This window comes from Aulostomus chinensis, chromosome 2, assembly GCF_037954235.1.
Source record: "Aulostomus chinensis isolate RoL2024-O1b breed Wild chromosome 2, RoL_Achi_v1.0, whole genome shotgun sequence".
Lineage (NCBI taxonomy): Eukaryota > Metazoa > Chordata > Actinopteri > Syngnathiformes > Aulostomidae > Aulostomus > Aulostomus chinensis.
This window is the reverse complement of record NC_141321.1, coordinates 2,142,780-2,197,975: the sequence shown is the minus strand read 5'-3', so window position 1 is coordinate 2,197,975 and position 55,196 is coordinate 2,142,780. Positions and strand designations below refer to the sequence as shown.

General features: G+C 46.3%; 5 protein-coding genes across 14 annotated transcripts; 3 read left to right on the top strand and 2 right to left on the bottom strand.

The window, feature by feature from the left end:
• Positions 1 to 3,861: 3,861 nt before the first annotated feature.
• On the top strand, positions 3,862 to 5,443 carry LOC147268776 (cilia- and flagella-associated protein 99-like). Its single transcript, XM_086192263.1, has 6 exons — positions 3,862 to 4,316; positions 4,409 to 4,550; positions 4,627 to 4,721; positions 4,910 to 5,016; positions 5,108 to 5,234; positions 5,348 to 5,443. The coding sequence occupies exons 1-6, from the start codon at positions 4,203 to 4,205 to the stop codon at positions 5,441 to 5,443; spliced, it is 681 nt and encodes a 226-aa protein (XP_086048389.1). The 5' UTR covers positions 3,862 to 4,202.
• Positions 5,444 to 5,496: 53 nt separating this feature from the next.
• LOC147268775 (uncharacterized) lies at positions 5,497 to 8,762 on the top strand. 4 transcript variants are annotated; one of them, XR_015119072.1, is made up of 8 exons: positions 5,497 to 5,722; positions 5,855 to 5,938; positions 6,024 to 6,112; positions 6,366 to 6,468; positions 6,611 to 7,199; positions 7,366 to 7,483; positions 7,762 to 8,153; positions 8,376 to 8,762. XR_015119072.1 is itself a non-coding variant. In XM_086222739.1 (5 exons), exons 1-5 carry the CDS (start codon positions 5,690 to 5,692, stop codon positions 7,378 to 7,380), a joined length of 324 nt encoding a protein of 107 aa, XP_086078865.1. In that variant the 5' UTR covers positions 5,497 to 5,689; the 3' UTR covers positions 7,381 to 7,600. The 4 variants fall into 4 exon arrangements, 2 of the variants coding, with proteins under 2 accessions (XP_086078865.1, XP_086078853.1); XR_015119070.1 differs by having other exon boundaries at positions 6,611 to 7,483; XM_086222739.1 differs by lacking the exons at positions 6,611 to 7,199; positions 7,762 to 8,153; positions 8,376 to 8,762 and having other exon boundaries at positions 7,366 to 7,600.
• Positions 8,511 to 20,551, bottom strand: LOC147268774 (uncharacterized). Its single transcript, XM_086192250.1, has 3 exons — positions 20,432 to 20,551; positions 18,605 to 19,657; positions 8,511 to 8,633 (listed from the first exon to the last, which is right to left on the bottom strand). Exons 1-3 carry the CDS (start codon positions 20,438 to 20,440, stop codon positions 8,511 to 8,513), a joined length of 1,185 nt encoding a protein of 394 aa, XP_086048376.1. The 5' UTR covers positions 20,441 to 20,551.
• Positions 20,552 to 25,299: 4,748 nt separating this feature from the next.
• Positions 25,300 to 45,332, bottom strand: LOC147268773 (cilia- and flagella-associated protein 70-like). Of its 7 annotated transcripts, XM_086222672.1 has the most exons (31): positions 45,271 to 45,332; positions 44,562 to 45,077; positions 44,277 to 44,485; positions 43,084 to 43,272; positions 41,882 to 42,068; positions 41,414 to 41,509; positions 40,868 to 40,953; positions 39,681 to 39,707; positions 39,418 to 39,606; positions 38,698 to 38,880; positions 38,269 to 38,363; positions 37,498 to 37,591; positions 37,315 to 37,380; positions 37,014 to 37,151; positions 36,622 to 36,759; positions 36,167 to 36,256; positions 35,927 to 36,018; positions 35,150 to 35,201; positions 34,866 to 35,042; positions 34,659 to 34,790; positions 33,986 to 34,114; positions 33,494 to 33,627; positions 32,565 to 32,680; positions 32,043 to 32,240; positions 30,494 to 30,609; positions 30,012 to 30,164; positions 29,436 to 29,597; positions 26,926 to 27,015; positions 26,696 to 26,797; positions 25,824 to 25,871; positions 25,301 to 25,441 (listed from the first exon to the last, which is right to left on the bottom strand). In XM_086222672.1, the coding sequence occupies exons 4-31, from the start codon at positions 43,147 to 43,149 to the stop codon at positions 25,316 to 25,318; spliced, it is 3,282 nt and encodes a 1,093-aa protein (XP_086078798.1). In that variant the 5' UTR covers positions 43,150 to 43,272; positions 44,277 to 44,485; positions 44,562 to 45,077; positions 45,271 to 45,332; the 3' UTR covers positions 25,301 to 25,315. The 7 variants fall into 7 exon arrangements, with proteins under 7 accessions (XP_086078806.1, XP_086078813.1, XP_086078838.1 ...); XM_086222693.1 differs by lacking the exons at positions 35,150 to 35,201; positions 35,927 to 36,018; positions 36,167 to 36,256; positions 36,622 to 36,759; XM_086222680.1 differs by lacking the exons at positions 41,414 to 41,509; positions 41,882 to 42,068; positions 43,084 to 43,272; ... (1 more) ...; positions 44,562 to 45,077; positions 45,271 to 45,332 and adding an exon at positions 40,159 to 40,339 and having other exon boundaries at positions 25,300 to 25,441; positions 40,868 to 40,952.
• A 3,262-nt stretch (positions 45,333 to 48,594) lies between these two features.
• Positions 48,595 to 52,407, top strand: LOC147268772 (lebercilin-like). Its single transcript, XM_086192879.1, has 8 exons — positions 48,595 to 48,900; positions 49,189 to 49,431; positions 49,717 to 49,854; positions 50,116 to 50,185; positions 50,278 to 50,382; positions 50,643 to 50,746; positions 50,969 to 51,270; positions 51,698 to 52,407. Exons 1-8 carry the CDS (start codon positions 48,631 to 48,633, stop codon positions 51,723 to 51,725), a joined length of 1,260 nt encoding a protein of 419 aa, XP_086049005.1. The 5' UTR covers positions 48,595 to 48,630; the 3' UTR covers positions 51,726 to 52,407.
• Positions 52,408 to 55,196: the final 2,789 nt, after the last annotated feature.

The following is a 55,196-nucleotide window of genomic DNA, read 5'->3' as shown; positions in this document are numbered from 1 at the left end:
CACTCTTCATCTATTTTTTCCTCCTCCCAATCTTCCTCCTCATCCCATTCCCCCTGCTTCCTTTCTTCCACCTCCTCCCATCTTTCCCTTTCCTCTTCTGCTCCTCTCATCTCCTCCTCTTCCCTCTCTCTCTTCTTCCCACCCTCCTGCTCAATACCTGTCCACTGCTCTCCTTCCACTTCCCCCTCCTCCCACTCTTCATTCTGTTTTTCCTCCTCCCCATTCTTCTGTCCTCATCCTCTCCCTTCTGCCCTTCTTCCACCCCCTCCTCCAGTTTATCATCCTTCTTTCTCCTCCCCATTCTTCCTCATTATATCCCTCCAACTCCCTACACTCTTCATCTATTTTTTTCCTCCTCCCATTCTTCCACCACCTACCCACTTATCCTCCTTGTTCTCCTCCCAATCTTCCTCCTCATCCCATCCCCCTGCTTCCTTTCTTCCACCTCCTCCCATCTTTCCCTTTCCTGACTCTTCTGCTCCTCTCATCTCCTCCTCTTCCTTCTCTCTCTTCTTCCCACCCTCCTGCTCAATACCTGTCCACTGCTCTCCTTCCACTTCCCCCTCCTCCCACTCTTCATTCTATTTCTCCTCCTCCTCATTCTTCTGTCTCCTCATCCTCTCCCTCCTGCCCTTCTTCCACCCCCTCCTCCAATTTATCATCCTTCTTTCTCCTCCACCCATTCTTCCTCATTATGTCCCTCCAACTGCTTACACTCATTTATTTTCTCCTCCTTCCATCCATGCATTGGGATTAAAGGAACTGCCCTAAAATGGTTTAAGTCCTACTTATCTGACAGGTTTCAGTTTGTTAATGTTAATAATGACTATTCAGAGTATAGCAGAGTTACATATGGTGTACCACAGGGTTCAGTTTTAGGACCGATTCTCTTCACTCTTTACATGCTCCCATTAGGTGACATAATCCGGAAGCACTCGATCAACTTCCACTGTTATGCAGATGACACACAACTTTACTTGTCGATGGAGCCAGACGACACAAGCCAGTTTACTCATCTGCAAGACTGCCTGAAAGACATTAAATCCTGGATGTCCTCTAACTTCTTAATGCTAAATTCAGATAAAACTGAGGTAATCATTTTTGGACCTAAACACCACAGGGATACACTCTTGAATCGGATCTCTACTCTAGATGGCGTCACCCTAACTCCGAGTACAACTGCAAGGAACCTTGGGGTCATTTTTGACCAGGACCTTTCCTTCAGCTCCCACATAAAGCATGTGACTAGGACTGCCTTCTTCGCTAAGATTAGGAATATCCTTTCCCAGAGTGATGCTGAAAAACTGGTGCATGCATTTATCACTTCTCGGCTGGACCACTGCAACTCTCTCCTGTCAGGATGTCCTAAATACTCCCTAAAGAGTCTCCAGCTGGTCCAGAACGCTGCAGCGAGGGTTTTGACGGGAGTTAAGAAGAGAGAACACATCTCTCCCACTTTAGCTTCTCTCCACTGGCTTCCTGTAGGATCTAGAATCGACTTCAAAGTCCTTCTGCTGACTTATAAGGCTCTCAATGATAAAGCTCCATCCTATTTGAAAGAGCTCATTAGTCCCTACTGTCCGACCAGAGCACTCCGCTCCCAGAATGCAGGTCTTTTAGTGATTCCCAGTATCAATAAAAACAGACTGGGAGGTAGAGCCTTTAGTTACCGGGCTCCTCTACTGTGGAACCAGCATCTCTCCATGGGTCAGAGAGGCAGACACTTTAACTACGTTTAAGTCCAGGCTTAAGATTTTCCTTTATGACAGAGCCTTCAGTTAGGACTGGTTCAGGTAGCTCTGAACCATTGATAGCTATGCTGCTACAGGCTTAGACTGCTGGGGGACACATCAGGTTACATGGAGCCATTCCCTCCTCCCCTCTCCTCTCCTCTCCTCTCCTCTCCCCCTCTCTCCTCCTCTCCTCCCTGCACATTTTTGGAACTGTCATTACCATTACTTGTTGCACTTTGTAGTTTGGCCTTGGTGTCTCGCATTCTCTCTGTGTTTCCACAGATCCACCAGAGCCCCAACCGCCGCCTGCATCGCCCCCCCCCCCCTTTATTCCCTACTGTTACACCGGCCTGCGCTCCCCTTCCATGAACCAGTCTGCCATCCAGTCCCCCATCAAGCTGGCTTGCTCTCCCTGCCTCCCCTTCCAGAAGCTTCCTTCTTCAACTGTTAACATTTCCATGTTTCATTTTGTATTGTAAACTGTTTTCTTGTCTGTAACAACATCTACTGCACGTCTGTCCGTCCTGGGTGAGGGATCCCTCCTCTGTTGCTCACCCTGAGGTTCCTCAGATTTTTCCCTGTTAAAAGGGTTTTCTATGGAGTTTTTCCTCAGTCGATGTGAGGGTCTCAGGGCAGAGGATGTTGTTATGATGCCGTGTGAAGCCTTTGAGACAAACTGTTTGGGAAAACGGGCTCTACAAATAAAATTGCCTTGCCTTGCCTTGCCTCCTCCTCTCAGCAAATCTGGCATGGACCGTTCATGCATACATGACTAATACAACTCTTAGTATTAACAGCAAAAACACTTTTCAATAAAGATGTGAAAAGACTCTGACCTGACTGGAGCCGCCTTTGCACACTCTTAAACTTCACGGAAGAACGTCATGCATTGCATATTCATGACATGCAATTTGCTGTTCAACTTGATAGTTAGTTGAAGCACACATTGTTGTGATATTACTTTGCACAACGTTCTGCTCATTTCATTTCAGTGTACACTGAAGCGTGCCTTGTCAACTAGCACTGAACTTCTCTGGGAACGGTGGAATGTTACTGCAGTTGTATCGCGGTCAGTGTAAATCCCTCCGTTCCAAAATATTTGGTTCCTATCATCAATCTTTGGTTCAGGTGTTGGTGCAACCGGGCCCTGAAGATGTAACCAAGGTCTGAGTGTGCCTACGTAGGAATTAGGAAAGTGTGTGAAACGGGAGATCAAAATGACCTTGTTTGCTCCTTTCCGCCATTTCATCTGAGTGAGCGCGAGAAAAAAATCCATGGCTTCAAATCCATCGCGTATGGAAGACGTGCACTTTTAATTGGTTGTCAGTTCCCTGTGAGTCCTGTGTATCGTAGCAACGAGCACAAGACTGCTGTGGTGAATCCAGTGGGGAAGTAGATCTCCTGTATCCTTATTGGTTATTATTTCCTGTGAGTCTGTGTGTCTCCATGTGATCCAGTTATTATTTGATGCAAATTCTAACCGGCTCAGCCAAAGCTGAAAGGCGGCTCAATTTGGCTTACAAAATTATTGGCTGGCTGCGGCTGAAATTCTTAATGGTGCAAATGGCGGCGCCTGGCGGGGTCTAACTGAAGCTGTCAGGTGAGGCTTGCTATGAGCACCAGCTGCCCGATAATGTTTTGCAGCTTTTTGGCACATCAGCTGCTTTCTCACTTCAGTCAGCTCCCTCAGTTGCTGAACCTGCCATTGACAGCCTTGACCAAAAGGATGATGACCCACTCTTTCTGTGAGCCAGCGAAGGCTGTGTGTGTGTGGATGGAGGTCTGGGAAAACAACAAAACACTGAACCTGCGTGAGGGCCAGACGAACACCACTGTCTCACATTGCCGCTGACAGCTTTTTCTTTTGTCTCTTTTTGGTCCATTTAGATTTCGATTGTACAAAATGTTTAAAATGTTAGAGTTAAAATGGTTTTACTGGGATTTGCTGTTGTTTAAAACCTCACAAAACTTTAAAAAAACAAACAAACAAACAAAACCAACCCCCATGGTTGGTAGGTGGTCAAGTTGAAGAGGTTCTCACTGGCAGTTTGTTTGTGTAAACATTGACAGTGACAAAAATGCAGCACAGGAACAGAATCTTTGGCATGGCACAGAGGTAGAGAGGCCATCTAGCAACTGAAGGGGATCAGACTTCTCATGGAGTATCAGAAAGATCACTCGTTTTACTTTGTGCTTCTTCCAAAGTTGGAAAACTGCAGTTGGAGATGTGACATGGTGGAACTTCTGAGACTCCATACAACAATTTCAGATTTTCTACAACTGACACATTCACGTTGCAGGAATATTTTGCTGGAACATCCTGCAGTTTTGTTGTGTAGCATTGATCTGAACCAGCTTTTAGCTTGGTTACATTTGTCTTTGCATCGGTGCTGGAAAGTCCGTGTCTTTCATCTGCTATGAAAAGTCTTTCTCTTCATTGATCATTCTCTCACTGCAGGTAAAAATAGAATGGCAACTATGTATGGAGCACTTGTCAAAGAGGCCATTAAGGTCTTTGATAAGTTCACCCCAGGCAAACATCAAGTGGAGAACTTCCTGAAAGATGCTTCAGAGGACCTGAAGGTACACCAGAGGGATTAAATAGCTGCTAGCAAGCTCAGATGCTGATCGTCCACCATATCAACTCAGCAATATCACGTTGGTTTTTGTTGTAGAAAAGGGGAACCCAGCAGCAGAAGTTTGTGCTTGATGTCATTTCTGGATGTATTGAGCACAAAACCCTGGTGGACCTGGTGATCGATGACTTCTATGGCCAAAATGGAAAGATACCCAAAAGTCATCGCAGCCAGCTCGCCAGTAAGTAAACGGCACTTTTTCATTTCAGTCAGAAAGAAACAAAATGGCGACTGACGTACTTCTATTGTTTTGTCAGTTATCTGTTACCTGGCCACATTTGCCTTGGATGAGATTGGACTTCGACGCTTTGACATCATTGTCAAGGCATTGGACTGCAAAAACATGCATGCTGTAAGAACATCAATTTGATCAAGAATACATTTTTCCATCAATAAGACTGTACTACTTTAATGTACAAAAACTTGGTCCTTCATCCGATAGTACCAGTGATGGTGCATTTCATGGATGAGGCACTGGAAAGAAGGAACTGTCTCGTGCTCTTTCATGGAGAATGGTTTTGTTCATGTGTTCTGTTCTAGTTCCTGAGTTTCTTTTCCTCATACCTCACCACATGCATCCAAGAGAAGTGGAGCAGTGTGAGTGATGCTGCCCATGTGGAGGAGAAGTTAATTGGTCCCCTGTTGAGGTGAACTAAACTGTCTGTGACCATTTTGAAGAAATCAGTTGTTTTAAAGGCAAGATACAGTATGAGGCAACACGTTTATTTTCTCCTTCAGATGGCGACCTGAGATTAATAAAATTGTAGTCCAGCTTGCAAAGCAGTTTCCCAAAGGGCATCAGGTCAAGAAGGTGCCAAAAAACCCCACTGAGCCCCAGGGGGTCCCTCTCACCCATCCCAAACCAGTAAGACCCATTTATTTCCTTTGAATATTTACAATTAGATGTGTACATGCATTAGATTGCATATTAATAGAGGGTGTATTGGATGTATCACTAAAATGATTGTTGTTTGCTAGATACCAAAAAGCACTTACAAGGCTCCAAAAGAGTTGAGATATTCCAGCGGATCAAGCAGCAGAACCGTAAAAAGACGGAGGTACGATGTCAGCTAATTATCATCCCCTGACAAAACTGTGATATCTGAAAGGCCTAAATGATCGTCAAGAGATTCTGTGTCACGAAGCAGCTGACACATGTACACATGGACGTGTGCTTTCATTTGGTAGTCATTGTATCAGTCCCTGTGCTTCTACCTCCAGTAGATATTCAATGATTCCTTCTTCCATGGCGCTGTATTGATATCCAATCTGTTCCTCACTAAAGGAGCTGCTGCATCAGGCAAATGTGAAACAAGTCAGATGTGCAAATCCAATCCTGTGGATCGCAAAAAGGTAGAGACGTCTAAAAACATTCCTTTACTGGCAGTTACATCCAACATATTTTCTTATACATCAAATCACCTCCAAACAGGTCACTTTACAGCTTTTATTTACATATCTGCTTCATTGTCTTTCATCCCTCAGAAAGTGGAGTCCCAGATCAAGGAAGAACTGAGTGAAGAGCAGAAATTCAAGAGATTTTATAAAGAACCTCCTCCCAGTGATAAGGTGACGTCTACGATCAGTTCTTTTTCTGTCTCCAGGATGATTTCTTTCCACGTGCATCAGTTAACAGAACTGTTGATTCTTTCAGAGAGACAGCAACACCTTTAAGCCCACCAAAGCAGGCACGCTGAGAAAAGAGGCCATGGAGGTCCGTCAGGATGAAGGGGAACTGCAGAGGTACGGCATGGTGCTTATTTTCAGCCTGTTAGAGGAGGGTTCTCAGTACGACCAGTGTCTGGAACAGGACACTGCTGGATACGACAGAACTGAAAACTGTGATTTCTCAGTGGGAATTCTTCCCGCTGGCTGGTCCAATAATACCTGGAATGGATGTGATGCTCAACACTACTGTGTGTTACTGAATGGTCTGGTTTGGTGAATTCTTTGAACCACATGAAGTGAAGAGTAATTTCTCTGTGTGTTGACCCAGAATTCAGTGCCTGTTGGAGGGGGCAGGTGATCGTAATCGAGGGCACATCACCACCAAGGAGCCAGTTAGGGACCAGAAGGCTCCTCAACTCCAGGAAAAAGAGGTGGGTAAAGACCAGTAGACAGTTGGTGAAAATGAAGGTTACACAACACAAACACAAGGAGGATTAGCCAGAACATTTCTGCTCTCTGAACACCTTTTTCAGGCAATTGAGTTTTGTGTAAAAATGTGCTCCTTGTGTTGAGAAAAGAGGGGGAAGAGGAAGAGGAGAAAAAAGAGCGTCTCAGGCAGAAGCTGCTGAAAGAGAAGCAGCAGGAGGAGGAGAGGTTGGAGAGGGAGACCCTAAAGAGGAACATGGCAAAGGCTGCTACGTATGGTGCCACAAGTGGGAGGACTGGCCATGGGGTCGCTGAGCTGTGTGGTGGAACTGGAGAGGGACAGTGTAGGATGGAGGAGGGGCATCTGTTGCGCCTGGGCGTGGTTCTCAAAGGGCAGGGTGGTGGGACTGATGGTTGTCAGCACAGTTTCTTGTGCGTCTAACCAATGTAACTCAAATGCTGATGACTTCTTAAGTGTTGTGGATTCATTTAACTTGGTTCATTTCGTCGATGGCCCAACTCATTGCCGTGTCCACACTTTGGACTTTATTGCCACAACTGGTTTGACTGTCACTTCTCTGGTCAGAGAGAGATGGGAATCTCACTTCACCTCTGTGTCCAAGTTCTTCCACCGACCTACAAACTGCTCCCAAACCTCAGTTATCTGATGAGCCCCCGGACTGATTCATTTTAGAGATGAAAAAAAATGAAGTAGATCAAAATGGCTTTGAACAAGGTAGGCATGGCTTCCATGATGTAAGCATAATTCTAAATATATTGATGGAGGAAAGGGGGGCAGCAGATGACGCATTACTGATGTTAGACACTGAAAAAGCTTGAGCTCTCGATTGTGCACTCCACGAATTCATCAATTGACCGTCAACACCACTTTGTCTGTCCAGGCTCAAGAGGAGTGAGGGTGACATCTGAAACCAGCAGCCTGCACCAGGGGCAGCTGAGGGTGCCCAGCAGCCCCTCATCAGCTGGGAACCAAGGCACCGTGTCACGGTCTACCACAAGGTTTACCGAGCACTGACCTCTCTCTCTCTATGTATATATTGTTTGTATTTATCTTTTGATAATTAAAAAAATGGCCTCCAGTCCTGTTTCATGGTTATTAGGGCCAAAGCTCAAAGTTACTTAGATTTGCTGGACACACTCAAACACTAAGAACACAAAATTGACACACAAAACAGTATCCCACACTAAAAATAAAACACATGGGGGGGAGGGGGGTCCAACCATTAAATACAAGGGGAAAAGTGACAAACTGTTTTTGCTTTGTTTTTTTTTACTAGGGCCTGAGCCTGGAGGTACTCTGGGGTGAAGACCCTATTATTGGGGCCTGAGCCTGGAGGTCCTCCGGGGCGAAAACCCTCTTATTGGGGCCTGAGCCTGGAGGTACTCTGGGGCGAAGACCCTATTATTGGGGCCTGAGCCTGGAGGTACTCCGGGGTGAAGACCCTATTATTGGGGCCTGAGCCTGGAGGTACTCTGGGGCGAAGACCCTCTAATTGGGGCCTGAGCCTGGAGGTACTCTGGGGCGAAGACCCTCTTATTGGGGCCTGAGCCTGGAGGTACTCCGGGGTGAAGACCCTATTATTGGGGCCTGAGCCTGGAGGTACTCTGGGGCGAAGACCCTCTTATTGGGGCCTGAGCCTGGAGGTACTCCGAGAACTCTGGCAAATCAGTAAGTGATTCAGATCATTGGAACACATGCATTTTTTTAGAGACGTGCATTTTTATTTTCTAAAGCTTGAAAGTTGAATCATGCTGAGTGTTTTTACAAATCTCTGTATTTTTAAATACACACATTTTGACACGTGAAGCTTGGAACATTGAAAAAAGCTGAATAGAACTCAGACATTTCTGATCTCTGATGAACCTTTTATACTTTTGTCTTGTGCTTCAGGATTCAACCGAATATCCAGAGGTCCCAGTCGAGGGAAACGACTGTCCAGACCCTGATAACCAAAGACAGAGTACAGAAAGGAGGACAGCAGACGCCTCACCAGAGACAGGTCATGAGAGCCAGACGTCCCTCTCATCATCTGGGTCTAGGGAACCACCCAGACCTGTTGAGGAACACCGGCGGCCCAGATTTAGCTGCAAGTACATCTTCAGAGATGTTGATGTTAACCTGCACTGTGGGAGACCTGCCTACTGGAACCTGGACAAGGAGACAGAGTAAAATAATCTTCATTCACATTGTAAGTTGGCAGTTTGGTATCATGACACGGTTCATGATCGCCTGGTACGGTATCAAAGAGATCATCAAGCATTGACCTCTGTCTTTGTCTCTGTCTATTTTTGTATTTTACATTTTGTTTATATTTATTTTTGATCATTAAAGATGGATCCTGTAAAATGATGGCCTCCAGTCCTGTTTCATGGTTCTGTATCAGAAGTGATTTGGGTCTTGATTGTGTTTTATTTACATTTCTAGGGGAATTATCTAAATGACTTTGGTTTTTATTGTCTTAAATACATTTCCAGGTTAATGATCTTGTTCATATTTTTACTCCATGGAACCCCCAGTCCATGGGGACTTGTTCTTCCCCTCACTAGAAGAGGTCCAGATGTATGAACATGATGATCAACAACACTGGTGATGAAGGGAACTTCAGCCAATCTCAGGTCCCACCACTGTTTTTTCATCTCCGCGGGGGTGCGACATTCTTGCACAGCAAGACATTCTTCTTCGTTGGTCTTCTGCTGAGTCCAGCCCTTCAAGGTCTTCTGGATGGCCTGTTGTTTTTCTTGTTCCCTGATTCCCATGTGATTGTCAGCCTCAGCTGGACGAGGCGAATGCAGCATTCAAAGAAATTGGAACTTTATTGAATCCAGATGTTGGACTTAAAACTGCCACTCTTGACAGTTGAGCTGAGAAAATTGTTGAGTGCTGTAAGGCAGCAGTTGCTTCTTCTAAACTGTGCAGGTACCGGTGCCAATGTACGTATCCGATACCATAATTACATAGGAGACATGTGCTCCTTTTAGTGAATTGATATGTGACTGAACTTTAAGTGGACATTTCATTGTTTTCCTCCGAGATGTGTTTAACCATGCACTCATTGTTCTGATGGTTTTGTTAGTAGTTGTGTGGATCGGACTGAGCAGAAAAAGTGGTTTGAAAACATCTCAAGAATTCTAAATGCACTGAAGCTGGAAATGTAAAGAAGTTCTGTCATATTAAGACCTCAGTGAAGAAGGGTTGAGTAGAAAGTTGTTGAAGTAAACAAAGGCTGTCCCTCCATGACAGTTCTGTTCTGTATGTTTCATGTTTTGGGGAGAAATCAAAGTTGTTCTGAACCCAACTCATGCAAGTGGTGTTGATGAACAAGACAAACATTTCCAGTGTTTTCAGTTGGGAGTCCAAAGTTGTAAGAAAATTCCATCTGGACTTGATCCTAGAAACGGTGGAACAGGAACACAAATACAGGGTGTTGATCCAACATGTTTGTCCCAAGTTGGAAGGACATTCTGCTAATATGCTACATGGAGCCTTCAAAATGGAGCTGGACGTCATCCTGGGAACTGAGGAGCAGCGACACTCATTCATCATGTTAATTCAACAGATTTACATTCAGGTCACTCCACAGAGTTGTTTCTTGTGAAATGAGATCATTTTATTGAGCTGGAAATCATTTCCAGAAGTTTATTCGTTCTGAGAACAAGTTCTTTGTTGAGTGAACAGATACAAAGTACGGTGTGTTGTTGAAGCTTCTGAGATCTCAAGAAAGGATGCGTCTTCTGAAGTCTGGCCTTCAGACGATGTGTCTTGTAGGTTGATGTGGGGAGTCCCTCCCTTTGTCTTCCAGCCTCTTTAAAAAGCAGATTCAGCCTATGAAGTCGTAGCACCTGTGCTCTTCTCAAAAGCCAGGCACCACAACGAGGTGGAGGGGGAGCTGGAGTCTATCCCCGCTACCCTCAGCAAGAGGCGGGGTTCACCCTGGATGGGTCGCCATCAATCAATTTGATTGGCTCGGCTGTTGATGACGCTGCTGTGGTTTTAACTACATCAGCTGTGCACCAATGATTTATCTTTTTTTTTTAATTAGAATTTTAATTGAGGGCGGCACGGCGACACTGGGGGCCTGAGCCCTCCCTGCCCTCGCACAGCGCGGTGGTGGGCCCTCAGCCCGGATCTCCGGACAGTGCCCCTTGGTGCTCCAATCTGACACCTGGATCAGAGAGGCTAGACTCCCTTTCAGCTGGTTGCAGTGGTGACGGGGTGGTCAGCGGGGCCAGTCTGGAAGTTGGCCCCCTGCATGTCTGGCCCATTCCTCAGCCCCTCTCATTGCCTCTCTGTCCCATCACATCACATCTTATGTGTCACTAGGCCTTGAGGGGCTGGACCCCCTCATTTTAATCACATCGTAGACATTTAGGCTTTGGGGGAGTGCATGAGGATGTACTGGGAGACTCTGCCGTCTGCAACCGGCGGGGCTCCCATGCCCTGGGTGCCTCCGCCAATTTGAACTACATTCTAGTCATCCACATCATCACATCTACATTCCCATGCACGACACGCACCCTGCACACATGTTGGGATGGGGGGTGCAGCTGGGGCAGGGAGTGGGTCCAGTGCTGCCTCCTTTGCTAACTGCACCATTGCAGGCCTGGGGGCCTGGCTGGGGCTCTTTTGGAGGGGGGGGGGGGTTGGTCCTCTTCCCGGCGTGGTGGTTGGGCTGGGGTTGGTCACGGGCCCTGCTGTTGTGCAGTGGATCGCTCGCTGGCGGTTTCACTAAGTCTGAGGTGCCCTGGACCGTATCAGTATCTATGGACTACTCAGCCCCTGTATGGAGGAAGATGAGAGTATGATTGTTTTGTCCGGGAATGGTGGTCCTGGGCGTACGTGCCTTCGACTCACCCCGGCGGGTGGGCTGGGCCTCTCAGGGGAGTGGAGGGTCCCAGCTGGGTGGCTGGTGGTGCCCTATAGCCTGAAGCCCGCCTGCTCTGGGGGGAGGGGGAGAGCAGGGGATGAGTAGAGGGGATGGGGATTGTGGGTTGGGGGGGGGGGGTAGCTCTGTTCGGGGGCGGTGGGCCGGGTCGTTGTGGTGGGCTGTGGCTGCCCCGCCTGGGTGTGGGGTGTGGGTGGGTGTAAGACTCGCCGCTGGCGGACCTCTTGGGGGGCTCTGGTCGGATCTCAGGCCAGAGGGGCCCTGTGCCCCTGGGCTCTGCTCATGCTGTGAGCATGCTGCTTTGTCTCCCCCCTCCCCCTTGTCTTCCCTATCCTGTCCTTGTTCTCTCTTCCTATCCACTCCTGAGCCTCAGTCCGGTCGCTTCATCAATGAACCAGTACCATTCCTAATAAAGTTAAACACAAATGGCAATAGGAGGAGTTTATCAGATTCCTCCTATGCAGAATAAAACTGCTTCAGTACAACAAGGCACCAGGAACATTGATGCTGCTTGCCCCAGCTGCTGAACAGGACAGGTTTAAAAAAATAAATAAATCAATAAATAATTCTGCCCTAAGGAGGGGTAGATTGTTCATGTTTGTTTCAATCCAATTAAAGACCGTCTGCCAATCACTGAAATGTCTTTTGTTGTTTACCTGGATTGCTCTGACACCTGCAACCTTGACTCTTCCCTCTGCTGCCTGTGCGTTGAAGAATCCTGACTCTATGCTGCATCACATTGTCCCACATTCACCATTGAATGCTTTTATTCTTTTTGCCACAGGATTCAGGCATTTTGTGATTAGAAAACTCTTTAATGCTTGTTTTTAATATCTGCTTCCTGCTTTTTCTCTGTACTATATAGCAAGAATGTCCTCATTTCTTTTTCCTAGATACAGCAAGGTTAACACCATCTTTTTCTGGTGTTTGTTTTTGAAGGGAGGCACCACTACGTTATTTGCCAATGCCGTTCGTATGGTTTCTTTCTTCTTCTCTTATTTTGAAAGTGTTTCTCCTGCTGTCAGAAGCAGATTCGTCTCTAAGGCGCTAACTCCTCTCCAGCTAAGATGTGTTTCTGCTGGGTGTTTGGTGATCTGATGCCTCACCTTGACATAATTCACATGGTTTACACCTTAAAGCAATGATTAACAACGGTTTCATTATTAAACGCACGGCTACAAAAACAACCTTCTCACTTCCATCCATTGTCTTCCGCTCATTCTTGTTAAGGGTCGCGGGGGGTGGAGCCTATCCCAGCGGCAACGGGTGAGAGGGAGGGTTCACCCTGGACAGGTCACCAGTCCATGGCAGGGCCAACACATAGAGACAGACAACCATTCACACCTACGGTCAATTTAGAGAATCAATCAGCCTCGTCCCCTCTTGATGTCTTTGGACTGTGGGAGGAAGCTGGAGTACCAGAGAGAACCCACACAGGAACAGGGAGAACATGGAGACTCACACAGAAAGATCCTGTGCCCAATCGGGGACTCGAACTCAGAACCTTCTTGCTGTGAGGCCACAGTGCTGACCACTGCACCACCGTGCAGCCGATCTTCTAACTTGAGAGGGAAAAATAGCTTCTCACCTTTGTCCAGGTAGTTCAAGTCAACTCTGTAAGCTAATAGTGATTCCCGCCGAGCGCAGCGATGTGCAAGAAGATGAGGCAGAACGTCTCACCAGGCACCCTGGAACCTCCTGTACTGATGGAGAAAAAAACGGGACCTTTGTAGTCGTTCAGAAGATGAGGAGATCCTGGTTCATGGAGTTGCATTGAGGTTTTAAACCTTTGGCTGCAAGAGGATGAATCAAGGATGAAGCCACCCTCATGGGTGGTGGTTTAAAATGACATTAAACTGCTCAGATAATGTTGGACATCAGTTCTGTGGTCCACATGGAAAATCCTGTGAGCCTCAAGTGTTTCTGTGTTCAGAACAAAATACCAGCCTAACACAGCAGTGGAGAGTTCAGAGAACAAATGGACTGCATTCACACTGCAGAGCTGAAAACGTATTCACTGCCAAGCATCAATGCGGTGGCAGCATTCACCCATGCAGTCACTGAATCACAAAGGTTTCTCTCTGTTTTGATCATTTAGAAATCGTCATTGTTGACGCTCCAGTTTTTGCTTCTCTAAAAGAAAAACCAGCGTCACAAATGGGATTCATGTTGTAGCCTGACTGTTGCTGTTTGCCTGAAGGTTTTCTTCTCTGCTTCCTCTTCATCAACTGTTCCTGTTTGCACATCCGTTCATTTTTCTACAAAAGGGAAACTCACCATGAAGTTCCATCCTCCTACAGGCTGCTAGCATGGATGCTGTCCACAGGAACGTCACATTTTTGCCAACAATCAGTGTTTAGTTCGTTTTGTTGTCATTAGTACATTTCTTTTCAACTGAATATACAAAACTGTGTCATTGCAGCTCCAGAAACTCCATGCTGTTGGCTACAAACCAATACGTCTTCTTGGAAAGAAGAAGAAGGAGCAAACCAAGTGTGAGATCCTGACCCCTCGCTGCAGACGTGCTGCCTTTGCCAAGACTGCCTGCAAAAAATAGGCTCATTTTATGAGTACCTTAGTGTGTATAGATGTGGTTGTGTGTGTGTGTGTGTGTGTGTATCCACAATATCCACCCATGTATGTCAGTCCCAGTTTAATAATCTCATGTCTGTGGCACCATTCACATGTAAATGATGTCTAGAATCCATTGGAGTGTCCAGTTAAAGGACTCAGCTCAGGCTTTCAGGGCAAATGTCCATTCACTCACATCAGAGACACCAGGACATGAAAGCGTCCATCACAAACCTGGGGGTAAAGATGGACCCTGACCTCAACTTGGCAGCCAGATCGCTTCTGTCATTAAATCCAGTTTCTACCACTGGAGGCAGCTAAAATAAAACCGGTTCTCTCTAGGCAGCATTTGGAGAGAACGGAAGCTCAGAGGGGATCGTGCCTTTGCTGTTGCAGCCCCAAACTCTGGAATAAGCTGACTCAGCATATCAGACAGGCCTGTTCTCTGTCTGTTCTTCAATCCCATCTAAAGACCCACCTCTTCTCCTTGGCTTTTAACACTCAGGAGGAGGTTGACTACCTTTTAGTTTATGGATTCTATTTGCTTTTATTTGATTGTACAGTGTTTTCTCTCTCTTTATTTTTATCTCATCGATTTGACTTTTTGTTTGATCTTATTTCATTCTGTTTCATCCTACTGACTTCATTGTTTTATTGTGCTTCCGTTGTGTTACTTCATGTATTTTTATCTGGCTGTACTGCACTTTGGAACCCTTGTGTTTGTTTCAGTCGTGCTGCTTCAATCAAATGGATTGGATTTGAACAGGGAAGACAACTGATTAGATGAGGAATTTCCAGCTGCTCATCATAATATGAGCCCAGCTGATGTCACATCCCATCAGCTTCCCATCTTTGCTGTCACAGCTGCTGATGTTGTCCTACATGACAACAACATTTATTACCTGGTGCTTGTTGTGAGCCCCAATTATTCCATCATTTCCTTGAACTTTGAGACGATGGAGTCCAACCCTCCTGATAAAGTCTGCTGAATATTTCATCAGGTCTTTCTCACCATCACACGTAGCATCAGAGAATGGGATTCACCAGGATGGCTGCTTGTGGATGTGGCACCTTGAGAGTTTCATCACTGGAACGACTGGTTAAGATGTAGAAATTGTTAGTTCTCACTGATCAAGTTGGAACCTGATCAAATGTGTAGATTTTGCTAAGAGTAGAAACATTAGTCAGTAACACAGGCGCGTAGCTTTCACTTGAGTATGAGGGGGAACTCAAAATGAGGCGGGGAAAATTTTGAGTTTCATACATTTAATTTCCTGCATTCTGGTGGATTCTTAGACACCCGTTTTCCCTTTTATCAGGCGCGCCGCCAGGATTCAATCCTGCCACTCCCGGTATGCGCACACAAATCTACCGTATCGTACGTGCACACTCACTGTTACCATTTGGAGGTCAATTGAAAAAAAGACAAATTGCCAGTAGGAACAGTAGCTAGACGTTAGAAGATAGCCGTCGGTGGTAAACTCAGGCAGTTACCACCAACGGCTTGTGACAAGGTAGCCCAGGCAATGCACTGACAGGGCTACCCAAAACCGGGCTAAGCTAGTTAATGTTAGTCTAGCTAGCTAACTTAGCTATGTTACTCCAACACAGAGGGGACCCAAGTCTGATCACTTTGAAGCAAAAATCCTTCCGATTTATTACATCGGATTTTGTAAACACTCAAATAAGTACCAGTGACTTTACTGTAGCAGGCTAACGTTCGGTCCATCTGTTTCAGTGAGTCAGTGAGTGTTTACAGAATTGCCATTATTAAAATTGGGTTATAACAAAAAAATGGAAGGTCTAATCCTTCCATGGATGGTTGCAAATGATTCCTGGTGCAATTTTATACAAAGGAGAGTTGGATTTATGGACTTTTTGAAGGATTTCTGAGGGAATTCAGAACTTACATCATCAGATGGGGAGCTCTGGCTCCTACTCCATAGTAGCCAGACGTGACTGCTAGCGAAAGCGAAGTGCAGGGGGAGATTGGAAAAGGCGGGCCAAGCGACAAAAATGGTTTGTTCCAAAAGAGGGGTGTATGAATTTTCTGAAAACCACTTAAGCTATATCTAACGCATAATATGACTGTTCAGAGCCTTTGTGCTATTATAAAAGCCTATTTTGGTGAAGTAGTTATCATTCATGGTATTTTGGGGGAGGGGGGGGCAAATTCACCTTTTGTAAATATTGTGGGGGACTTGTACCCTGTAACCCCCCCTGAATCTACGCCCTTGCAGTAACAGTTGTTACAATCATGAAGGAGAACTGTGCTCTTTCATGTCAATGCCAAACAGCCAGCAGGACACTGTAGGGAATCGAACCCCATCCCAGTAAACCAGGAGCACCATGACCAGTGTCTGTTTTTGCTTTTTGACACCACATGGAAGGGAAAGCAAAACCTGCAGTCGCAACAGCATCTGAGTGGTAGTGTGTTCTATTATGATGGAGGTGGAAGAAATGTTGGTCAGTGAGGATCATCTTAGAATCAGAGTTGGAGGTTGGAGTTTGGGGAGAGCAACATGTTTGATTGAAATGCTGTTGGACTGCAGGAAACGAAACCTAGAGAACAGAAATAGAGAGAGGAAAGGGAGAAGCTGCAGGAGGAGAGAGAAGGAGAAGCTGGAAGAGGGGGAGTGGGAAGAGGTGGATGAGAAGGAAGAATGGGAGGAGGAGGAGAAAGGAGATGATGAACAGGAGGAAGAATGGGAGGATTAGGAGCTGCAGGAGGAAGAAGGGGAAAAGGAAGATGGGGCGTAGTGAGGAGATGAGAGAAGGAGAGGAGCTGAAAGTGATGAAGAGGGAGGGGAAAAGGGGGGCTGAGTTGAGCAGGAGGAGGAAGAGTCAGAGGAAAGGGAGAAGGAGGAGGAAGGGGAGGAAAGAGGATGAGTTGAGCAGTGGGGAGGACAGAGGAGAATATTAGTGGAGCAGAAGAGGTAGAGAAGGAGGTCAGAGGAGGAGGAGGAAATAGGAAGCAGGGGAAGTGGGATGGGGAGGAAGATTAGGAGGAGAAAAAAGTGGAGGACAATTGGAGGAGGTGGAAGAATGGGAGGAGGATAAAATAGATGAAGAGTGTAAGGAGTTGGAGGGACATAATGAGGAAGAATGGGTGGAGGAGAAAGAAGGATGATAAACTGGAGGAGGGGGTGGAAGAAGGGCAGGAGGGAGAGGATGAGGAGACAGAAGAATGGGGAGGAGGAGAAATAGAATGAAAAGTGGGAGGAGGGGGAAGTGGAAGCAGAGCAGTGGACAGGTATTGAGCAGGAGGGTGGGAAGAAGAGAGAGAGGGAAGAGGAGGAGATGAGAGGAGCAGAAGAGTCGGGAAAGGGAAAGATGGGAGGAGGTGGAAGAAAGGAAGCAGGGGGAATGGGATGAGGAGGAAGATTGGGAGGAGAACAAGGAGGATAAGTGGGTAGGTGGTGGAAGAATGGGAGGAGGAAAAAAATAGATGAAGAGTAGGAGGAGGTGGAGGGGTAGGACGAGGGAGAACAGGTGATGGAGAAAGGATAATGAATGGGAGGTGGGGATGGAAGAATGGTAGGACGGAGATGAAGTGGATGAGTGGGAGGAGTGGAAAATAGACAAGGAGTGGGAGGAAGAATGAGTGGAGGAAAAAGAGGATGATGAATGAGAGGAGGGGGAGGAAGAAGAGGAGGATGCATGAGGGGAGAAGAAATAGTAGGATGAAGAGTGGGAGGAAGGGGAGGAGAAAGAGTGTTGAACAGGTGTTGAACAGGACGGAGATAAGAAATGAGGGGGAAGGAGGGAGGGGAGAGAAGTAGATGAGTGGAGCAGCAGAGACGGGAAAGGGAAAGGTTGGAGGAGGAGGAGGAAAGGAAGCAGGGGGATGAAGGGATGAAGAAGACTGGGAGGAGAAGGAGAAAGATAAGTAGGAGCAAGAGGATGATGAATGGGGGGAGGAGAAAAAAGATGAAGAGTGGGAGGAGGTGGAGGGGTAGAAGGAGGAAGAATGGGTGGAGGAGAAAGAGGACAATGAATGGGAGGAGGTGGAAGAATCATAGGGGGGTGAGGAAGAGGAGGAGTAAGAATGGGAGGAGGAGAAAATAGGTGAAGAGTGGGAGGACGTGGAAGAATGGGAGGAGGAGAAAATAGATGAGGAGTGGGAGGACGTGGAGGGGTAGAACGAGGAAGAATGGATGGAGGAGAAAGAGGACGATGAGGAGGTGGAAGAATTAAACAGTTGTGAGAAAGAGGAGGAGGAAGAATGGGAGGAGGAGACAATAGGTGAGAAGTGGGAGGACGTGGAAGAATGAGAGGAGGAGAAAACAAAAGATGAGTTGGAGGGGTAGAACGAGGAAGAATGGATGGAGAAGACAGAGGATGATAAATTGGACAAGGGGGTGGAAGAATGGAAGCAGGGGGAGGAGGAAGAAAAATTAGAGGAGAAGGACAAATAGGAGTGAACGGGAGGAGTGGAGCAGGAGTGATGGGAGTAACAGTGAGGGGAGGAGGGAGGGGAGAGGACCAGAGGAGTGGAGCAGAACTGAGGGGAGAAATGGCGAGGGGAGGAGGGAGGGGAGAGGACGAGAGGTGTGGAGCAGAAAGGAGGGGAGAAACGGCGAGGGGAGGAGGGAGGGGAGAGGACCAGAGGAGTGGAGCAGAACTGAGGGGAGAAATGGCGAGGGGAGGAGGGAGGGGAGAGGACGAGAGGTGTGGAGCAGAAAGGAGGGGAGAAACGGCAAGGGGAGGAGGGAGGGGAGAGGACGAGAGGTGTGGAGCAGAAAGGAGGGGAGAAACGGCGAGGGGAGGAGGGAGGGGAGAGGACGAGAGGTGTGGAACAGAAAGGAGGGGAGAAACGGCGAGGGGAGGAGGGAGGGGAGAGGACCAGAGGAGTGGAGCAGAACTGGGGGGAGAAATGGCGAGGGGAGGAGGGAGGGGAGAGGACGAGAGGTGTGGAGCAGAAAGGAGGGGAGAAACGGCGAGGGGAGGAGGGAGGGGAGAGGACGAGAGGAGTGGAGCAGAACTGAGGGGAGAAAAAGCGAGGGGAGGGGGGAGGGGAGAGGACGAGAGGTGCTGAGTGGCAGAGACGGGAAAGGGAAAGGTCGGAGGAGGAGGAAGAAAGGAAGCAGGGGGAATGGGATGAAGAAGACTGGGAGGAGAAGGAGGAGGAGAAGTAGGAGCAGGAGGATGATGAATGGGAGGTGGAGAAAAAAGATGAAGAGTGGGAGGAGGTGGAAGAATCATAGGGGGGTGAGGAAGAGGAGGAGGAAGAATGGGAGGAGGAGAAAATAGGTGAAGAGTGGGAGGACGTGGAAGAATGGGAGGAGGAGAAAATAGATGAGGAGTGGGAGGACGTGGAGGGGTAGAACGAGGAAGAATGGATGGAGGAGAAAGAGGATGATGAATTGGACAAGGGGGTGAAAGAATGGAAGCAGGGGGAGGAGGGGGAAGAATGAGAGGAGGAGGAGAAATGAGAGTGAATGGTAGGATTGGAGCAGGAGTGATGGGTGTAACAGAGAGGGGAGGAGGGAGGGGAGAGGACGAGAGGTGTGGAGCAGAAAGGAGGGGAGAAACGGCGAGGGGAGGAGGGAGGGGAGAGGACGAGAGGTGTGGAGCAGAACTGAGGGGAGAAACGGCGAGGGGAGGAGGGAGGGGAGAGGACGAGAGGTGTGGAGCAGGCTGGAGGGTCAAAGGAAGGACAGGAAGGGGGCGATCTCACCTGGGATCCTTCAGGTGCCGCCCTCCTGAGCCTCCGACGCTGTGAAGATGGAAACAAAGTGAACATCAGACTACAGCTGAACATCCAGGACACATGAAGACTATGGAGACATTTAGAGCAACAAGAGGAAGTCTGATGATGACATGAAGAACAATAATAATAATAATAAAAATCACAATCATAATCCTAATCATCATAATAATGATAAGCCGTTTCAATAAAAGTTTTAAGTTGCTGGAGTTCCTTCATTGGAGGCATTCAAAGTGGAGGTTTTGAAGATTCCAGGTTTTGTTTCTGTCCTGCGTCTGCTTGGTTTATAGATGGAGTTGAAATGACAACAGACTGAGAGCTTCTGCTCCTGTAGGTAGCAGCTGCTGAGGTTCATTGGTTTAATTTAGGCCTTTTAATGATTATGAAGGGTTTTCAATGCAGCATCAAATATTATCAGACAAACAAATCCTAAACCTTCTCAAACTGAAGCTGATTTTCTGACCAATATCAAGCCTGAGCGGATTCACTTGGACTGGTCTACCAACAAGTGAGCTGCTAGCTTGAATGAAGCACTTAACGGTAGGTTCCACTCATTCAGCAGAAACTGAACTCCTTATTTCGACAATAACTTTCACATTCAAGAATTTCATGTTTTATCAGAAAACTTGAGTTTCAAACAAAAAAAGCCTTCATATTCCAAGGAAAGCGCATCGGCGAATATGAACAATTTCGAAGCCTCGACAGTGACACAGAGAAACAAACCACAGAAACAACGAATCAACATAAAAACACAGAATTTCATCAAAACATGATCAAGCTCACCGGTGCCATGTTGGAAGCCACGAAATTCCTCTCAAAGTCGTTCTGTTCGCTTGAAAAAGTGAGGTTTGTGTAAAGATGTCTGTCAGCAGCTGAGAGCGAACTGACGCACCTGCGACTTTGCTCACGTGACGACGTTTGTTAACGGTCGTGTCGTATCGCGAATGACGCGCTTGGAGACCGAACATAGCAACCAGAGTTCGTCATCCTCTTCTTCTTCTTCTACGCATGTAAAAGTTGTAGTCTCGCGTTGACTGCGTCTGATAGGCAAATAAAGCTCAACAAATACCTGAGAATCACGGAAGAATATCTGACGTTCCTCAAGTGTTACATTTAGGATTCACTCGCTTTTCCAATCACCAGATGCTTTAAATAGCTATTTTATTGAATCACATGGAAAGTAGGAAGCTTTTTTGGGAAAGAAGCAAACACAACTTAACACAACTTGTTTCAGGTGCAAGAGGCAGCACCTGAAACAAAGTGGCTGTGCAGGGGGAGTTGTTAGGAGGAGTCAGACTGTAAGGCTCTATTTGTTTGGTGAGTGATGATGGAAATAAGAAGACAAGATTTTCAGGCTTGTTTTTAGACCCAAACTCCTTGATAACACAAAATAAATTGCTTTTATCTTCCATATTAGGAGCTGTGTTTTTACAGTGACCTTGTGACCTTTAGTGTGTCTGTTACTGGGCTCCATGTGCAGAGAGTCACTGCACTGAACTTGTGCTGGAGGTCTGAGTCCCTTTAAGTCAGGATCATAATTTCTATCTGGCCTCACAAAGTCCCTGTTACTAATGAAAACCCTTGGGTGGGAATCTTTCATCAGTTGAGGTCAATAATCTCAGCTGAACCACATCTTCCACCATCTCTCACTGTCTGTCTGATTGTGAGAGTCTGAGTGTCACGTACCACGGTTGGTGAAGCCTCCAGATATCAACCTACTGGAGTTCATTCTCTGTCTGGATTCGTCCACATGTATGACTTGATATTCAAAGCTAGCATGATCCCATGTTAATGAGCTCTGACTCAATGGAAAGGTGAAGTCTGACCTTTCCAGAGACACCAAGCTTGGTAATGTTGGACTTTCTGGGCCCAAACAGCCCTGGGAGAGTTGCCTCAGCTTTCAGCTGAATTCAGGGAGCAAAAAGCAGCAAAAACCTTCCTAAATCTGAACCTGGAGCAAACACAAGTCTCTGGTGCTTTCTCCCTGGACCAAGAGCAGAGAGGAAGTTCACAACTGAGAGATAAAACTGGAATAAATAGGAGGAGAAACTGAATGAACAATTAAGAGGGATAAAAAGGGGAGAATACGTCGTTAAATGAAGAACATTTATTTAAAGAAACATTTTGTATAAAAAACATTGATATTAAAAACATACATTAAACCATTACACTACAAATTCAACATTTTATTACCAATTAGCACTGAAAATGTTTTTATTATTTAAAACCAACAACAAAAAGCACTTTGGAATGAAAGGATAAAAAGTCAACTAATAAAACAAACAAACAACTGAAGGAACTTTCAAAATAAAAAAAAGGAAAAAAAAAACTAAATCTCAGTGAGATTCAATAAAAAAAAAACAACCAAAGAAAGTGAGTCAACTTTTCCCTTCCAGTTTGTTTTGAAATAAAGTTCATCTTAATTCTGTCTCCTCTCTTCTAATGGGGAACAAAAGGAGAACTTCAGAAAATAGACCTCTGGTTGTGGACCCTCCAGGGGCAGACCACATAGGGACAGCAGGCCAACAGAGCCACACATCAACAGTTCAAATAAGCAACTGGACTGAAAATGACATCAGACACATTAAACCACTGAATATAGAAAGCTCAGCCTAGACAGTCAGCGTGTGGTGGTCTTTAACCTCCTGGTTCAAAACCCTTGATCCTGCGTGACCATCATACACAGCTAAGAAGGACCAGTCGGTCCCACCAGGACCAGGTAGTCCCAGCATCATCTCTACCCACCATCCCTGCACAGAGCTCAGTCCATGGGGGGATCAGGTTTAGGGTGAGGGTCCATCCTGGGGTCCCGGTCCACCACCTGAAGGTCAACTTAACCCTCCGTGATCCTCTGGACCTCCCCTCCTGGGGTTGAACTGGCCCAGCTGGCTCATGTCACTGTGTATCCTGGAGAGCCGATCACACTGGCCATTCACGCCACCTTGGCCACTGGAGCAAGAGACAGGCAGCTGGGTGAGATGGGGAGGAAGTGGCTCAAACTGCCTTCTGGCCAGTTCCTGCTTGTCAGGCGTCACCATGTGGTCGCCAGCCAAGTCCACATCAAGACCTCCCCTGCAGATGATTGAGAGATCCAGATGTCATCATGGGGTAGGGTTAGGATGTTAGGAGTCCAGGGTTACAACATGGGACCCCTGCCATCTCCTCCAGTGTCCACAGCAATGTCCCTGCTCTCAGGAGAGAAAAGGCTGCATGGTCCTTCCAGCCCTGGAGCCCCAAATCCTCCCAGTCCCAAAGAGGCTGGTGAGTGTGACAGCACCTTTGTGGCTCCACAGTCCAACCATGATTCTCCACTGAAGCTTCATATTTGCTGGTCTTTTCATTTCTTTTTTAATATTTGAAGCAAACAAAACAAACTAAGGGCTCTTTCAAATGAAAGGATCAAAATGTGCAATGAAAATAACATCAGAACAAGATTCAACAAGTCAACAAAAGATGGTGCGCCAACTGAACATAAAAAGGAAAAGCAACCTTTCAACCTGAGAGGGCCAAGAAAACCTAGGAGCTGAAGGAACAGTTTATGGAGCAAATGACAACAAATAACAAGACACTGTGTTCTTGACCCAAGGGTCAACAAAGGCGGACCTATTCAAACACAGACCAGGCCTACAGTTCTCAGTGAGAGCCTTCATGCTGGTTTTAATATCCTACCTGCATGTTCCTGTCAAACCAAAAGGCTGAGCCCCATTGACAAAGGCCTGAACAGGGGGGTCTTCTTTTGCATGGAAACTATTTGGAGTTCCAGATTTCAACTTTCTTCCAATTCAAACTTTCTGCTTTCACAAAAGAGTAAAGTTTCCATTCTTCTGTCCTACCAGAGTGCACCGGCCAGCCTGTGGGGCTGTGACAGGGGAATAACCCAGGTTCAAGACTGGAAGCTGAGCTGTGGCTGAATGCATCAGTCGGTCCTGAACACTGCAGTCTGATGAAGACCATTCAGTCAGGAGCACTTCTGAGCTTCTTGGCCCTGCTGGTCCTCACTGGAAGAAAACTCCTATTAAATGTATTCGCTGATGGGTTTTGCCATTTTGACAAACGCTCAAAGGAATGTTTCCTAGCAACAATATGACAATACTATTAGTTGGCAATGCATCCTGGGAAATAGAAGTCTTTCAAACCAAAAGTGCTGAATCCCAACTTCAACCCTGTTTGTACAGGATTCCTATCACCTGGGACCTCTAGGATTGTAGTCATTGCAGGGGAGGCCTGCGATCTTCATCTGGTGCCAATGCGCCGTGTCTGGAATTTGGAAAGTAAAAATTCCAAATTCCTGCCATATTTTGCCAAACACAGACGTGCTGTGCTGATCTGCATCTCAGTGTTTGTTGTTGGAATTGCACGCCTTCTCTCTCTCTTTCCAGATGGAAACTTTGATTTGCAGTTTTGACAGCTTTTTAGGAGCAATTTGTAAATTACCAGATGTCCCCAGGTAGAGAGAGAGAGAGACAGAGAGAGAGAGAGAGAGAGAGCAGTACTTTACTGAGGCCTGGTTCAGGTTTCAAACACAGTGTTGAAGGAGGAGTTTTGGCCTCTCCTTCTGCCCAGGATGGTTCCACCTTAGTGGACAGGTTAACAAAACACTCATCAACTTAGTGTCCAGGTCGTGATGGCGACTGTCCAAAAATACTTTCAAAGGCTCAGAGCTCAGCACCGATTAATACCATCAACATCGTTCCTGCAGCTTTAAATGAGCCACATCGCTGACGTTCCTGCACTTTGATGTTTTGGAAATCTGCAAACCTCCTGAAATATTTGTTGACAGCTTCTGTGTTGTACTTCTACCTCTACAAGAGGACCTCGGAGTATCTGGGGGACCCTGGCCTCTACGAGGACTCACCGTGGCTGCGGGACATCTTCGCCCAGAGCACACAGTGATGTCACTACCACACAGAAGCATGAGTCCAATATATGTGTAGTACCACAGGCACAACAAGTACATTTGGTGAGTACATCCTAGTTTTATGGTACTGGAGATGTAGAGGGAAGTATCAATTACTACAAATTCATTCATACATTGATGTATTTGATGTTAGAAACACTGTTCGACAGAAGATACTTTCCATGTCTCAGCACGTTACAAATCCTATCAAATCAAACATGAACACAGGAAATAAGGACCCATCAAATCCACAGTAAAATCCTCCTCCCTTCTGGAGAGGATGGTGACAAATTCTGGAGAGACCTGGTCACGTACGGGGTGTTTGGTGGGAAGATGAGACCCAAGTGCAGACAGTAGGGATGGTGCAAAAAGAGGTTTATTAGGAGCCGGAGGCTTGAGGCCGGAGGCTTGACGTGAGGCAGGAGGCTTTGACGAGACGAGACAAAACTGTGACTGTGACGACGACGACAAATGATGACAAATGAAAACAGCAAACACCGACAAACGCAGACAATGACCCAACCAGGAACTAAGGAGACACACAGGTTAAATACAAGAGGGGAAACGAGACACAGGTGGTGCAATCACCCAGGTGAGACACATGAGGTAATCACAGGAGGGAGGTCAGGAAGACAGGACATGACTACAAAATAAAGCAGGAAGCACGAGACAGGGATCGTGACAGACCTTTTATCACCTCAAAGTTGGAACTTCATGATTGAAGGTTTTAGTTTGGACCCCAGAGGAAACACACCATTGATCTTTTTCAGTTATTTTTTATTCAAGCCCCTGCTGTTCTGAGCCCTGGTTCTGAGCCGAGCCCTGAGGTGACGGCGGTGGACCTGATCCTGCAGCTCTCTCACCTCCTCCACAAGTGAACTGTTCTGCAGGTTGAACTGTAAACCAAGAAAACACATCAAATGTTCCCTTCACACAGGAGCGGATGAAGAATGATGACACCTCAACAATGGGGCTCATCAGAACTCATGTTGTCCAGATGTCAGTTGTGTTTGTGTGGCTGACGAGTTTGTGGTCAGGGACGTTGGAGATGAAGGGCCAGGTAAGGCCAGCAATCTGGATCAGAACAGCTCCAAGTCAGACTGCACCTTCAACATTTCTTGAATGCAGAGCCAATGTGGTTGTTCCTGAACCAAACCTTTTGCTTCTCAAAATAATCTGATGCCTCAAGAACAGAGACACACTCTAATTATCAATGAAGGATAAAATGGTCCCTGAGCGTGCAGAGTCTGATGCAGTCATGACGTCAGGCCAACTCACCCTTTTGGCGCGTTTGAAGAACAGGTCTGCTTCTTCCTGTCTGTCAGACTGAAACATAAAAGAGCAAACAGTGTCATCATGAGCTTCTCTCTGCTCTGGGACCACTGCCACTGGACCGCTGCTGCTGGCCTCTGATCTGAGAGTTCCACTGAAGCTGGATTTCATCCAAAAACACAAAAGTCTCTGAAATCAAACGACTGGTGACTGTGGACAGATTCTGTCTCAGGTCAGGGTCCACTGAAGACCACTGACCATGCAGGACCCAGACTGCCACCGTTTAGTCACGCTTGACCTCCACCACTGGAGCCAGAGAACTACATTTAATAACTAGAAGACAACCAGACAGCACAGATTGTCCCTCCAACAAGACCAGCCAGACCCAAAGTAAATCAGGCAGTGTTGAGCAGAGCCTCACGACTCCCGTGTGGTTCCTCTGAGTGACGAGGGGCACGAGTGGGCTTGGTTTTTTCAGTCATTCCATATATTTTTAATATCTCATGCTATATCAGCTGTGACATGCAAAACAACAGGTGGGAGTGACGACTGCAGGACTAATCCTTATTTTCTGGATCACTTATGTCCATCATTTGACATCAATGTCCTTCTAGAATTGTGGACATGTTTGATGTTGTGTTTGTGTTCAGGAACGCTGGTCATTCTGAGAACTGGAGAGGACGTAGTGGGGGTCAGACATGTGAGTGCCTGCCATGTTTGTGTGACTCTGGCAGCCACAGAGGAGTGAAGACCTGAAGCTCTGTCCCCAGATTTGCTGCAAAACTGACTTTATTTGGAACATTTTGTTCTATTTTTCATTTTTTGCAGTGGAATGTTGAGGAGCTGCTCTACTGGTCTGGAAGCTCATCATCACTCACCCTGAGGCAGAGGAGAGACAAGTGAGCACAGACTTCTGCATTCTGGTTGTTCAAACGGTTGGCCTCCATCAAAGCTTCCTCAGCTACACACAGCTCCCCCAGCTACGCGCACACACACACACACACACACACACACACACACACACACCAGGTTTACCAACAAAAATCCTTCATCTCCCTGGGCACTATGGTAATCATTTCCATCGTCATGGTGCAGGAGGGGTGGTTACCCGGTAACAGGTGATGCCCAGGCCCAGCCAGGTCAGACAGGATGGAGACTGTTGACAAGCCTGCAGGTAGGTGGCAGTGGCTTGATCAGACTGAAAGTTATCAGAACAGAAAGATCCAAATGATCATATGGTTTCACTTGAAGCCTGCTGTTACACTCATCCACACAGTTACAGTGCTTCATACACACGCACAAACACACAGACACAAACACAGACACACACAGGCGCGCGCACACACACAAACACACACACATATACATATATACATACATCCACATATATACATTTTTACATCCATCCATCGTCATCTTCCGCTTATTCCTACACATTAAGGGTCGCGGGGGGGCTGGAGCCTATCCCAGCGTCAACGGGCGAGAGGCGGGGTTCACCCTGGACAGGTCGCCAGTCCATCGCAGGGCCAACATAGAGAGACGAACAATCATTCACACTCACATTCATACCTACGGTCAATTTAGAGTATTCAATCAGCCTAGTCCCCAATTGCATGTCTTTGGATGGTGGGAGGAAGCCGGAGTACCAGAGAGAACCCACACAGACATGGGGAGAACATGGAGACTCCACACAGAAAGATCCCGTGCCTGAGCTGGGACTCGAACCCGGAACCTTCTTGCTGTGAGGCCACAGTGTTAACCACTGCACCACCGTGCAGCTACATTTTTACAATTTGTTTTTATTTTTGTATGCTACTGCAAAGTTTCAGATGCTTTTTGGCATGAAAAAGCCAAAAATAACCATCACTGTGACCTGGGAGGCCAGGAAGTCCGGCCCCAAGAGGCTTCAAGTTTTCTTAGGCATGAGCAGCCAAAAGCGTCATGTAATGGCATGTTTAACACATGTATATACCAGATTTCTTTCATAAAACCTCACTTTATTGCCTCAAAATGGTGTAACAAAGACAAAGAATGTCATTTACTGTCTATTCTTTCACAAAATTCTAAAATATTCATGAAATTGTTTTTTTTTCCCACAAAAACCTCATATTTTCAAGTATTTCAAACCTAATTTGAGAGACCTGAACAAGTTTGTGATCTCTGCTTGGACAACAAGAAGGAACAGGATGCTGGCCAGGTACCATATCAGCGAGGAGTACATGGCAGCCTTTTGTGAGGACCCTCCACAGCATGCTGCTCTTCACTGGGATGGCAAGATGTTTCCAGACATCCTGGGCAGTGAGCCTGGGACTACATCAGAGACTTTTGCTGTGCTGGTTTCCGGGCCACCAGATCATATTGAAGGAAAACTACTGGGAGTGCCAATAATAGACAGCTCAAGGGGAACAGCGCAGGCAGAGGACTCCATGGACTTGCTGGAGACGTGGGGACTTACTGGAGTGACTGCTGCCCTCCTATTTGACACCACGTCCAGGAACAGTGGAGGACACCGTCGTGCTGCCAAGCTTCTGGAGGAACAACTGGACAGACAGGTGTTCTACCTGGCATGTAGGCACCACATCCTGGAAGTGCTGGTTGGTGCTGTCTGGGAGAAGCTGTTTGGTCAGGTCAAGAGCCCAGAAAACCCCTGGTTTAAGCTATTCAGGGAGGCATGGACTGGCCTGAGCACCGATTCCCCTAAAATCCTGACCATCAGAGGGAAATGGCTCAGTGACAAGAGAGTGTACTGTTTGGAGCTACAGGAGATGCTGAGATGGGAGAGGCCACCCAGAGCTGATTACCGGGAGATGGCTGAGCTGACAATGGTAGTTCTTGGGGACACACCTCCTCCTGGGATCCATGGGAGTCGGCCAGGAGCCATCCACCAGGCCAGGTGGATGGCCAGAAACATCTACTCTATGAAAATGGTGATGTTTTCTGGGCAGCTAGCATGTGATAAAGAGACTGGGACAAAGTTAGAACAGCTCATCAAATTTCTGTCATTGTTCTACACACCAATGTGGATGAACTCAACATTCACCCCTGATGCTCCGGTAGAGGATCTGCAGTTCTTCAAGGACATGCTGCACTTCAAGAAAACTGATCCTGACATTGCTCAAGCAGTCCTGGTGAAACTAGACAACCACAGGTGGTGCCTTCCTCAGGAAGAAGGTCAGCATGTTTTATTTGACCTACAACTGGATGTTTGTAAATTATTTGTATTCCTGGTTTGTGGCTCAAGAGTGATTAAAATGCTTCATATTGCTACCAAATATGTTCCTCTGTCTTGTATATCAGCAGTTATCATGAAAAATGGTCTTGAAAAAAGCTGTTTTCATGACGCTTTTGGCTGCTCATGCCTAAGAAAACTTGAAGCCTCTTGGGGCCGGACTGCCTGGCCTCCCGGGTCAAAGTGATGCTTATTTTTGACTTTTTCATGACAAAAGGAATCTGAAACTTTGCAGTCGCATACAAAAATAGAAAAAATTTAATTTTTTTGAAGAACCCTAATATACATACATATATACATACACACACATATATATATATATATATACATCCAAACACACACACACACACACACACACACACACACATATTTATGTACATCTGTCTGACCTTCCCCGCCTGGAGGCAGATGGAGCCAAGGCGGAGGAGAACAAGGTGAGAGTCTGACGGCTGCTGCTGGAAGCTCAGGCTCCTCTCGTAACTCTCCCTGGCCTCAGTGAACAGCCCGGCCAGGTAGTGGCAGTGGCCGTTCAGAGCCCACACGTCTGCATCCTGCTCACAGGTCCACACCACATGAGTTTCAGCAGGTTTGGTAGAGCCTGGTTTACCATACGGTTGCATGGCTGCTCACATTCTCAGTACCAGGACCAAAGAAACTAACAGGGTTGTGTCTCATTCATTAACGTCCACCAGGACTCACTGAGAGAACGTTTGCCTTCAAAGACACCACGTCTAAGATACAAGCAAGTTAGCATCAATAGAAACGCTCCTGCTGTCACTCAGGGACCTGGACTAACGACCTTCTTATTATTTGGAGGGTTGGGTAATTACGTCATCTAATTACAGTAAATGAGCAGGAATTATAAAAGTATGTGTTTGGTGAGCATCATTATCAATAGTCTAACAGTTCAGAGTACAAATACAGGAACAAGGAATCCTGCAGCTTGCAGTCACCACTGGGAGTACCTGGTCTTTGGAAAGCAGCGCCTCTCTGAGGCTGGCAATGGCACTGCAATAGTCAGCTTTCAGCATCTTCAGATGGGCCCGATGAAGCAGGTAGCAAACACTTGGACCACCATCTGAACTCTGCAGCTCATGGGACAAGGCCTTCTCCACCATCTGACAACACAATGGAGCAAGTTCATTACCAACCAAGACACATTGGAACTGTTTTGTTTTTGTTGGAACATGTAGATATTTATCTAAGAATGAAGAAGTTGCTGTGTTTTAAACGGTCTTGCATCTGAGAATCGTCTGTCTGCTCAGTTGGACACCAGACTTCATTGATAGGATTTTTCATTTCCATGATGAATCATTGACTGAAATGGATGTGTTTTCCTCAGTAGAAGCAACTCTTAGTCACTGAGGACTTCTGCCCTCTGGCTCACTTCATATGGGACCAGTGTGAGTCCAGCAGGTTGGTGAGCAGCTGACATGGGTTTGGTTACCTGCAGGGCGTTGTTCTGCAGCAGGAACTGGAGGGTCTCTGCATAAATAGAGGAAGTGTAGCTCTTCTGTGCTTGAGGCTCTGGGGCGTCCAGGTCTCCACCCTCTGGGTCTGGGACTGGGACACACAGACTGTAACACCAACGGCTCCAGGGACAAATTCACAGGCCTTCAGGTCGACCCTCGCAAATAACAACAACACTTCCAGATGACTTGAACAAGTCAGTTCATGTTCAGTTTGAGGAGAGTTCCCAAGTGAACTTGATGATGACAGCACACTCATTTACACTCATTTATGAGCCTCTAACTTAAACCCATCTTGTGGATGACCTCGTCCCACTTGAAAGAGATGCTTCACTCAAAATCTGTCTTTTGCATTTCATGTACATTTAGATTGAAGCCAATGGTGACGAAAGGCTAACGGCAGCAAGACGGTCCAGAAACATCAGATTACAAACTCTCCAGTGCATCGTCCAGTAGAATCCACGTCTTTATCCACCCGTCTGCTCAGTAATCCACTAACAATGAGTTGAGTGACAGTTTTACTGCTGTAGGTGTTGGTAGCAGCCAGCCGCTATCAGTTTGAAGCTAACTATACATGGCTGGCTCTTTCTGGATCCACAATGTAGAAATGCAGCTGGGGAAAAACATCTACGATGACCTCGTAACACCTACAGTATTTGTGTGTACTTGACCAGCATGGATCAGCTTTGGGGTGAAGTATTGTTGAAAAAAAAGAATACTTAATACTCCAAATGCCTATAAGGAGTGAATCAGGTCAAAGTTTTAATTTTGTAAATCAAAAGCACTGTGAGCCACTCTGGGTCCCTAAACAGAGCTCTAAACTAGGACCAAAGGGTTCGTTGGTTTGTTTGGTGAGTGAAATTTCCACAGGTTCACATGTAGTACAAGTACACAGTTGTTTGTTCTGGTGTGCCTCTTTGGTTGGTTAGCCATGAAGCTTTAGAGTACTTTTACTTGTCTGACTCAGAAACTGGGCAGCAGCCTTGAGAGAAGTCAGGGGCGACTTACTGACTGATTGAGTGACTGACTGACTGAGTGACTGATTGACTGACTGACTGACTGAGTGACTGACTGACTGACTGACTGACTCCGTCACAGGTCAGGGTCCACTGAAGACCACTGACTCCCTGTTGCTGCTAATGCTAACAACACAGCTGGTCCTGTAACACAGCAGCGTGGGAGCAGGAAAGATAAAATGGGAGGGAGGCCAGGACGTCCCATGTAACAGTGGAGACATTTCAACAATGCCTCTTGAATTGAAATGTTAACGAGGTAATTAGCTGATTCTCTACTTATTCCAGCTAATTACCTCCTAATGAGCGTATGCAGTCATTAGTAGAAGAGGAGCCCTCTCTCTTTCACTGCTGCATGTCCATTGGGACAAAGGAAAACTGGAACCAGAAAGAAAAAGATGTCTGTTTGTTTGAGGTTTTTCTGTTCCCTTGTGACCAGACTAGTAGGAGGAGCCAGAACATGTTTCTACTCTTCTTCCTCCCTTGTTCACTTTGCCTCCAGGTAAATCATCACCTTCTTCATTGGTGGGAGACCGACGTGCTGACGGGGCCAACTCCTCCCGCTCCTCCTGGTCTCTGGTCTTTTTTGTCATCCTCTTCTCCTCCTTTCTTTCCTCCTCCTTCTGTGTTTCTTCTGCCCTTCTTAGGCGTCGGGCCTCGAGGAAAGCCCTCTCAGCCAGGATGGATTCATCCTGGCTCTCATGGAACAAACCTGGAGAGCAGATGCATAAATGTACAATGAGGTATTTCCAGATTGTACTGCACTCATTTGAATGCTCACATGAATTTTTATTCATTTTAGCTTGAAAAACAAATAGAAGTTGAAGTAATTTAGACTCACGAGTTGTAAATTGACAAAAACTCTGCGATTATTACTGTTTTTGAAAGGACATTAAAAGAAAATACATCCTTAACAGTGCATCAATGAAGAAACCCCAGGAAGATGTTAACAACATGAACTGTCTGAAATCAAATTTGGATTGAAATTAAACAAAAAAAGGTGTGTTGGGGTCTGAATGGCAGACTTTCATCTCACCCAGCAATGTCCAGGCCACCACACTGGGCGGCTCTATGCTGGTGGCTCGCTCCAAGAAGGTGGCCGCCTGCTCAGAATGCTGGGACATCGCTGCCACTACCCCACACATCATCAGGCTGAAGAGACACAATCATTCAGGGGCTGAGTCTCACTTCACATTTTGCAAACTAAACATAACAAATTCCAAAGTCTCCATGATGGGTATTTAATATAAATATCCCAGTATTTAGTGGAGACAGGAAGCTGCAGCTACACTTGAGGCGGACGTGCAGCAGCACCAGCATGAAGAAGATGACACTGAAAACATTCCAGCGTGAAAGAGCATGACTATGAACAACCCATCTGCTTCACTTGAGGGAGCTTTGGAGGAATCCTGCTGCTCCTCTAGATGGTCTGCAGCGACCCCCCACAGCAGGTCTGATCAGCAGCAGCATGACTTTGACGATGACTTCAGTCTCCAAAAGGATCAAAGGGTCAGGAACTTTCCAGTGATTTCTTTATGGTGTCTTTAACAAGGACTTTGAAAGAGTAGATCAGCTGCAGTCAGTAGCTTTCACCAGCTCATGTGCACAGCAGCATCAGCAGATCCAGTAAATACAGAAGGACATTTAACCAGCAACTCTCAAACCTGTTGACATGTGAGAGGACACATGAGGAAGAAGACAGAGAGCTCAACACTGAGCTTGTGACATATTTGAAACCAGACACAAACAAGTGGTTCCTCATCAGAGAACTACCTGTCACTCCAAAATGCTGGACACGTCCCTTATATAAGGATACGCCTCCTGGAGGATGGCGCCATGTCTGATCTTCAAATGTCCTTGAAGTGATAACTGTTTGTTCTCAGATCAATAATCCTGATTCACAGCCATAATAATCATCACTTTAGACAAACTCTATTTCTAGTAAATAAACTTGTGGTGACTGACCCGGGCCGGTGCGTCTGCTGGATGGACACGGCCTCATGGAAACACTCTTTAGCCTTCATGTGGTCTCTAGTCAGCATGTAGAGGTTTCCCCTCTCAAACCTGTGGGACGCCTCATTGGGATGCCTCTCTACCAGCTGACGGACAAACATTTGACTTTTTGTTCATTTCACCATTTCTTGCATAGAGAGGATCATCATTTCTGACTTCAGAAGTGAAACATGGGAATTACTGGTTACTACAGGTTGGTTTTAATTCCACAGACACAACAAAATCAATTTAAAGAGTGCGATTTTAGACCCAGTCTATTGGTGAAGTGTCATGAGTTCACTTGTGTTGCCATTTGACGCTGTATCAATAGCTCAGACAAAACAGAAGGATTCAGAAAACACAGTCTACTTAAGGCTTCGTAAAATAAATGTCAATCTTGTCAGAACATATTCTCTCCTTTCATTTGGAGCACGGAGCAGGAATTGTACCAAGTGAGCGTTGTACCTCCTGGTAGTAGCGAGCGGCCAGCTGATAATCCCCTGTAAACTGAGCCTCTCTTGCAAAATGTCTGAGCTGTTCAGAACTCAGCTGGATCTCCTCAGGGGAATCATCCTCAACCTCATCTGAATAAACCTGAAGAGGTGGAAAAGCTCACAGTGAAAACCTCATTCTGCAGGTGTATTTCATCCATTCAAGTTTTCTTTTATCAGGATGATGTCATTAAATACAGCACCGATACAAGCATGAAACAGCAGGCTTCAAGTTCACACCTCAGATTTTCATGAGGACAAATGTGTGACTGCTGGCAATGTGCAGGCAGGTCTGACACTGGCCGGGTCACATGGGTGGAGCTAGACACTGTACTGTTACCATAACAACAACACTCAGCTGCTTCCACTGCATGAGTGACAACAGCCACAGTGAGTAACTTCCTACAGCAACAGTTGTGGGACTGATAAAACAGAGTACACAGTAAAAACACAGTAAAAAAAGAGGGGAGGAAAACATGCACTATAACACAAGTGTTGTGTAACCAGCCTCTGGAGATTTGACAGGCTGAGTCTCAGGCGGAGCCACCAGTCGGCCTGAGTTGAGCTGCCACTTCCCCTGCGAGGCGTTTAGTCTGGTCTTGAATCTTTGGTGTAAACGGCTCTTTCCATGGACAGTGTGTGCTTACCTTGTTGAGAGCAAGGTGCATCTCATCTACCAGGTAGACATAGAGCTTGCTGACAAAAGCCTGCAGGTCCCGCTGGTCAGTGAACGGCTCTGTCCGCTGCATCTTGTCCCGCACAACCCTCACCACTGCGTGCTATACATCAGAAGCAACCGTCACTGGAGGAGGCATCTAATTTCAGGGTTCTTGAGTGTCAAGAGTCTACCAGACCTTCATCTGTTCCTTGAAGGTAAAATATCTCCCAGAGATGTTGAGCGCTCCCATCAGCTGAGCCAGCATTTGCTCTCCAGTGTCAGGCAGCTGGCCTCCAGAGCCAAACAATTCCTGGTACTGCTCGGAAACATGGCTCACCACGTTACCCACCTGATTGTGGAAGTCCTGCACCGCCTACGAGAAAACACACGGGGGGAGAGAGTTCAATAGCGCGCGGTCCATCGTGATTGTGTGTTTATGTGTGTGTCACTGTTCTCAGATGCCGTCTCAGTGTGTTTTACTCTTTCTGCTCTGCTGGGACCGGCCGGTCTGATGGGGATCAATTCTTTGACCCTGCAGGAAGTAAAGACATTTTCACTCATCCTACCGCCAGGCAAAAGGACTCCCATCATGTTCCACAGTCCCAGTCAGAAACAGAACATAGAACAACAGGGGGTGAAGTACTCTGATCTACAACAGACCAGACAGCTGCGGGGTGTTAGACCTGCACCTCCAGTTGACTCATAAATCCCATCAACAGAGTCCACAAAACATTTTACTTCAGAGGCATTTCTGTTGTCATTCTCATACAGAGCACCCACAGGAATGACTTTGTGCCACAGGAATGACATCGTTTTTGTGGCCCAACCTGGAAGTCAGCGTCACATGGGTTTCTTCCATCAAAAGCCAGTGGGATGTTAGGATTGGATCATTGCTGGAAAGAAAGGCTGTGGTGAGCAAACCTTTCTGAGATGTAAGGTTTGATTTGCAAGGCAGTCTCTGCAAATGAACACCATGTTTAGGATTTTTAAAGCCTCCAGCAAATGCAGTCTTTCATGAACAATGTACAGCACAGACCCATGACTTCTTTACCCCGTATGACTTCATGATGACTCCGTGTGGGACAGCCTCTGTAGTCTCACAGCCCTCTCTTAGCAACTGGTTTTAAGACACCAAGAAGGCTTTGAAATTCAAATGTGTGTTATTTACCACCAAACCTTGAATATCTTGAGCTCCTGTTAGCCACAGGCCTTATTTCAGCCATTTACCCAGACTCAGAAGACCTGGAAACATTTTACCTCCGCGCCAGCTCCTCTGGAGAGGGTCTGGGCACCAGCGGCTTCTCCAAGGTGATTTCAATCACAATATAAGTTCTGGCGTCTGCGTACATCTGGAATTGAGGGGATACGATGAGAGCCTGCTGGGATCCATAGTGCACTATTCAGTACTGAGCTGCACTGGAGGTTGACACCCATTGTACAGTTCCTAAAGTCTGTGTTTCTTATCAACTTCAACAGGAGCAGATTTACAACACTTACATGTCCATCATTACTGTTGTGAGGCTTAGATTTGTTCACAGTGACGGCCTCACTGCCGGCTGCAGCTGTCCTGTTCTGAACGGCAGGTTGCTGACACAGCAAAGATACATCAACATTTTGAATTCATTATTGTGATTTAATATACAAGATTTTGTGTAAAAGTAGCAGCAGTAGAAAAAAGCAACCACTTCTTTCTGCTATGGCTGGTAAGGAGGTTGAAGCTCTGCTGGAAGGCCCGTCTGAGGATGCCACACAAATGCCTGGATATTTAGCAGTGGCTATCGAGTGGCTCTGAACTCACCTCCCTCTCAAGCTGCCAGACTGAGCACGGGCAACACTAATCCATCACAGAATTTATCACAGTGTTGTCATAGAAACAAAACCCTTATGTAGAGCTTCATCTAAAACTTGCCCAGCACCGTGCAGACGCTTTAAGGACAAGCAGCCTTCCAAACCTTCTTGGCCGGCTTCTTGGCTCCCTTTTTGTCTCCTTTCCAGTTCCCCCCTGCACCTCTGCCACAGCTTGCAGCCGAGACTCCACGAGCTACGATCTGGCTGGCAACAGCCTTTAACACACTGGTGCTTCGCTTGGTCTTTGAGGAGAAGATCAGTGACAAAGACAGTTGACAGAGCACCATGACAGCAACACTCCTCCACTGAGACTCTTCATCAGGTTATCACAACAGAGTTACTGAGACACGTCCAGAGACTTTGCTCCAAAGACAATATTGCTCATCCTAGGCTCTTGGTAAGACAGCTAATAAACACATTTTCAAAACTGTTCCAACATAAATCAACAAGGAAGCATTCGTGCGAGTCCGTCTTTTCAAATGTGTGTTTCTCTTACCTTATTTAATAATTCCATTTCAGAGAAGGGCTGAATGCTGTACGCTCCTCGGATGCGGGTAACTTCAGGAAGCAGCAACCGCCCCATATCCACAAATGCCACACCATGGAAGGGGATATGTGGGTCTTCCTCATCCAGCTGGACACACACACACACATACACACACACACACACACACACACACACACACACACACACCCTCATCATTTTCCCTAGCAGACATTTAGTTGGAAATGTTTTATATAAACACTGCTGCAGTGATTGGAAGCAAGGTGTGTTGGCCTTGTGATGGACTGGTGACCTGTCCAGGGTGAACCCTGCCTCTCGTCTGAAGGCTGCTGGGATAGGATCCAGCCCCCCCGCGACCCTGGATGGATGGATGGATTGTGGTGTTTCTTACATTTAACTAAATGGTAACACACACACACACACACACACACACACACACACACACACAAAAGCATTTGTCATGTGTCTGTCTCACCAGCTTGGTAGCTTTTGCAGCCTTCCTCACAGGAGCCAATGACCTCATGACCTCTAGTGGCCACAGTCGGCTCTCATTGATCTTCTGACGCAGCCTGAAATGACAGTCAGCATGAAAACCAACACTGACATACGTTTTTACACCTTACAAAAACCTTTTTTGGACCTGGATTTTACATTCTTCAGTTCCACACCTGATTGGGGGAGTCTCTAGAACTCTTTCTGATGGTTTTTTTTAATAATTTGTTGCTATTTTTAAAAATAAATGTTTATAACATTTATTTTCCATTTGGTTTTGATAAAAGTCGTCTAGAAGACTCAAAGAAATGGGTGTACAAACATATCACAGACTCAGCACCAGCTTCTAACGATCCTCATGACAGGAGGAAGCTGCATTCCTTTTATCTTGGTGTGCCTCTGAGACTACAAACACCTGAGCAGCTTCTTTGTTTGCACTGCCAACACATTCAGGCCTCCATACTTCACCTGCTAATGACACTTAAACATCTACACCCTGTTGTCCTGGAGATTCTGTCTCTTTGTCCTTTGATACAAACCCTGCTCTCCTTACAAAGCTTTTTTTGGTCCAACTTCAACAGAAACGCTGGCTTTTGGGAAATGTGCTAATTTGCGACTGCACCCAGAGCTACACAAGAGCATCCATAGATAACTGCTGGTTAGCTTAATGAGATGAATGCTAGTGGGTGGTGGTGGTGACATGAGTGACTCTTAGGATCCAACTGGGAGCATCAAGTTGGGGGGTGAAGCTGACCTGGTAGCTCCTCCTGCATCCAGGAAACAGCACATCTCTGTGTCCCAGCTCACCCTGTTCATCAAGATCTCTGCGTCACTACGAAACACGCGGTCCTGTTGGGGGGCACAGACCATTAGCTTCATTACTACTACTATTACAGTATTACTCTTCTTTATTCAGGATATCTTCCTACCAAATATTCTTTTACCACATTAAATACTCCTCTCATCTGTCTCTCGCTCAGCCTGAATGTCAACTGTCCTGATGAACTGGTGGGACTAAAATGGCATTTCTGTTTAACCTTGGCCATGTCCATGAAGTTCAAAGGAACCGGGAGGACATCTCATAAAGAATCTCTGTGGATCAACAGCTAGAGACACTGCAGCAAATCTTGGCTCAGCACCAAAACATTCTCGCTAACCCTAACCTGGTTACATTTACAGGTACCTTCAAGCTCTTTAGCTCGCCATCTTCCTCATCAATGGGCTCTCCCTGGAAAAAGGCGCCTGGCAGGAAGTGGTTCCCTGGCGCTAGCAGGGCTTGATGGGGCCTCTTCTTCTGTCGGCAAGTGTGTTCCCTCTGCCCTCCTGCCTTCAGCTGCCCCTCAGAGAACACCAGCACCTGATCCATCTGGGAGACAGCACAGCAGCTGAGTGCTCCTTTCACACTGAAGCAACGGCCCCACGACACCGTTGGTCTGATGCTTCAGAATTAATTCAGTTTCATTCAAACAGTGGACTTTGATTAGAGAGGATTTCTCTGACCGCGTTAATATACAGCAGGTCTGCATTTATGAATTTCTCATTTCTCCCCAGAGGGCTGTCGTTACATAAAAAATGACTGTTATACCGATAAAAGTGGTTCTGTTCAGCACCTGGAAGGAAATCGGGGCTGCACAATAAAATCAGCGCTTCAATATATCAGAATCAGTCTGATGGCCAGTATTTATTTCAACTCAGGTCTGTTCAAGTCTCCTCCTCTCCAGAAAAAAACAATATATGATTCAATGGCTTTTTCAGGATTACAGAAATTAAAAACATTGATACTTTATATTTCCATGTGTTTTCCAGGACATGAAAATATGAATATCATATCAATTTGTTTTTATACGTCCACATCACTAAATATCAGCTGCATCCCTCATAAAAGGTAGAGAGTATCAGGCACCTCCTCAGTGACAGGGACCTCCATTGCAGCAGTGTATGTGCATGAAGGAGCTGAGTCAGCCGGGAGAGTCCACGAGTCAGGGAGGGAGTAGGCGGTCTCCACGGTGACCTTCAGCAGGTTGGAGGTGGAGAGTTCCGCCTCTGTCAGTAAAGGTTCTGACACGCTGACAGACACGTCCAGCATCGGCTGCTGAAGGGGTCAAAAGTTCAAGTTTTCTTGTCTTAAAAGGTCAAATCAAAGCGACCAAAAATGGATTTTCCTACCTGAGTTTCTGAAAGCCTCTCCATACACTGGTGAGGAAATAATTAGAGTCATTTTAGTTCGTGACATGAGAACTGTCCACATTCATGACCACAGTCTGAGAGACACTGATTGTTTGAAGTCAGTCTCAGGCTACATACACAGTGACAGTTGACAAAGACCATGAAGAGAGTGTTGAGCTGTGGCTGGAGGTCTGAGTGTCATGGAGTGGTCGTGCTTAGTTGATCATTAACAGGTAAAAGGCTGTGCTGCAGAGCTTTCCCACAGAAGATGGTCACTGTTCCTTTGTTGGTCATCAACGCTGAGATCGTTGGGGTTGAATGGGTGTCATTACCAAGAGGTATCAGCTGAGGAGGTCATGTTTTTCAGCGTCTGATGTTTGGTTGTGAGCAGGATTACCAATAATTATGCAACTGAATTCACCGTACTTGGTCCAGGGCGTAGCAGGGGCCAGGAAAGACCAATTTAGGGGCAGATCACCTTAAGATAGCATGGGAATTGCAGCTTTTTAAGATTGGGTTTGGCTGAGTTCCCCTTGGTGGCCATAAGATTCCCACGAGGGCCTCTTCCTGCTACCACTGCAGCCTCCATGCACCATCACAACAGGCGTGTCCACAGTAAGAGCTTCATCCTCCACTCAGCCCAGAGGCAGGTGGAGCAGCTGGTCATAGACAGAGGAGAATGCTGGCTCACCCAGTGACCACAGAAAAACCAACAACCAACCTCCCAAATCTCTAATGTCTCTCTCAGCTCTCATGGCAGTGACACCCTTTATGAATCTGATCCAAGCCTGACACAGTAATTGTCTGTACCACCTTCTGTTGCTACTGAACAATAATAATAATTATAATATTAGATGGTATTATGAATAAATGGCAGTGTAGACTTTTAACTTTTAAAGTGTTTGTTCTTATTTTGTAGATGATGGTTAAGGATGAACTGTGACAGTTGGTTCAAACAAGTAAAGCTGCCTGTGAGGATGCAGGAAGTATCGTCCACATTAAGAGGGTAGAATTCTAAGAAAAATCTGACTCCACCCAAATTAAGGGCAGGTAATTAAAATGAAGTCATATTATCAGGTAAACATGTAAAGTTCTTCCCCAGGATGACAGCAAGCAAATATCAAGGACAACAACATACAAGAGCCTTCTGTCCCTGTCGTTAATATTAGAGAAATCTACTGACTGACCTTGCTGCTGAGTTCCTGGAAAGATCCCCCAACGACTGAGGTGCTGACTGGATGCAGGGGGACTGTGGACGAGAAGCTGCACTGACCTGGAGGTGGAGGAATAGACGTCAGCCCTGCAACTGACACACTGATGGTCAGGAGAGCGCCCCGGTTGGCCTAAGTAGAGGCAGCATGGCTCTCTGAGAGAAGCTCAGTCAAAGCCATTTTAAAAAAGCTCTCCTTGTACATTGTTGATTTGGTGGTTGTGGACATGTGAGACAAAACAATAATACAGACAATGTACTTCTGCACTGAGGTGAAATTCTAAAAAACTGTTGCTGCTTCACACACACACACACACACACACTCACATACACAAAATCTCTCCTTTAACAAAAGACGTAAATAATAAAAGAGTTGTCATGAAGGTACTGTAATGCTCCAAATAGTACACAGTAAAGTGTGAATCTTTGTTTTCTGGTGGGGGTGGGGTTGAGGGAGGGGGGTGGGGGCCATAGTGGTGACCATCATCTGGTAAGTCTCTGTTTTGACGAGCACTGACTGCACCTCGCATCAGGGGCAGCAGGTCCACCACAGCTTGGCCCAGCACCACCGTCTTTGGCTCAGCTTTCCTCTTCTCCATCAGCACTTGCTTCACCGTCACTGACCACAACAAAACCATTCATGTTAAACACAGTGAACTGAGATCAGTTCTTATTTCACCAAAGACACGGCCATCCTGATTGAAACTATACTGTTCACTGTCCTGATTCACTGGAATTGTTTCTGTCCTGCCAGGAATCAAAAGAGAATTCATGGCAACTAAAACTCTGACATGAGCTCTGTTCCATCATTTTAACTCAGGTAACATTTTCTTTAGCTATCATGTGAGCATAACAGGACTAAAGGCTACGTTTGACTACTGAGCCACAACAGACAATCGACTGTATGGAGGAGACCAAGTAAAGCCGCATGTTGAGAAACCTCAGACATCAAACTACAGGAGAGCGTTCTCAGCTCAGGTCACTGTGTTACCTGTCACTGGTTTGTGGCTGAGTTCTGTCAGAGCCAGCATGTCATTCTGGCAGTGCAAGATGCAGGTGAAGTTGTAGTTGGCACACAGCTCCAGGGGATCCACCAGCGTCTTGTCTGACTGGCCCAGCACCGTTCCATCTCTCTCCACCTGAAGAAAACTTTGTACGCTGTCTGGCGTTTTCTTCTGCTAGAAGAGGAGGAACTAATCAGGTGGTCATACACCTCACTATAGAAACAACTTGACTACACACAGACACCTAACAAATTGGAGGAAACCAGGAACACAGCACTGCAGCTGTTTGCCTCCAGGCTTTGTGTCTGTCACCGTGACCTTGACTTTTTGCCACCAAAATCTTATCACTTCATTCTTGAGTGATGCTTGTTGCAGATGTGAAGGAATCCCCTCAGGTGAGCAGCACTAACAAGAAAGGGACTGACGGACAACCTGAAAACCAATCGCCTCCAACTCAAGGCCGGCATTAAAAAAAAACATTAAAAGATTTAGAAAGACACGAAGCCACCATGAGCCACCAGAACAGCTTCCAGGGGCCTTGGTCATGGACTCAATGCAGTCAGTGTCTAGAACTCTACTGGAGTTGATGATGGTGGAGAAAAGTGCTGTCCAAAACCTCTGTGTTTATTAAGGGTGCCTTCAAAGACCATGGCATATAATTCATATCATGATTCTACTCATGAAACCATTGAACCCAGCAGCATCTACATGACATCTTTCTGTACACATTTATTGAGACCTTTCCTTTAATTTGTCACTGTTTATGTAACACTTGCAAACAAAGTTAGCATCACAGGACATAAACACTTTAAAATAACACGGAGAAGTTTTGAAATCCACAAATTATTCACAAAATTTAGAACAGAAAATTATTTTTTTGAATTAAAATCAAAAATAAGTGAATACAGTCTGGGCAAATTTACTGACTGACGCTCATCACCACACAGATGAATGTGAATCGCTTCCAAAGCCACAGGTGGAAGCAAACGGACAGCTAGCATGCTAAAGCTACACAGAGTTCTAAACGCCATGACGACAAAAGCTGCTGGTAGTCGGCTTCTGATATGTGATACGTCTGCCTTTTATGAAATGGCAAATAAGGCACAGAATCCAGGCTCATTTACATTCGTCCTTGGTTTCGTCAATAAAATGAGCATTTTGTTCGTTTCTAAAAGTTCAACTATCTTACCGGACTGAAGTTGGTTCCTCGAATTATTCTGATTTTGATTTCCGTTTTGTTTTTGTCTTTGTCCATGGTGATCGTAAACTCGCTACTGTTAAACACGTATTCGGGAAGAGAAGCTTCCGTTGTAGATAGCCGACGGAGTCCCGTTCCTATGGCAACGGTGACACGTTCATAGACACCGATTGGAAAAACCTGAAAAATAAAATTACAAGTTGCATGAAGATCAAACAAAATTATGTAATGGGATTCTGAGATTTCTGATACTTCTGATTTCCGATTGAGGGGTAACGCTCCCTCAAACCAAAATTTTAGAAGTTGAGAAAAACACACTGATATTCTCATAAAATTAATATATTATGAGTTGACAAAATTATCTGCAGTAGCAGAAAAATCAGCCCAAAAAGGTACGAGATACAGTCTCAGCTCTCAGCCTTCAGGTGGGACCAAGTTGGACAGGTGTCAGGGTAAACATGACCAAGTGGAATCCAATTACAAGACAAAAACAGTTATCCACAGCCCCCCCCCCCCCCCAACACCCTTTCCTGCCTCCGTTGCCATCTTGTGTCCCCTTCACATTTCTGTCTGCCCCCTTATAGATGCCTGTCTAGAACCGGCCCTGGTCCAACAATGTCTGTCGTTCTACGTACAACCAGAGCTGCGTACACCGTGCACGCTATCATTCCAGCTGTACTACGGCTGCAGCTGCACCTTGCTACACTTTTGCAATGAGGAATGTAGTTATGTCCGTACATTGGGCATAACATAGTGATGTGAAATGTTACAGATGTTGTATTGTAAGTTTCTGCTGTTCGGTGGCGCTGTGGTTGTTGTATTGCGCCTGGCTGGGAGCTCTGTCACAAATTGGTTGAACCTGTTGGGTGTGGTTGTCGCACCACAGTAAAATGTGTGTGAATGCTACAACTTTGCGTGGCGTCTTCTTCGGACCCTTTCTCAGATAGAATAGTCGTCCCTAAAGAAAATGGCTGTCTGGCAGGAATGCATGGCGGCAAAATGTTAAAAGTGCAGCTTGTTGGTGGTAAGAGATGTTTGTGCTGGTGTTGATTCCACAGCAGCACCTTCCTAGGGGTCTGCACTGACTGGGCATCAGTGTCTCATATAAACCCACATCTAAATAACTGAACGTCCCTTTAATGACCCAGATGCTAGTGTTCATGCTGCATGAAGGGTGGACTCACTGTGTGTGCTGGATCTTATGATTCGTCTGGAGCCACAAACCACCAGCAAATGAAGCTTCGATAAATCGTTGTTGCTAATTGTCAACTTGTTCAGCAACTGATGCCACTGAGTGCCATGGTTTGTGTTGGCATTGGTGGTAAGCTCCTCGTGAAGGTGGGCTGTGCTTGGCCAGGCATGGATGAAGATTGATCAGAGGCTTGGACCCTGCCTAAAGTGACAGGAACATGGATAGATGCAGATTACCTAGGCCCTAGGCCTACAATGTAGGGAAACTGGAAGCTGACCTGGGAGCAGTCTTCTTGCTTTGAGCACCACTGCATGAGCCGTGGGGTTGTGTGCAGTGGCGGGGTGGCCGTCGGGACTACCGGGAGTTTTCCCGGTGGGAATTGCTTGATATACTGCTAGCAAAGGGGCAACTGATAGTTCAGGTGGAAGAGCAGGCTCTGTTTGGTGAGCAGGTGAAGATGGCCTAGGTGATGTTTGAGACAGTACAGGGGAGCCTTATGCATGTTAGGCTGGGTTAAGTCTTTTCCACCTTGGTACCCATCCATAAACTCAGTAGAAGGAGCCTGAGCTTCATCACTGGGTTCATCGGGGCCAACAGTGAATGCCAACAGGATCTGAATCCGCCATTTTAGGTCACTGTATGGAATGTGGCTCAGTCTCCGGCTCGAAGGACTGATTTTGTTGGCTATTATGATTCGACTGGAGCCACAAACCACCAGGAAACGAAGCTTCGATAAATCGTTGTCATTTATTGTCAACTTGTTTAGCAGTTGATGCCACTGAGTGCCACGGTTCTAAAGGAAATAAAATGATAAATTATGCCTGATGCATGCAAATGAAATACAGTTTATATTCTAATATCAACATGCTAGAAACAATATCCATAAAGCAAATAAACCAAACATTACCCCTCAACTTAGGCATCTTAATGTACTAAACAACAACTTAAACATCATAATGCAGATAAAATAGTCAGGGTTTACTCACAATGAAACAAACTCAAAGTCACAAACTCAGGTGAGCACCAACACACCCAGTCTGCAGACAAAGGAAAAAGGAGGGAAGGCCTCATCCAGGCCTCTCTTTGTAAGGTGGGAGGAACAGTGGGCGGAGCTCCAGTCCTCATCCTCCTTGGTTCTGGGAGGACAGGAGGTCACAGCCTTAACAGTTTCTAACAGTGCTCCTCTATTTTGGCTTGTGTTTATTTCTGTTTTCCCTGTGGGAAGTAGAATATCAATTCAGTATTGAAAAGTAAAGTGGCAATGCTCCTCTCATCAGTAGCAATGATGTCAATATGTCATCGTTGAAATGTTGTCAGAACGTGTCACAAAACCCCTGCACAGCGTTTTTCCTCTGGCATCTTCCCAGCGCCTTGTCAGCACCTTTCTACCAGAAAAACACACTCAGGCCCTGAAAGGTCAAATATAACAAGGATCCTCTGTTTGGAATCACTGGAGAACAAATTGACGTCTCATAATTGTTGATTTAACTTGTCCAACCATAAACATCAACACTGTTCAATTCTAGGAGGCAAACAGAAGCTTGCAAATGTTAGTATTGCAAAGACATCTCTTTTAAGACTTTATTGATATTTTTCAGGATTAGCAAAGAGAAAAGATCTAACCCTATGAACCTGACCCCCAGCACCCTCTCATTCCATCCCCTTACCTCCACCAAGGGGACATGGCATCATAAGAGCTTTGGCCATTCTGGATTCATTCCAAAATCCCATCAATTGCTCCTCACCTGAGTTCTCTCCTCCTGCTTGAGACCCTCAAACAGATCAACTGGCCTCTTGCATCTTTTTGTTCATATGATGTGTCAGAAAGGTCCGCCAGTTGCTGGTTATGGACCACTTCCTGCTCCTGGTGGTACAGGTTTGAAACTGCCATCCCAACGTCTCTATTCTGTTAAAAAAAAACATCAAAATCCCCTCAAGTTTGTCCAGTATATTTGGACCTTGTGACTCTGTGGAAGGAACATCTGACATGATTAATTCTATTGAATGTTATTTTAAAAATGTATCCCTGTGATTCTGCACACTCTTTCCTGACAGGAAACTTCCCCGTCCACAGCCTCTTCTAGTAAACCTGCATCGCACTCTTCCCCCATTTTCCACTCCTTGGTCACCTCTCACTCTAAAATGATGGATCACACACAAGAACCACTTTTATAGAAAGTTTTTATGTTAAAAATGTACACTCATTACAGTTACTTTTAAAATCCTGAGAGCTAAAATACATAACTGAACAAAATAAAGAGCAAATACAGGGTGACCACAGGTCCTTAAAGTCTTAAATACAAAGCATGAGAGGTGAGTGTGGGACGACCACACGGCCCTCTGTGGACAGCGTCCACTTGTTAGCAGACCACACAGCGTCTCTGCAGTAATCACACATAAAACAACCACGGAATTACAAGGAGGTCATGTCTGACTCTGCAGACCCTCTTCACCTGTGCCCAGTGTGGCAGTGGCTGGGTGGCTAGGAGGGTGTCTGGTCATCAGAAGGTCAATGATCTGTTTTCTTATGACATCTGAAACGGTATTGGCGGTCGAGGTGGCAGCAGATGCACTGTCCATGGGCAACCTGCTTTCATTGTTGACCCACTCTTGGTGCCACTGCAGCCCAGGTTGCTGTGTCGGTGCAGAGACAGCGGCACACAGGTGGATGACCTCTCACAAGAGAGGAGACACCAGCTTGATGTCAGAGTTGGTGACCACCGTCGTGACTGAATCCATGCTTGGTCCAGAAAACTGTTGGATTTGCAAATAAAACTTTAAGATTATTAGAAATTCATTTGACCTGCAATTTTTTAAAAAAAGTGATCAGATAAAATAGCTCAGTGTCTGGGGAAGCAAACCCTTTCAAATAGCAAACTGTCTCAGATTTATGTGGGACCCAAAAGCAGCCAAGGGGAGGACAACAAAAGTCTTTAATTCAAAATGGTGAAGTAAAACACAACACTGGGAGTTCAAAGGAAGGAAAAAACAAAGTATCAAAAAAAAGGGTCAACAGGCTGAAGTCCTGGACGAGTTCAAAGGACAAACCAAACAAAGTTCTACACAGGACTGAAAACTAAGGCCTTAGGGGAGACGTGGAGAACGACCATGACGCCGACTAAGACAATGAAGCCAGCAGAGACAACAGGAAACACAGAGGTGAAATACATGAAGTAAGGACACAGGTGGTGCAATCATACAGGTGAGACAATGAGGCGGTCACAGCAGGGAGCACACAGGAAGACAAGACCTGAACTTCAGATTAAAACAGGAACTAAAGGCAGACCAAGATAAAAAGGGAACGCACGGGAAGACAGGACACAAACCACAAAATAAAACAGGAAATCAAGACACGGACCGAGACACAAACAAAACATGGTGGACTCCTGCAAAGGTTTTGAATTTGCAAACTATGTGCAAACAAACCTTTGAGATCATCACATTCCAATTTTATATGCAATAAAAACATGATTGCAGTGAGGAAAGTCTTGCCCTTCAAAGAGATTTTTCTCTTGATTTCATAACAAAGACACAAAGGACCTCATAGTTCTGTGATACAGTTGCAGAAACATGGCGCAACACAGGAGAGCCTCAACCACAGGCCAGGACTCAGCAGTCCACCTCCACCTCAAGGAGAAGGGGCACTCCTTTGAAGACCACAAGGTGTGTGTTCTAGCCAGGGAGGACAGATGGTTTGAAAGAGGGGTGAAAGAAGCCGTTCGTGTCAAACGAGAACGTCAATCTTTGAACAGAGGAGGGGGCCTCAGACACCAACCGTCACCCACCTACAATGCTGTCCTTAGATCCCTCCCCAGGAGGTGCAGCCGGAATTCACGATGGGGAGAACTTAAGAAGCTTCTTGGATGAGAGGCGAAGCGTCTTCACTTACAAGCGGTGAGTCCAGTTGCCTTTATTGATCATTTTTGGAGAGTTGCAGAAATAATTGCATTTAGCCTTTTCACACAAGCAATTTATTCAAAAATAAAAGCCAGAACTTCTTAACATATGTTGGTGCACAACAAGACCATTCAAATAACTTTAAAATAAATGAATCCTTCAAACAAACGTTCTTGTGAGAGCTTTTATTTTGAAAGACTCCAGAAATGTTGCTGACAGGATGTCAGTCCAGCTGAAAACAGGTCATTCCAGTCTGTTGAGCAGTGAAGATGAGTGACAGGTCAGGATGAGTGATGAGACTGACTGATGAAGGTGGCTCCCAGTCATCTGCTGCCCTGAATGAGATCAGTGATGAACTCACTCATATGAGGGGCGGTTGAAGAGACTCCATTCACACCACATTTGGTAGACAACAACTTGACACCTCCAGCGTTAATCACACCTCTGAAATGCAGAACTCAGAGTCCAGGCAGTCCCATCCCCCGAGACCCTGCACTGGTTTTGGGTCTCACAAAGTTCACCAAAACATGGACTGCAAGGAGCTGGGGAGTCTGGTTAGTGCACTACAGAGTAAGAACCGTGATCTGCAGAATGAAAACCATGATCTGCAGAATCAGCTCAGGGAATCCAGGAAGGAGGAGATGCTGCTGAAGAGGATTCAGCACCGCCACATGATGGCGCTGCGCAACTTCCAGGATGCAGAGGACAGCATGTCACAGGTCAGTTCCAGAGTCCCTTTGGTGTCTTGAATCTCATGAATGCAGTGCCTACTTTGAGTTCTGAGGAACAAGTCTAATTTGGAGTTTAGGCTCAGTTTGGATCTCTGACTGGACCTCAGAGTTCTCCCTTGATCTGATTTTAATCTCTGATACCCAGCAGTAATCTTGGGGTTCTGACTTTGAGCTCTAGATTCGGACTTTTTTTTTAGATAGAGATCATGAGCCCAGTTCTCAAATCATGGCTCAGTTCCAGTGACAATTTTCTAACAATGTTCTTGTTGTTCCCAGGTCCAAGCCAGGCATGACAATGAGGTCAGATCTTTAAAGAAGGAGCTGTATCAGACTCGTTCCTGCCGTAATTGTCTGGGACAGGAGCTGCAGGAAAAAGACAAGAGGTTGCTACATGCTGTTGATCGCATACAGCACCTGGAGCAGCTCAACCAGGAGAAGAGCCTGTTGGAGAGGGAGGAGCTCAGCCTCCAACTGGCCAAGGTGACACAGGAACGGGCTGAGATCACCAGGAAGTATGAGGTATGTTTGTGTTGACTGATGTGGTTCAACGTCAGATGTGAAAAGAGTGTCTAGCCTTGTTTACACCTGCACCAAAAGCCAAAGTGGGAACTCACTTGAGGAGTCCACTAGTGATCAGATCCATGAGGAGGATCTCTGTACCCGGTGGACACAGGTCTTCTGAGATGAAGGTCACCACCAACAGACCATGACTGGAGCCTGGAAATGTGGATCAGATTATAAACCCTAGGTGGGAAGATTAAGATTATAATTCTCTTTTTGTTGGCTTTCTGTCTTTTCTACTAGGACTTACAGAGAAAACAGGATTTGAGTGAGTCTGCATTCAATCGCCAAATAGCCATGGAAAAAAGAAAGGCTGCCACAGCCCAAAACACATGTTGTTCTCTACAAGAGCAGATAGAGCAGCTAAACAAGGACCTACAAGTGAGTTGGAGGAGCAGTCAATCTGACCTCACGTCGTCCCAACCTGCGTCCAGTTTCTGGGCGTTTGAGGACATAAATGATCACGTTGAATAATTAGACGTTAGCACAGGTGAGCCTTGCTGGAAGGCTGATATTAATGTTGAGTGAACCCAATATTGGAGACTGATTTTCCTCATCAGCTTTGGGTGAACAGTTGTAATGTGTGTGATGCTGGAATACGGAGGAATCCTTCAGTAACTTCATGTGTTGTTCATCAAACAGGATCGAGACAGAGAGCTGGAACGGAGGAATATTTACTTGCAGAAATTCCCCAAACCTTCCACCAACAGAGGTATCAAACATAATCTCCTGAGTGACTCAGCTGTTCTGGATCTTCTCAGTTGACACTGATGGCTCATTATCTGAGTCCTTTCTCTTTGACAGGGAGAAAAAACAAGGGGCTTCAAACAGAGGAATCACTCTTGATCCCTCTTTCACACGTTTACTCACGACAACAGGAGCCTTTGGCAAGTGGATATCCTTCTGCAGGTCAGCACACAGTTCACGTTCCCTCATTCATTCATTCATTCATTCATTCATGCACTCAAAGGTGAATCTACAGAAGGATTTGACAGTGACAGTGATGTCATCGCTGTAGTCCACCTCACCCATTCCTTCAGTGTTAATGAAGAGGATGTATCTGTCCCATGGTGCAGACTGGTTCTATACTGGGTTCTACCTCGGTCCGTGCTCCTCCCCTGCACCAGCTTCCACTGTAACACTCACTCATGGTCGTGTCTGATTCACAGGAACAGAGACCAAGATGGTTCAGACAGAAGAGGAATTCCCTTCAGCCACAGAGGCTGGTAGTCTGGTGCCACTGCTGGAGGAGCAGAGGAGCTCTGGCAAATCAGTAAGTGATTCAGATCATTGGAACACGTGCATTTTTTTAGAGACATGCATTTTTATTTTCTAAAGCTTGAACGTTGAATCATGCTGAGTGTTTTTACAAATCTCTGTGTTTTTAAATACACGCATTTTGACACGTGAAGCTTGGAACATTGAAGAAAGCTGAATAGAACTCAGACATTTCTGATCTCTGATGAACCTTTTATACTTTTGTCTTGTGCTTCAGGTTTCAACTGAATATCCAGAGGTCCCAGTCGAGGGAAACGACTGTCCAGACCCTGGTAACCAAAGACAGAGTACAGAAAGGAGGACAGCAGACGCCTCACCAGAGACAGACCATGAGAGCCAGACGTCCCTCTCATCATCTGGGTCCAGGGAACCACCCAGACCTGTTGAGGAACACCGGCAGCCCAGATTTATCCGCAAGTACATCTTCAGAGATGTTGATGTAAACCTGCACTGTGGGAGACCTGCCTACTGGAACCTCGACTCAGAGACAGCAAGAGTAACAAAGTCTTCATTCACATTGTAAGTTCAGCCAGAAAGAGAGTGTGTGTGTGTGTGTGTGTGTGTGTGTGTGTGTGTGTGTGTGTGTGTGTGTGTGTGTGCGTGCTCATATACATTCATGAAATGTTACTGTCTGGATGTGACAGCGAGAGGTGTCACTCTGTCTCCTTCCAGCAGGGAAGTGGTGCAGCTGACAATATGGGAGTCTCAGTTTCCAGAGTGAAATTGTATGAAAAGAGACAAATGAGCCTCAGTGATTGTAGAGAGGATCAAAATGTCTGCTATCGACCTCTCTAGTCTTTTCTGCTAAATGCTGAATCCTGCAATGGGAATGAACGAGACCGTATTTGCCCTGTGACTCCGATGTGCTCCAAATGTGAATGGCTGTTCTTCAGTGTGCACTCCACTAATTCATCCATTGACCATCAATAACACTTTGTCTGTACAGGCTCAAGAGGAGTGAGGGGGACAGCTGAAACCCCTGTGTACTGGAGCCAGAGCTCCCTGCCACGGAGCAGCCATGATGAAACCAGTCAGTTCAAAAGTCAATGTGGATGTTTGACTGTCCAACTCACATCAAGAAGATCAAGGACCAGCTAGCAGAACAAGTGTACGCCATGAGAGCGACCCCATGATGAGGAATATCCTTTCCCAGAGTGATGCTGAAAAACTGGTGCATGCATTTATCACTTCTCGGCTGGACTACTGCAACTCTCTCCTGTCAGGATGTCCTAAATACTCTCTAAAGAGTCTCCAGCTGGTCCAGAACGCTGCAGCGAGGGTTTTGACGGGAGTTAAGAAGAGAGAACACATCTCTCCCACTTTAGCTTCTCTCCACTGGCTTCCTGTAGGATCTAGAATCGACTTCAAAGTCCTTCTGCTAACTTATAAGGCTCTCAATGATAAAGCTCCATCCTATTTGAAAGAGCTCATTAGTCCCTACTGTCCGACCAGAGCACTCCGCTCCCAGAATGCAGGTCTTTTAGTGATTCCCAGTATCAATAAAAACAGACTGGGAGGTAGAGCCTTTAGTTACCGGGCTCCTTTACTGTGGAACCAGCATCTCTCCATGGGTCAGAGAGGCAGACACTTTAACTATGTTTAAGTCCAGGCTTAAGACCTTCCTCTATGACAGAGCCTTCAGTTAGGACTGGTTCAGGTAGCTCTGAACCATTGATAGCTATGCTGCTATAGGCTTAGACTGCTGGGGGACACATCAGGTTACATGGAGCCCTTCCCTCCTCTCCTCTCCTCTCCTCTCCTCTCCCCCTCTCTCCTCCTCTCCTCCCTGCACATTTTTGGAACTGTCATTACCATTACTTGTTGCACTTTGTAGTTTGGCCTTGGTGTCTCGCAGTCTCTCTGTGTTTCCACAGATCCACCAGAGCCCCAACCGCCGCCTGCATCACCCCCCCCCCCTTATTCCCTACTGTTACACCGGCCTGCGCTCCCCTTCCATGAACCAGTCTGCCATCCAGTCCCCCATCAAGCTGGCTTGCTCTCCCTGCCTCCCCTACCAGAAGCTTCCTTCTTCAACTGTTATTAACATTTCCATGTTTCCCACATTTTGTATTGTAAACTGTTTTCTTGTCTGTACCAACATCTACTGCACGTCTGTCCGTCCTGGGTGAGGGATCCCTCCTCTGTTGCTCACCCTGAGGTTTCTCAGATTTTTCCCTGTTAAAAGGGTTTTCTATGGAGTTTTTCCTCAGTCGATGTGAGGGTCTAAGGGCAGAGGATGTTGTTATGATGCCATGTGAAGCCCTTTGAGACAAACTGTTTGTGAAAACGGGCTATACAAATAAAATTGCCTTGCCTTGCCTTGCCATCCATGGAGGTCAGGGGCTCCGAGAAGATGGGTCACCTGAGTGCAGGTCTCCTCAGACCTGCTGGCATCCAGGGGTCAGTGGAAACAGACTGAAACACCTTTCCAAAGAGAATCTTCTATTGCTGTTCCTTCTTGCTGCTCTGCTGCTGCTGGCTGCTGTCTTATGGATTGTTGCACTTGGTTGGGCTGCTCGGTCCTCGTCCTCATCGTGTCCTTCCACGTCTCAGAGTTGAAAAGTGACAGTGGTTTGGTGGACGGAATTCTGGAAGTCCCACATATGGAGACCGTTAGTTCTTCTAATGCTGAGGAGCATGAAGCTCTACTCCTGACTCAACCTTGCCTGAAACAAGTGAGTGACAGGCCTGTGGTTTGGATCCTCATGGTTCTGGACACCAACAACATCTCTGCTCCACCAAGCCTCAGTCATGAGACGCAGCCTGAAGGCTCCACCAGTCAAACCAGTAAACCAGTAAAAGAAGAGTTCCAGCCAAAGTCATCTGCTCCTCCCTCACTGGCTCTTCAGCCAACTGCTGAACTTTTCTCTGCACTTTCCAAGATCATATCTTCAGGAGCCTGAATAATTAGTAGGGGTGAGCGAGTCCAACACTGTCTGTATCTGTACAACCACCAGAATGACCTGTATCCATACCTGCACCTGGAGGGGGCGGGGCTTCACCTGGAAATGGGTGGGAGTTAAACCAGATGTGGGTGCAGCTTAACATGGAGGAATGTGTTATTTGTTGAATTGCTTTCAAGAAATGAAGTCACTGATCAGAAGTTGCTGCATTTATTGTTTCTTTGAAAATTGTTTCAAAACCCTCAGGTTCAGCTTCAGATGTTTTTGATCAGAAGACTAAATGAACTTTTTCCATAACAGTGTCAGATTGAGCCTTGTCTTGGTCACAACCTTCCCAAGCTCCAGACCCAGGTGGTCAGCTATCTTCTGAGTCAGGTCTGGTAGTTCCAGGTCCAGGTCTTCACGCCCATATCAGAACGCACGTGTGAGTGTGACAAAGTCTCACTGTACCTGTCCTTCGGATATTCAGGGTCGACAAGGTTCACTCCATTTCCTGGGTCAACCTGGTCCACGAAGTCTGGCTTTCCCAGGTAAAGGTCTCCTTACAGTTAGGACTCGACTTCTTGGAAACTCTGGTGCCCGCCAGGTCCATGAAGACCAGTCCTGGCCTTGCATTTGGGGTCAGAGGTCAAATGTTTGCTGACAGGAGCAACACCTCCACCCGTAGCTTCTTTCCCCCTAAAATAGGTATTTCTATTGCCTCCTCCCAGGCAAGGTGGAAGATGAAGGGAGTTGAATAACAAAGTACAAATCAAAACCACTCTGATGAAGGAAAAAGCCGAAACTACAAAAGCTCAAAATCACTTTGCAGAGGAAAACCTGGTTAGACAAAGTAACAAAGAAACTCAAAGTTAAATTAAAGCTGCAAGCAGCGTTGTTAGGGCCTGAGCCCCCGCGTGGCCTACGGCCGCGTCCTTGACACTGGCCCCAATCCAACGGTGTAATCGGCAAATCCCTAGGCCTTGTAGTTTAGGAGATACGAGCCTCAGTGCGCTGCACAGTGTGAGAGCAGAGCTGAGAGCCGGCCCTTTAAGAACCCCTCCCTTCTCTGCTCGCTCTCTGCCATCTGTGTCAGAGCTGAGAGCAGAGCTGAGAGCAGAGCTGCTAGCTGGCCCTTTAAGAACCCCTCCCCCGCTGCACTGTGTCTGATCTGTGCTGGAGTGGAGAGAGTGGAGGATTCAGAGAAATGTAGTGTGTAAAAGCTGAATAAGTCGGCATACGTTGGTCAAAAGTCACACAAAATACCATATTTTTGTAGGGATTTTTGTCAGGAATACAGTGGTGTGTTTTTAAAAGCTGTGGAATGTATGGTGTAGATGTGAGAAGCATTTGTTTGAGAGTATGTACCCTGAGAGGACACGCTCTCCCCATAGACTACCATTGTAAGGCGAAAAGTGTCTCCCCCACTTTGACGGCTCATAAAATCCAAACCGAGCGTGTAGTATATTAACCTTGAACAACTTTTAATCAGCACAGTTGGGAGAGTAATGTGTGAAAGTTTGGAAGCCCTGGCATTTACGGTTTAGGAGGAGATAGATTTTG

Excerpts from the sequence above, each read along its gene's own strand:
- LOC147268774 (XM_086192250.1), bottom strand. Across the intron at positions 8,634-18,604 it reads CTTTCTGCTCCACACCTCTC|GTTCCAGTAGGCAGGTCTCC; the intron begins GTCCTCTCCCCT and ends CTCCTTGTCCAG.
- LOC147268773 (XM_086222672.1), bottom strand. The coding sequence starts at position 43,149 with ATGGACAAAGACAAAAACAAAACGGAAATCAAAATCAGAATAATTCGA. Across the intron at positions 39,607-39,680 it reads AGAGGCTTTCAGAAACTCAG|CAGCCGATGCTGGACGTGTC; the intron begins GTAGGAAAATCC and ends TGACCCCTTCAG. Across the intron at positions 25,872-26,695 it reads TGTCTCTCCTCTGCCTCAGG|TCTGACAGACAGGAAGAAGC; the intron begins GTGAGTGATGAT and ends TTTATGTTTCAG.
- LOC147268772 (XM_086192879.1), top strand. The coding sequence starts at position 48,631 with ATGCAGAACTCAGAGTCCAGGCAGTCCCATCCCCCGAGACCCTGCACT. Across the intron at positions 50,186-50,277 it reads CAAACCTTCCACCAACAGAG|GGAGAAAAAACAAGGGGCTT; the intron begins GTATCAAACATA and ends TCTCTTTGACAG. Across the intron at positions 50,383-50,642 it reads AAGTGGATATCCTTCTGCAG|GAACAGAGACCAAGATGGTT; the intron begins GTCAGCACACAG and ends TCTGATTCACAG.
- LOC147268776 (XM_086192263.1), top strand. The coding sequence starts at position 4,203 with ATGGCAACTATGTATGGAGCACTTGTCAAAGAGGCCATTAAGGTCTTT. Across the intron at positions 5,017-5,107 it reads TTAATTGGTCCCCTGTTGAG|ATGGCGACCTGAGATTAATA; the intron begins GTGAACTAAACT and ends TTTCTCCTTCAG. Across the intron at positions 5,235-5,347 it reads CTCTCACCCATCCCAAACCA|ATACCAAAAAGCACTTACAA; the intron begins GTAAGACCCATT and ends GTTGTTTGCTAG.
- LOC147268775 (XM_086222727.1), top strand. The coding sequence starts at position 5,690 with ATGTGCAAATCCAATCCTGTGGATCGCAAAAAG. Across the intron at positions 5,939-6,023 it reads AACCTCCTCCCAGTGATAAG|AGAGACAGCAACACCTTTAA; the intron begins GTGACGTCTACG and ends TGATTCTTTCAG. Across the intron at positions 6,113-6,365 it reads GATGAAGGGGAACTGCAGAG|AATTCAGTGCCTGTTGGAGG; the intron begins GTACGGCATGGT and ends GTGTTGACCCAG.